We start from the raw sequence: 72,089 nt of genomic DNA on the forward strand, positions 1-72,089 counted from the left end.
GAGGCGTGCCAGGAGGCGGAGCGGGAGGCGCGGCTAGTCCCCCGCTCCCATCCAATGGTCACGTGACCGCTCCTCCGCTTCCGCGAGTGGCAAATTTGAAACCTGCCTGTCTCGGCAAAGTTTCTGAGCCTCCACACGCATCAGCGCGCATACGAAGGGGGAAACAATAAGCGCGCTGATGACAGATGCAGGGGCTTTGTGCATCTGCTCAGCGCGGCTCAGCCCGCCTCAGCGACGCTTAAACTCACTATGTCCCAGGCCTTACACAGTTACACAAAGCCTGCAGCTTTAAAAACAGTTTTACAGACAACAGAAGCTGCAGAACTGCTTCACAGATTAGTGCATTATACACAGCACTGTCAATCTCCTATCCTGTCTGAGTGTGCAGCTCCTCACAGCTACAAAGTGAGGTACAGACATCATACCTGCCCCTGCACTACTGTATGTCCAGAGGATGTTTGGACTGGGGCGCTCCCTAGATTGTGTGGCTAACAAAAGTTACAACGCCTTAACTCTATTAAAAATAATAAAAATATGAATATGAAGTTGTGTTTGTGATGTAAAAAAGTATATAGAAATATATACTGGCCCTTTTTTTTGATGATTTTGTGGTTGCCGCTTGACCTTGAAGAAGGTAACCCCGTGTCCTTCTTAGCGTGGCAGTGGTGGTTCCCTGCCGGAGCTCATTGAGAGAGGGACCCAGCACACTGCAGGACATCCGATACAGATCCCCTCTTCCGGTTCCACTGCCGGACGCGCCAGTGGGAGCAAGAACGGAGGAGGAGACCGTGCAGGAGTGTACCAAGCGGCTGATGCTGGGCATAGAATTTGCTATAGAGTGTGAGTGTGCTTTTTGTTTTTGTCTATTGCTATTTGTCTATTGCATTTTGTCTAGTTCATTGTGTCATAGATTGTTTTATACTTTTCACAACATGTATGCATGCTTTATGCTCATGTCTTCAATGTTTACCCAATAAAGACCTGTTATATTGTTAACCCTGGTTTGCACACATTCTTTTTGGTCTTCTGGGAAACGGGGAGAGGAGACACTCACACACCACACCTATCGGGGGATATTTTGCTGAGACGACCAGACACCATCCATACAGGACACCACCCTCTGAGGGCAAGAACTCACATTAGGCCGTGTGAGTTTTATGTATATTGAGACTCCATTATATGAGTCTGCATTAACCCACTACAGTCTGCGTTGAGGGAGAGACACCACACAAGCCCGTGTGAGTCACTGAATCCATATATTTATGTATTCTTTGATTAGATAGTGGAAAAACACCATCAACCCTTCCAGCGTATCCTCCTTCCACACCTATCCCTCCCCCCCCCCCCTTCCCATCCCCCACACATGGGGATATGATGCACTAATATTGTGTTTTATTCCCCTTTTTCATTCGTTTTTTATTCTATTTAACTCCATCCGGTTCCATCAATATCGTGAGGTCCATGAGGTTTGCCCTGCACTATGTCCCCATGGCTAGTGTTACCAAGGGCCACACTCCAGACATCCACCAGGACACGGGTCACAGCCACAAACACCTGTAAGTACAGCTATCGCTACGCTGACCGCTGCAGGACACCGATCAGCACCATCTGAGACAGTCGTCCATCACTGATGCAGGTAACAGGCCGCATGCCACACGCACTGGCTAAAGGCCTACATACACCTGCAGCATGGCAGAACTCAGACCCTCACCAGACACCGTGCATGAGAGTGACAACTCAGACGCTGAGACTGATACACAACCGCAACAGATTCAGGAAGGCGCAAGGCCTAAGCGGACAGTTACACTTACACAAAAGGCCCGCGAAAAATATGAGGCTGACATTGACGCGCACCGCAACAAGTTAGAGAAGGCCTGGGAAAAAACTGGACTTGAAATGCATAATGTTGCAAGCATTGGCAATGATGAAAAGCAGCTTGAGCAGGCATTAACTCAATTAAGGTCTAACCACTCGTGTTACCGAGCGCTGTCGGACACATACATCACTTACTTGACCAGGACTAATAGCGGGGAAAGCCTGCAAGCACGAGACTTACAGTATAATATTGATCTTACACGTGACAGCCACGTGCGGACCACTATCACAGAAGTTGAGAGTAGGAGAAAGGACCTTGCGCTGGAGACTGCATCACAGCGCTACAGCGCATCCAGGCACACAGCGCATCAAGGTCACACAAAAAACAACAGTACTGGCGCTTATTAGGCTCGTAATATACTGTGTGCAGTCATGCGCGCGTGCGTGCCTGTGCGAACGCGCGTGCTCGTGACCCACACTTTTTGTGTGTATGGTGGTATCTGCCGGGAGCAACAGGTTGTGTGTGTGTGTGTGTGTGTGTGTGTGTGTGTGTGTGTGTTTGTGTATATATGTATATATGTGTGTTTGTGTGTATGTATGTATGTATGTATGTATGTATGTGTAATTTATTATTTATTATTATTAAAAAAAAGACACGTTGGTGAATAAAATATTTATTAACATTCTACATACATACACACACATTCATACACACACACATACATACACTGGCGACACACTTTATTTGAGCTCGGCTAGTCCCACGAATTCGGGTATACCCGGGTGTATTGAGGTTTGTGACTGTTTTCTGCCCGAGTGCATTGGGTTATTTTCCAGGCAGGGATTGAAGCATTTTATTCCCGCTGGCTGCAATACTGCACAGTATATATATATACTGCATTAAAATTCATGAATTTATGCCATCTGGTAGACACGCGAAGCATTGCAGCCTATTAAATCCTAATCATTATCATTTAACAGATCAGCCGCCCGTCAGCCAGGCATGAACCCAGGCTGGGAAGGCAAACGCAACGGGGCTTGTCAGAGGTGAGGAGCGGCGCATTCCAGGTATCTGCCAGGTACATACTGGGTATTTGCTCGAATAAAGTGTGTCGGTGCAGTACACACATACATACATACATACACACATACATTTCTGCGGCGTTAGCAGCGTGAATTCTTTCTTTTTACCATCTTCCAACTCCCGTTTGGCCGGTTAAACGCACACTGCCGTGCGCGTGCGCAGCCCAATTATAGAAAGGCTGACTAACCTCAGCCAACTAAAACTGCCACGCGTGCACAGCGCAGCAAGTGCACGCAGTATAGAACAGCCCTAAGAGACTCCAACCACAACAAAAAGTGTAGAGGATAATAAAAATTATGCTGATAGTGACCCCCAGTGGTAGCTAGTGAAAGTACACTCAAACCACAGACAAGGGAAGAACATTCACAATAGAAACTCTATAGGTGACAGAAAATAAAGGTAATAAATACAACAAATAGGTCACACTCAACCTTCAATAGAAAAGAGTCTTATTTTTTCTTGTAGGTAGTTGTTGAACAGGATGAGGGAGCGGGATGCGTAATATGCACAAAATTAATAAGAGAGAAATATATAGTAGTAGTAATGCTGATAAAAATTGCAGATACCGTGGTATTAATCTTCAAACATTATACTCACATAGATATGATTAAATACAGCATATCACACTCAAAGCTCAGGTGTGTAGAAAGGATCCAGTGTTGTCTATGATGACATCTGTATGTAGGACGCTGTGTGTGTATATTTAAAGTAGGAGAGGGAGACACCATAGCGCAGACTATCCGAAATCAATTTAATAAAGTATAAATAAAAAATAATCCCTCCAAAATGCGCACTTACAATTCATGCAGTTAAAAAGGGCACATCAAATAGGTCAAGGAGCGATAACAATCTCACCACCCCTCTCGCATGGATTTGGTGAATGCCGATGTCGGGCTGGTGCTGCTTCCTATAGCGGCCGCCTGGAAACAGCAACGGCACTCAACGGGGCTCTCTCTTGCTCTGACCCAGTGTCACTCCTTCCTCTCTCCTCCCGGATTCAGAATCCAGTGGTGTGACGTTGCTGCTTCAGCACAGTCCAGAAGGGAGAATGGGGCACAGGGATAAAACATCTATTCCTGTAGCTGTGAGAATCCCTAGGTTAAGGGGGGGGGGTACCCCAGATAGTGCCCAGGTGACCCACAACCAGTATAGGGTTTGTGGGTACCCCAACCATATATAAGGTTGAGGGGCTCAGAGTCCAGACTGTGTCCAAAAGATAGTGTGTGGGGAATAAGGCAGATAGAAATAAAACTACAACATATTTCCCTTTCTCTCCCCTCTTGCGCAAGACTCAGAAGTATTGTGAAATATACTTTATTAAATGTAATGTGTTCTTTACACTTGGAACTGATGTCCAAACAGGCTGCCCGAGCTAACCCATAGGCACCGGTAAGTCTGCTGGACATCAGAGTTCAAAGCATTCAGTAGATATTACTGGTGAGGTGAGAATAGCATTTGGTTAGCAGGGAAAGGCAGAGTACCAGGTCTGGAGATCAATGGCAGTCCTCCGGGATGCCACTTGCTCTGCCAGAGCTGGTGGAGCCTGTTCCAGCGGGTAGCATTGAGATAGCCAGGGAGGCAGGCTAGCGTATGTCCCTTGGCTATTTCAGATTTCCTGCTGATCCGACTTTTCTAGCGGGCTTGGCTCTGATTGGTTGCTTGGGAATTTTTCCACGCGTTGATTGGCTGGTGCGTTTTGTTAATGAAACTCAGAATACTATTAGAATCTGTGAGCTAATCAGATTGTAGTCCTCAGGTACTAGAGCGCGGGCGGGCTTTACAAAGTTGCTTCTGCACGAATAGCAGAGAAATCGGCTTTGATTTCAAGCCAGAAAAGCCTGCCTGCCAGAGTCTAAGTCCCGACTTTTGTGCTCAAGTTCTCAAAAACGACCGTAGCAGACGCGGCTGGGATTTTATGACCATTTGAGTTCCAGGAGATTTGGACGGACCAAGTGCTCAGAAGAGAACGTAGCGGTGGCGTGTGTAACTTTATGCCGATTTGGGTTCCAGGAGATTCCGGGCTAAGTCCTGGTCAGGGTAAAACTCGCCCAAAGGGTTCCCTGCTCCTAGGAAAGTCTGGTTTTCAACCCCAGTCCCAAAGTAAGAGTGTCTTTTTGTCTATTTTTTGTGTATCGTGTGTAAGCGAATTTATGCGAATAAACTACAATTTATTTCATTACCTTGTTTTTCTCAATGTATGATCCCAGTAAAAAGGTGTAAATATCCTGGTCTCCCGTGACAATTATCCAGCCAGCATAAAGTAAATAAACCTTCTACTTACCCCTGCTAGGATGAAGGCCGTCCTCGTCTTCCTCCCCGTCCTTGTCCTCCGTTGGCAGGAACACAACAATAAAAAATACAATCTAATGGCCCCTAACCCCTTAATCACCTTAGCGGTTAGTCATATTGATTATTTTGTTGTCTTTCAAATAGTGAGTGTTCTGGCCCAAGCACACCCTGATAGATGAGTAGGAACAGGCAGGTTAACTCAATCCCATATATCAAGCAAGGGAACCTTCTTACATGCTGAAATGTTTATTTGGGGCAACAACATTCAAATAAAAAGGGGGGGGAAGTGCTGAGGGTACACTGGGACATGAGCGCAATGGAGGGGAAGGGGAGCTATGAGGGAAGTGGGCGAAATGCAAGATATAGGGATAGGTAAAAATCAGTAACTTTACCAGGATAGGAGAGATGACCGCTCAAGATGGCTGCTGGTACTAAAATACAGCATGCTGGTCTGGGCTGATGGGAAATTAACTGGGACAATACCACCTGACAAGGGCAGGGGGATCTGTTCATCCTGGTAAAAAGGCAAGGGGTTGCCAAGGCAACTGGCTGAAGCTGGGTACCCTAGTGGTGAGTCGGACTTGCGTTTTCAAGGGGAGATATTGCCGGGACAATGTGCCTACATGCATCCGTGGATCAGGCATGATTCTCGAGTACATTTATGGGGGAACCGACAACTCCGGACCCCAACCTCCTAGGCACATTCTGTCAATGGTTCCTCTGCAAAACCCCCCTCGAAACTCATACCCTAGCAATCCCTGCTTGCTGGCATGCCTGGAAAGGGAAAAACACAAGAAATACTTTAATTGCATACAATACATTTGCCTGGTATAATGTTGCTGGCCCAGGAGCTAACTCTCTTGGATCCTTATACACGGATCAAGAGTAACCAAAATGGGCTTAACCTTTATTTAAGAGCCTGGTTACCCCCCCTACCGTCACAATAATGTTTTATTTTGAATGGGCAAATTCACTATTATCCAGATCTGGATAATGACTAGACTGTAATGTTATGGTTGTTGGGGGTAGAGGGGGTGCCCATTCATTCCCATTTGGGTTATCTTTGCTCCCATTGAGGTCATAGGTAACCACACTGGCAATGAATGGGTGTATTGGCTAGTATTGTGTTTTAATGTTTATTGTGGATAGCGAGGGTGGGCGAAGGTGGTATTTGGCCTGCAGTGGGTGTTTATACCTACCGGATTGGTCGCGGGAGGGGTTAACCCCTTCATTACCTTAGTGGTATTAACCGCTAAGGTAATGAAGGGGTTAACTCCTCCTGAAACCCCCCCAAGGCCTTAACACCCACTGCGGGCCAAATACCACCATCACCCACCCTCGCTATCCACAATAAACAGGGCACTGGCAGTTAATCCCTTCATTGCCTTAGCGGTTAGCAGTTAACATGTGTTGATAATTTGTTACCAATATATTTTGTACTGAAGTACCAATATTCCCAGCAGTTTGTGCTGCAAACTGTTACAATAGATAATGTTACCTTAGTAATATAAGAATACATTGTAGTTGCTAAGGTGCACTTACTGAAGGATTGATTGAAACTGAAAGGCAGTCATTTAGTGAACCCTGGGAAGCAGGATCTTTGTTGATCGATCACGGGAGAACAAATTGATCAGCAGTTTAGGTAGTTTGTTTTACAGAGGTAATCAAAGACTGCATATATTAACATATTAATATATTTATATAGGAAATCTTACATCTACTACACAAATCTAAGTGCTGAAAGACTTCATGCTCAACAAAGAGGTATCTAATCCAATCTGAATCCTAAAAACACAATGGAAATAAGCAAAACTCAAAATACTGGTAACTACACAAATATAAAACTTACTTGTAGAATACGTTTTCACATGCCGCACCCAGTTTTTTTTTGTACCTGTCTTTGTTGCGCAAATACACAGGGCGAAGATTCATTGAGATTAAAATACAATACCAGATCAGATCTTTCTTTAAAAAATAAATAAATAAATTATATATATATATATATATATATATCATATGGAAATATTACTGTATGCTCATTTGCATGTCTTAGACAGGTCTGCAACCCCGCCTTTCACCAGTATCACCCAGCACACAATGTTTCCACTGCAGCAAGGGATTCTGGGAAATTATATGCAAATGATAACACAGTTCCCCATTTGCTTCAAAACCATACAACATGGTCCCATGTAACCTTAAGCTTGCTGCATTTCACAGCTATGAGCACAGCCTGGGTTAAGATGCATAGCCAGTAAACCCACCCACAGACAGACGTTTCGAACTTAATTGGTCTCATCAGTGTCGGGTTGGTTATACTGGCTATGCAAAATGAAGCTTAGTTAGGCTTCACCACACTTAGTTAAGTTATGGTGGGGTAAAAAAAAGTGACAAAAACCCTCCATTTGCTATATGCTTTACTGTGGAGGTTTTTTGTCACTTTTTTTACCCACCATAACTTAACTAAGTATATATATATATATATATATATATATATATATATATATATATATATATATATGTAACGGGTATTCCCCCCCCCAATCGCATATCTGATGTGGGTGCAAGGAACATACGGTGTTACCATAGGTGTGGTGCATTACCTGTTGGCTCACAGGAGGGCTGAGCTTCCGCCACGGGGAACCTGGGACATAACACAATACTAGGGGTGATCACTTACACGATGCAGCGCCTCCACCTGCGATGGCTCCCGCCAGAGGGGGAGTGGTTCCTCGCAGGACAATCACTAATAATCACATACACAGTGGGGTATAATAACTAATGGCTTTACTAACATGCATAACAACTCATCACATTCATAATGACCTGTGTCCCTCTCACGAGGAGACACTTACTGCGACATCTCGCAGGACGCTCCCCAACACTAGGTAATCCCACCCAGTGTCCAAAGAACCCCCACCCAATGTCCCGCACTCTTGCAGAGGGAACGTGGGTGACTGCGCAGTCACTAATTACGTTAAGGGCCCGGTGGTGCACTTAAGAATGTGTGATACCTGCCGAGCACTCCAGTGCTCGGGTCAGCAACTCTTCAAAAAGGGTCTGTAGCAGGATGACGTCCGCCGATCCCCAACCGGACTCCTCGCACGTGGACCGCTAGGGCGGTCCCACTCGGGAACAGTCTCTGTGGACCCCAACGTGGGTCCGAACCGCTTCAACAGGAACAGCAGCAGCCGCTGTGTCCCTATCTATCCAAGTGGTACTAACGTGACAGGAACCCTAACCTAGGGCCTGTCCCTGTAGTACAGCAACCTGTAGTGGCTTGGGGAACTCCTATGGGCCTGCAGGGGTTATGGCCTGTCCCACTCCCCTAACTACCCAAGTCCCTTCAGCCTCACTAAATGCTTGCAGCCAACGTGCTGCGCAACAAGGTGCCTGCCTGTCAGACCTCACAGCACTAACAGCCGTGACTCTGACAAGGCAGCACTCTACAATAAGGGCAGTGTCCCTATCTCGGGCCTCCCTAAGCACTTACCCACTAATCTAGTGGGGAGTTGGGGCCTACCTGGGGTGTGGGTACCTATATGGGGCAGGAGCTGCACTCGCTCCCCGCACCCTTCCTTCCCTCACAGCTCCCTGACTCCAACTATCTATAACCTTCCTTTCCCAGCTCCCACTAATGTAAGTGGCAGGGTCCCTAACCTGAGGGCTGCCCCTGGCAACACTCACCTTACTGGGGAGCTGAGCTATCTCGGGCACTGGGGATGCTGGCCTAGTACAGGGAGTCCCCGACTCCTGTACCCTACCTCCTTCCCTGGGCTGCTCCAGTCTCTGACCCCCATGCAGCTCCAAGCCCGTGAAAATGTATCCACTTGCCTCTCAGACTCTTGGCCCTCATTGGCCACACTGTAGCACCTGGTGTGCTTGGCCCTAAGCCTCATGGGAATTGTAGTCCCGTGGAGGCTGTACTTACATTGGGGCCGCGTGCGCACCTTCCCTGTGCCTGTACTAACCTCTAATGGCCGCCTTTACCTTCCTATCACTATCCCTACTCTCGCGCGACTCTGTCCTGTCTCTAGTCTATCTTCTGCGCATGCGCGATCTATCTGTGGTCTTCCCGGCGCTCCGGTACCCTTGCGCATGCGCAACGCACCTGCAATGGTGGTGCTCCGCTTACCCAGCCGCCGGGACCTTAGAGACGCGACCGCGGCCCTAGCAATGGCCTGATCGCGTCCCCGGCAACCGGCCAGCACTCCACAGTAACGCGCTATTCGCGCACCGGCCTCCTCACTCCCTCGTGTGCGGCGGCTGTATGCGGAGGAAGGAGGGGGGTCAGTGGGCAAAAAGGAGACCTGGCTACATATATATATTAAACACACAAAAGACTAAGACAATCCCCAAAAGCAGCACTCTAAATATACCACAGAATAACTAGTGACGTAATACCAAAAGACTAGGGAACTTAAGTCTGACTCCACTATCATTATATGGCAGCTGAGTATCATTTTCTCTGCTATTTGGAGCCATTACTTCCTATGGAATCTATACTCTAGTTTGTTTTATTTGTGCACAGGGCACTGGCTTTTTGTGATTCTACAGCCATGTGTCCTATTTGCTTCTGTGCAGTTACCACAGGCTTTTGAATGCATCATTTTTTGATTTATTGATATCATCTGTTGCTGTTCAGGGTTTGAGTTTTTTTCATCTTTGTCTCCCCTGTGCCTCCCCCTTGGTTTAAGTTATTATTTTTCTTATGTACATTATTTTGTATATAGGTTTATTTATGTTATACCTTTCTTTATGCCCTTAGTTTAGTTTTATGCTTTACAGCTGGGGCTTTTTCCAGGGGAATTTTGAATTATTTAGCTTTTTTTGTGTCGCTTTATATAGTTATTAGATTTATTGTTTAGACACATTTTTTACTTTTGATTTACTTTTTCAGCATTTTTTATTTTTGTAATCTTTAGTCAGTCACAGTCTTTTTGTATTTTTGCTGCCTTCAGTGTGTGTATGTTTTTAAATGTTAGTGTTCTTTTTTGCTCGCTATTAAAATCTATTCATTTTCTGCTCTGACTTAAGTTCCCTAGTCTTTTGGTATTATGTCTCTAGTTATTCTGTGGTATATTTAGAGTGCTGCTTTTGGGGATTGTCTTAGTCTTTTGTGTGTTTAATATTATTGTTATCCCCTAGCACCTACAGTTTCCCATTTATTTTGGACTCTCTTGGTTTATATTTTATTCCAGGATAGTCAATATTATTCATTGGGTCTGATTTATCCACATATATATATATATATATATATAGTGTGAGCAGCATTCTTTTTGTGTGCTTGTCATATATATATATATATATATATATATATATATTTTTTTTTTTTTTTTTTTTTAATGTGTGCCGCTTGGATTGCCTCTTCAGGAGAAAAAATCTTATCTGGTATTGTATTTTAATCTCAATAAAATTTGCCCTGTGTATTTGAATAACAAGGGCAAGGTACAAAAAAATCTGGGTGCAGCATGTGAAAACGTATTCTACAAGTAAGTTTTATATTTGTGTAGTTACCAGTATCTTTAGCTATGCTTATTTTCATTGTGTTTTTAGGTTGATTAGGGATTCAGATTGGATTAAATACCTCTTTGTTGAGCATGAAGTCTTTCAGCACTTTGTGTATTAGATTTAAGATTTCCGACATTAGTTTGGACCACAAATAGGTGCAGTCTACATATAGAGTTTAAGATGTTCCTATACATAAACAAAGGTATATAATCCTCTCTTTTCTCTAGACATTTGCTTTTAAAAATATGTTTGCGTGCCATGATTTGCTTTATTTATCTTTATGGGATTCCTGTTAAATTTGTAGAGCAATAAAAAACATGAAGATACTCTTAACTGGTCCTGATGAAGCGCTAGGTACCGCATGGGCTCTGGCACACCGGGGGCCCTTAAGACATGTCTGGTACTGTACGTCATGGGCCCTTGTTTTCTAGAGGCCAGCCCAATTGAAATGGAAGTGGAGCCCCGTCCACTTCTGTTTCCGGCAATTGTGCACCAGTCATGTCATGTGACGGATCCAGAAGTGGTCACATGATGCGGAAGTGCCCAGAGTCCACTGGTACTGTGGTGTCAACAGACTTCTGGCACTGTAAAACTTGAAATATCATTTCTTGTAATCAAAAATCCATATTTAGATCCAGATGCTCTAAGATTCAGATGCTCAAAGCTCCATTAAGCCACTTAATTTAGCGTTAATAGTAATGCTTTATCCTCAAAGTACAATTATGTAATGTTAAAGCTGAAGTCCAAGCAATATCCTACATGTGTTTTTTTTATTTTTATAAATCAGTTCTGTACTATGAGAAAATACTTGTAGCATTTAAAAAAACACTCTAGATCAATTTTTTTTATGTATTATAATATAACAAGCATGTTTCTATAGCAACCATTTACAAAGTCACATCCCCTTCCTCTTCTGAAACAGACTCTGGCATACCCCTTTTTGAACCTTGCCCTCTCTCTAGCAGTGCACCAATTGTATCTACTGCCTGCCTGGTCACATGTTCTTCCCCAAATAAATTTGTCATATAAATATGCAAATACATTCCACTGACTGCAGAATAATCCTCTGCAGCCATTTACTGAACCCCAGAGCCGAATCTTTGCAGATCAATCACAGGAAAACGGATCGATTGGCAACTTAGCTAATTACTTATCAATGTGTGGATTGTATTGAGGCACATATTAAAGGGGGGGGGGAGAAACGAAGAAAAAAAACCCAGCAGCTTGGACTGCTGCTTTAAGCCATGTTTTCTTCCATAAACAGAATTGCCTTAACTATAACAGATGTTAGTAATAATGACACTGCGGCAGGAGGCCTGTAGGCGAGGTCAGACAATAATCCGCACGTGCAGTTTCAGGGTAAACCAAATGATGAATGGTTTTATTTCTCCACAACACAAATAAACATTTGGGCACACTGTCCCTTTAAGGCAAAACAAAACTCATAAAAAGAACGCCTACTCCCCATAGGGAGATCTTGCTAAACATTCCAGGCCCTATCTGTCGGGCTGGCTGGCATAGTCCAGTTTCCAACCCCTAAACATATACCACAATAGTTATGGAACAATATTAAAGTCCTTACTGTATCTTTGTTTGGGAATCTCTGTCCCTAGAGAGAGTTTAGGAAATCCTTCTGGATAAGAGCTTGCACAGGACAGCTCTGTAGTCTGAGTCAGCCACCTACTACAAGCAGTAGCCTCCTTATCAAGCTGGTTGTCAGCTGTCTCAGCTTACTTCCTGATTGCCCAAATATTCTTACTGGGTTAACCTTCTGAGTGCTGGATGAAGGACTCAGATGTATGTTTCTCAGGCATAATTATCAGTACCTGACCACCCTGTCACAGATACGCTATTGATATGCAAATGAGCACTACCACATATTGTTCTATCCACAAATGTCTGTTAAGGTTAACGCAGGGAAGTCATGTTATGTTATTTAAGTTAGAGCAAACTCTGTGTTACACCCAGGCAGACCTTGTTACATTAGCCATTATGATAAAAGTTAATTCAAGAGTGCTTCATCAGTTAAAATCAAATAAAGCCAGTGTTTTCCCATTCTTTCATCACTTACCCCTCTAATACCAGGCTTTACCAACAACTAATACACATCCTTACAGGAGAATATTACCCTCAAAAAACACTGATTATTATTTTGCTTGATCATAAAATGAGGGTTGTTAGCCTCACAAACCACTTCTCAGTTAAAATAACCTAACTTCCAAAACACTTGATAGATGGATGTTAGCTAGAGATGAGTGAAACTGTCAAAATCCGTTTCATGCAATTTCCCGAGCTTTCCATTCAAAATCCCTTCCGCGGTGTAACATCCGTCGGCTGATTGTTTCAATCCGTGTGGATTAATCAAAAACTGCCATTGGATACAATCCGCAGATTCTGCAATCCGCTGGTGGATTTAACCAATCCAATCAGCAGATTCCCTAATCCGCTGGTGGATTTTAAGAATGGATTGTCGGTGGTAAAAAAATAAATCACAAAAAGACGAATCGCCTTTTTAGAGATTGATTTGTGGAAATCCACAGACCAAAGGAACCGGCGGATCCATGGCGGACCCAAATCTGACCAAAAACTGTGCCCATCTCTAATGTTAGTCTCACAAACCTCGTGTGACTGGTGGGGCCTGGTGAGAGGCTTAATAACTCCTATCTTAATGCCTTTGTAGCTGAAGTCACCATCTAGCTATTGTTAGCCCTTGGCAATCTGGCAACAAACTAATAGAAAGGGGTTAATATATTTATACACCTTCCCCATAGGATAACAAAAATCCTACTAACCACTATGGTATACAGTACAAAGTATTAAATACCACCTCCCGTTGCTCCTGGATGCTTTACCAACTCTCCCACACACCTACTCCAATGAACTACCCCAACGATCCCACAGCCAAAAGCAACTCAACAATCCCCCATACATCTTAAAAACATACAGACCTAACAGCCAAAAAATACCCCAAAAGGTTATACCGCATTTTTCATTTTAAATATCAACATCATTTAATTCCAATATTTACATATTTTCTTCTAAATAAAAACAAGTATTTCCTTAAAAGTCAATGAGGCTATGTAGTAGCAATAAAGAAGACTAAACACACTAGACAGCAATTAGGGGTTAATTCAAATTAACGTGAACGTGCAGCGGTGGCAGTGGGTGCAGCGGCTGTGGCAGCAGCGGTGGCAGTGGCTGCAGCGGCAGCGGCTTTCTGCTCCTCCTCTTCTATGTGGGCCCTTTCTAGTTTCATGGCTGCCTCTTTCTGAGCGTATGCGGCCTTGCACATGCGGCCTCTGCGGTGGCTCGCGGCTTGGTGGTGTTTGCGCTTGCGCTAGACACGTGAGATTGCACTGATCTTGCTGACCTTGACGAGTGTCTTGATGTGCTGGAGCACTGCGATGCGTCTCCAGGAGAAGCTCTTTTCTCTCGCTTTGGGCATCCGTGATGGTGGTCTGCACGAAACCGTCGCGCTCCAAGTCGGTTGCCTCCTACTGGTCATGTTCGCTGAGGCTTTCTTCCGTGTTGATTCTTTTCAGGTAGACGAGATATGTTTGTGACAGCGTTTGGTAGCGTTTGTGACTTGACCTTAATTGTGCTATAGCATGCCTAATCTGTCTCTCTTGATCGCTAGTACTTGCAACATTACATATTTCACGACCTGTGATCATCATCATCATCATCATCATATCTCCCCCAGCACTTCTCATCATCAACCTTTGCGAGACTCACCCTCTATCTCACCCCCCATCTCTCCCCCTCACCCATACACAATACTCCCCCTCCACATAACACACAATTCCCCCCTGCAGACCACACACATCCCACCCCCCTGCACCTCACCCCCTCTGCACCTCCCCCCTGCACCTCACCTCACATCTCTCCCCCCTGCATCTCACATCACTACCCTGCACCTCACATCCCCCCACTACACCTCCCCCCTGCATCTCACCTCCCCCCTGCACCTCACCTCATATCACTCTCCCCCCTGCATCTCACATCACATCACTCCCCTGCACCTCACATCACCCCCCTGCACCTCACCCCTCTACACCTCCCCCCCTGCCTCCCCCCCACCTTGCACCTCACCTCACCTCACCCCACTAACTCTCCCCCCTGCACCTCACATCACCCCACTACACCTCCCCCCTGCACCTCACCTCCCCCCCCTGCACCTCACATCACCCCTCTGCCACTGACACTCTGCCACACTGCCACTGTGCCACACTGCCACTCTGACACTCTGACACTCTGGCACTCTGACACTCTGACAGACACTCTGACAGACACTCTGACAAAATGCCACAATGCCACTGACACACTGCCACTGACACACTGACACTGACACACTGACACACTGCCACACTGCCACTGACACACTGACACACTGACACTGACACACTGCCACTGCCACTGCCACACTGCCACAGCCACACTGCCACACTGACACACTGACACTGCCTCACTGCCACACTGCCACTCTGACACACTGCCACTGACACACTACCACTGACACACTGCCACAATGCCACTGCCACACGGACACACTGCCACAATGCCACTGCCACAATTCCACTGACACACTGCCACTGCCACACTGCCACTGACACTGCCACACTGCCACTGACACACTGCCACTGAAACACTGCCACTAACCCACTGCCACTCTGACACACTGCCACTGACACACTGACACACTGCCACTGACACACTGACACACTACCACTCTGACACACTGCCACTCTGACACACTGCCACTCTGACACACTGCTACTGACACACTGACACTCTGCCAAACTGCCACACAGCCACACTGCTACACTGCCACACTGCCACTGCCACAGCCACACTGACACTAGCTCTGAGGAGCAGCTGCAGGGGGGGGGTGTGTCCTACATTTCACTGTGGAGCATGGCTGGAGGGGGGAAGCTATCTTGGTCCCTGGCAGCAGGCACCTCACTTCCTGCTCTCACTAACAGGCTCCGCTGTCACTAACCCCGCCCCCACCCTCTGCAGTCAGACCCCGCCCCCACCCTCTGCAGTCAGACCGGCCTCAGCTCTGTCCCTTCTCTCCTCTCTGCCTGCAGGGGATCGCATCAAACTGCTACTGATCCTTCCCTAATAGGCAGAAGGGGTTGGAGGGGGGGCCATCACAATGTTAGCGCTCGGCAGAGCGGGTTCAGGAAGGGGTGGGGAGCTTGTCAAAATGCTGGCGCTCCTTCCCTCCTGTGTCTGCAGAGCGGGCTGGGGGGGGGGGTGGAGGGCATCGCGGGCCACACAGGGAGTCCAGGCGGGCCGCATGCCGCCCGTGGGCCGTATGTTGTGCAGGCCTGCTCTAGTGCTACATAAGTGGAAGAAGTCTGACAAAAAGATTTTCCTTGAAGTAACTTCACTTTTAATAGGCCTACTATATAGTACAGGTGTAGTGCAGCTCTGTTCTTTATGTGAAATGGACAAGTTACTTTTGAGCACTCTTCTTTGTCTAGACAAAATATCAGCACTTCTCACATACGGCACACCTGTGAGCACGTGACCTGCATACGGGACAAGGGTTAACACACAGCTCGCAAGCTGGCTTTGTGCCTTCGCAAAGGTCACTCAAAAGAACAATATCTTCCCTCAATCAGTCCCCATATACCATCCGTCACGAACAGCACATCAGTGACCACATTACTTAGATATGCAACCAGGGTTAATACACACGGCTACTCTAGCTACTCACCTTTGTCCTGTGCAAGGCACTTTCAATTAGTTAATATTAACCCTTTACTCAATTGCAATCAAATCTATCAACTGCCACCACCCAAGAAATATGCTAAATATGCAAATTAATATATCTGCCAGAGTCTCAGGTGCTTGTTTATTATAGAAAAAACTATGCACATAAAACAAAAATCGTATGTAGCAAAATGTGTCCGAAAATATAAATACACTCTCCAGAGCATGTAACAGTTCATTCAGAGCCCCAAAGCTTTACATACATATATATATATATATATATATATATATATATATATATATATATATATATATATAGTTATACGTTACCGTTCCAAGCATTGGTAAACAAGAGACAGCACTCAATGTTGAAAATCAAAGTGTATTAGTGAAAGCAAAAATACATCCAGAAACCCAACGTTTCGGTCCTATGTTGGGTTTCTGGATGTATTTTTGCTTTCACTAATACACTTTGATTTTCAACATTGAGTGCTGTCTCTTGTTTACCAATCCTTGGAACGGTAACGTATAACTACATTCTCTATATGGGACGTGCACCTGTGGCTTACCAGCACCTATTGGAGTGCCAACTGCCTTATCTGACTATATATATATATATATATATATATATATAATATATATATATATATATATATATATATATTTGTGTGTGTGAGAAAATCTCATGCTCCCTCTCTGTAAGGTGCTTCATGCAGCTGTACATTTCTGTGCACTCGCCTCTCCATGCTGCCATCCTATTAACCTCATACTGCATTAGCAAGAAAAGTTTCATCCATCCCATGCTGGAATTGTAGCAGTTTCTCAATCTCGTTTGTTTTTTTTTACGTGCTCAGTATCTTCTGCCAAGGGTCTTAAAGTCCAACAATAATGAATATTCTTATTACTATTACAGTATGTAACATTCCAACAAGCCTCCTTATTCTTTCTGTTATGATTGTTTCACTACGGTAGTGGTTTACAACCTTTTTTTGGTTAAAGAACCCTTAGTGAAATTCTTTGGAACCCCAACCCTCTCTAATAGTAACTCTGTGACCAGATGCATTGTAAATTCTTCTGTATTTGATACAATTTTCAAATGACCACAAAACTGCAGGGAAGCCAAGGGGTCCTAGGAACCCTGGTTGAAAAACACTGCACTATAGTTTAGCAATATGCTGAAATCTGTATGTTAATTCTTAGACTTTTGACCACGTTCAAATTGCTACTGTTTATTTTTATAGGCATAAGAGGAATTAGGTCTTTGTGATTACAGGATCTCACGATTTCTAACTAGGAAATGAAAAGAAAAAAAGAATTGTATCTTTTTATACAGTGTTTTGAATGTATTTTTAGTGTTTTTCCAACTATATTTTGGATTTTTTAATAACATTTTTAGGATCTAATGAAAGGAGATTCAGTTAAGATTGCAGGCTTACGCGTCTACAAATAATGTGTACAGAGTGAGAAAAACAACAAAAGATGAATAACTCGTGCATGATGGTGTGAACAGTGAGTTTCAGAGAACTCAGCACCATTTCCATGCTGTAGGAATCAATCATACAATATCTTCTCTGGCCACTTCCTGTTTAGTGATGTTGACGGACTACCTCATTGCTGGTTAGCTCATTGTTCACACTGCCAAGTCTAATATTTTATATTGTGAGTGAAAAAGGACAATATGATTAAAGATCTTGCAATCTCAACAGTAAAAAAATAATTTCTGAATAAATGAAGTACAAAAGAGGACTTTATTAAACAAGACAATGTATGTATAAAGAGACAGACGCACAAATGTATGGAACTGGGTATAAAAGTGTCTTGCATTTGACACAGATCATTGATAAGAGGACTTGGCAGAGAATTGTGACATTGACAACATGGAGGAACCTGCACCCTCTGATAAGAGGACTTGGCAGAGAATTGTGACATTGACAATATGGAGGAACCTGCACCCTCGCTGGATGCCACCTGGATTCAGCATGTATGGCAATTATTCCCTCACCTGCTGTATCTGTAAGTCTCCCAACATACCACGTAGATTGTAAGCTCTGCAGTGCAGGGATTTCCTTTCATATTGTATGACTTTGTTTGTTGCAGTTATTGAATTATAATTCCCTGTACTGTATTTTCTCCTTTGTAAAGCACTGGGTGCACTGTGGGTGCTATAGAAATAAAGCTATAAATACATACATACATTGCAGTTGTGGCGACCATATTTGGTTTCCTGTGCTAGACTGTCACGAGTATCCTGTCAGCAACTGTAAGTCAATGTAGAAAACTAATGAAACATTTTCACTCAAGGGATATGCCACTTTAATAACAGAAATGCTTCTTTATTTTACATAGGTGCAGAAACTAAGAAACAATGTTTAATGGGGGAGTGGAAGAAGGATGCTACAGTATGTCCTTCGTCAGGTGTGAGAATTTTGACAGATCATGAGAAAAAGTGTCTGACCTAGAAGCAAAACTCTCAACATTACATTATGGCCCAGATCCACAGAAGTTCGATAAATCAGTGCTAATAAAGGGACATTATGAAAATAATTAATGTCCATTATTTTCCCTCAGGTTAACATATATCCAACAGTGATATAGTAACAAAATACAAGGGTGGGCGCTTACACAATAAAGAGCACTAATTAGTGCAACAGAGTACAAAAATAAACTCTAATTATAAAGTACAATCAATAAATGTAATCAAATGTGAAGTAATAGTGACTATATTAAACAGTCAGTTATTTATCAAACAATGTGATAAGTTGTGAATAAAGTGAGTATAAGAAAAAATGCTGCTCAAAAACCCTTTAAATGGATGGTCTGCAGACTCCACTTCGTAGAATATGTTCTCAGAGGATAGGGGAGCGCAAGTATCAATAAAGAATATGAAAAGAATAAAAACACAACATAGTGCAAATATAGTTTTGCATATGGTTGAAATATGCTTGAAGAAGTTCTCTCAGATGAAAACCCATGTGGTGTTATTAGTAAAAAGGTATCTCAGAGATCAGTGGCTTATTGCTTGACTCTGTGTAGATTTGTGTAGTTCCCCACTTGGAAATTTCTGATATGGCATGGTCTCACTCAAACGTTGTCGTCAGTAGTGATGTGAGCATAACGGTAGAAGAAAAAGCTAGTGTAATCCAATTTAAAATGCAACAACTTTTATAAAACAAATAAATGTAACACTTACAGAGTGTCATACGGAATAAGACACATACAATGTGTTGTATAACCAGTTCGGTTACTCCCTGCTACCTCCATCTCAGACCTCTCGATCGCGACATGTCGGCTCCTTGTGATCTTGGGAAAGTCACTTTATCTCCCTCTGCCCCAGGCACCAAAAACCTAGATTGTAAGCTCCATGGGGCAGGGACTGGGTCTGCAAAATGTCTTTGTAAAGCACTATGTAAAACTAGCAGCGCTATACAAGGACATGCAATTATTATCAACTTAAAAAACAGGGGTCGCAGTACCGATCCTTGAGGTACTCCACTCACAACTTTAGCCCAACCTGAAAAAGTTCCATTTAGGACTGCTCTCTGTTGTCTATCCTTCAACCAGTTTTCAATCCATGTGTAAATATGTTTCGAGTCCAGTTTTCTTTATTTTGTACACAAACCTCGTGTGGAACCTTATCAAAATCCTTTGCAAAATCTAAGTAGACCACATCAACTGCATTACCCTGGTCTAAATTCCTACTTACCTCTTCAAAGAAACAAATAAGGTTAGTTTGGCATGATCTATCCTTCATAAATCCATGCTGACTATTACTAATCATTTTGTTTTCCATTAGGTATTCCTGAATATTATCCAGTATTAAACCTTCAAGTAGTTTCCCAGCTATTGAAGTAAGGCTTACAGGTCTGTAATTCCCCAGTCGTGATCTAGCTCCCTTTTTAAATATAGGCACCACATCTGCTTTACACCAATCTTGTGGTACTGAGCCTGTGGAAATGGAGTCCTTAAATATTAAATATAATTGTTTGGCTATTACTGAGCTTGAGTCCTTGAGAACTCTTGGATGTATGCCATTGGGGCCAGGTGCCTTATTTACTTTAATTTTTTCAAGTCGCTTATGAACTTCTTCCTCAGTTAACCAATTGTTCATTAATATGGAGGTTGTGGCTTCCTCATGCGGCACTACTATTGAACTTGATTCTTCCCTGGTAAACACAGAGGCAAAGAATTTGTTTAATACCTCTGCTTTTTCCTTATCTCCAATAATCTGCCTATCCATCTAACACTGAAAGGGCCCTGTAACAGGGGATGTATCCCTGTTCACAAATGTGCCTCTAATCCAGCAGTGTGGTGGTTAACTGCTGGTAGGCAATTAACTAACACCACCTGGCTGATTACAGGTGTTAGAAAAAGCCTGACTCTGAGACAGAAAGGGAGACTTCTGAGCACACAAGTGAGCTGAACAAGGAGACAGACGTCTTGAGCCTGCCAAAAGAGACTGCAAGCTGACAACAATACACAAGGGATAATACTTCTATACCTGGATCCTGACATTGCCTTATCACACATGGGTGTGGACACCAGGAGAACAAAGAAGCCTTCCCCTACAGCAACCCAACTGACAGATAAGACTTTTCTTTTAAAACTATTATCTATATCTATCTAAGTATATGAATGTCTCTATGATTTGGGCTGGTGAATCGCTGGGCTAACCACGCAGTTAGAGAGAACTGAATCACAAGTGTATATATACTCCAGAGTGGAGCGGATTTTATTTGCTGATTTACATGTTTGCTGTGTTTAAAGCAACAGGCGCAATAAAGCCTTATTTTAATTTCACCTTAAAACAGTCTCCATTGCGTACCTCTGAACACGTCTCTTACATATGGTGTAAGAAGTGGGATTGAGGGGTGGCCCTTGAAGTTAAAAGTGCCCCGGAGATTGCCTGTGAAATTTTTTGTGCTTTTTGCCTGCATAGTTCCTGCAAATAGACTGAGCAACAAAGCAAAGAATCACATGCAGAAGAGACCAGAATTAAAGGAATACACATCCAGGCAGGAAATCTACACTGCACTGAAGAAAGCCACAAAACCACAGATGGACTCTTTTCCCCAATCCCAAGAGGAGAAAGAGAGAGACTACTGAAGCAGGTAAACCTTACTTACTTATCACAATAATGTGTAATAGGGTTGTTGAAAAGGGGCTTTGCCTTCCAGCCGTAGTCAGGGTTCAAGAAGTGAGTTAGCACTCCAGAGGAGCTAGGCTTTGTTGTTTTCTTTAAAAAAAATTGCGCTGAAGCAGTGAATACAGATGGTGACCCACGAGCGGTACTGATTCTGCAAGTAATGGCTGCCACACCGCATAGGACTACCAGCTGTGAATGGAGTATATGCAGAAAAGTGTGAAAATTGATGCAAGACTGTGCTGAAGCAGGGGAATTTTCAGCAAACAAGTGCTGAGTGTAAAATTACCCTACCGGGAAAAAAGGGATTGCTGAACTGTGTAAAAGGTATCCCAAAGCCAATTGCTGAGTGTTGAGTCACCCTGCCGGGAGTGAAAGAAATATTCCACTGCAAAGAATATATTTTTTTCTGCAAGTAAAGTCTGTCTATGTATCTTGGGAGTAAAACAGGCACCCAAAGTGTGAAGAGTGAATGCCATAATACCCAAAGATGAGACTGAAAATGATTGAACTCAAGCAGAAAACCACATTATTTTGCTGAAGCGGAGGGATTGCATCTAGCAAGTAAATGGTGTAAAGCAAATATAAGTTTTTACTTAGCAACTGCACATCCAGTATACCTAATGAGAAAGAATGCGTGCACAGTACTGCTGATGTTTTAAAACTTACTAAAGGAAAGAAGAAGCCAACGGAGATGCCTGTGAGAGGTACGACCTCTACAAGCAAAATATGCCCACCGGTATGACTACAGTATCACAAGCTGGGGTTCTAGAAAATACACTGGCAAAAGCTACAATAGCACCTCCAGAGGTCAGGAAGAAAAATACACCTGATAGCCCCAAAATGGAGGACAAGATGCGGCATTCCTGTAATGAACCCTACCCCATGGAAGAGTGGCCCTTCCAGTCCGATGAGGAGGAAGACATCTCTTATGGGGAACACAAACCGAGTCACACCCACAAAACACCCCAAGAATGGTGGGGGTGCCTGAACTCGGTACGAACCGAAAAGACCGCTCCCTATGATGATGAATATGATCATCAGGAGAAAGAGCGGGAGCAGCGGATCACCGAAATTTGCGTCAGCTAATACAGTTGCAAGAAAAGCATGGTGAATCCAGTGAAGCTGCTAAAATTTCAAATGAAGATGGAGACCCCAGTATCCCTGAGGGGACGGAGACATCCAAAACAAAAAGGCGAAAAAAGAAAAGCGGTTCTTTACGTACCGTGGAAGGAACAGACACGTCCGCAAATCCCGCGGAGAAAAAGAGGGACCGAGATGCCCTGCAGCCTAGAGAAAATGGAGGATTCGTCATGCGTATGACCAAATATCCAGAGGGCTCAAGGCAGAAGTCGGGTGACCCAAAGAAGTGTCTGTCCGGTGCCAACAGTGAGGAACCCTCAATCAACCATCCCAGGGAAGCGGAGCCGGAACCAGTGAGTGACGATCCCTTGACCAGCCCTGAAGATGCCCTGAAAATTGCCAGGCGTGACTGTGATCTGCGCCAGGAACAATTGAAACTGAAGAAAGATGGTTACGCAGAGCTACTGAAAAATAACGTGGAGCTACAGAAGAATGTGCTCACGGTGTACTCTTTGGCCAGGACAGAATTGGACGATCTCAAGACTGAGCTAGATACTGCAAACGCTGCTATTACTGCCATGGATGAAAAGCTTAGGCAATCTGATAAAATGATGGCTAAGCTGAAGCGGAAATATGAGGAGGCACTGAAGGAGATTACAGTCTTTCAGCAAGATGTTCACAATCTTCACGCAGCACTGGATGCCTCACAACATGAGATCAACAGCGGCCACACAAAACTGGAAGTCTTCAGAAAGGAACTACACAGTCTCGCTGAGGAGCTGGACAATTCTAAAGAAACTATTGTCAATCTTAATACAGATCTCAAAGTCTCTCAGAAGGAGCTTCAGACCCTCAACCTAGAGAAGGAAATCTCACGCCAGGAGACTGTCATTCTCAAAGCAGATGTGCGTAAATGGAAGGAGGACTACATGAGGCCCTGCAAATTACAGAGACTGCAAAAAGAGAAAATTTAAGACTGAAAGAAGAGAATTCTCATTTGACAGACCACATCAAGGAAAAGAATGAAAAGCTGCACAAGCTTAAAGAAATAAATAAACTTTTGGAAGAGGAAAAGTTTGAAGCAGAGCACCAACTGCAGAACCAACTGCAAGGTCTGCGTACGCACCTCCAGAATGCTGAGGAGAAGCAGCAAACTCTGCAGGAAGACAATCTGCAGGCTGAAAAAGAAATAAAAGTGCTGCAGGATTGTCTGATTACCCAGTATGTCCCCGCAAAGCAGCATGAGAAACTGAAGGCTACCCTGAGCATCACCAAAGCATCGCTAGAGGCCAAGCTTAGAACCCTGGTGACTCGGCACAAAAGGGAGCACAAGAAGGTCCAGAAACTGAGACAAGTAACTGTGGCTCGAGTAAAGAAATTCACACTGCTTCACAATACAATGAAAATGTGGAAGCAAGCTCAGAGAAAGCAAAGTGCGCAGATAAATGCACTGAGAAGAGATTTGCAAGACGCACTCAAAAAACAGGGATCTCTCGTGGATGAGATTACAGTACTATAAGGACAAGTATTGACCCTGACCAAGCATCAGTATCCCACAGCAACAAAAACCCAAAGGAAAAAGGGCACAGTGAGAGCTGGGAGCACCGCTCGCCTAAAAAACAAGGTTGCAAAGTCTGAACCACCTAAACAAGCACTAGCTAAACCTTCAGCCACTGAACAGGCAACAAAAAAAGGTATACGTGCAGAATCCAAACGAGAAGAATCCTTAGCTGATGAAGCTGAAAAGATGGGACATTCTCTGGAAGTGGATGTGGAATTGCAACTCAATCCCAAAGAAGCTGAACTAGCAACTCCATTGAGTGGAAAAAATGCAGAGAGACAGCTTCAAGAGTGGAAAACTCAAAGGGCTATTCTTAAACACTCTGCAACTGTTGCCATACAGTCTGCCTACAATAAGAGGAGCACCCGACGCAAGGGAAATCTCATGACCGCGCACGCAGTAAAAAGACTATTCTTGGAAAAAGGCCTCCTCGAGCGACTGAGGAGTGCTGATCTCAAGCACCTTCGGGAGGAGACACGAATAAACTGGAGAAAGGGCTCCAATCCCAGCGGGACTGAGGGTTTTCTTCCTCCATCCACTCTCATTCAAGTCACAGAGATATCTCGAATCAGAGTGGAAGGATGGGCTTCGGCCGTGGCAAGCCCGCGCTTCCCACAAACAGGTGAAGTATGTAACAGGGGACTTATCCCTGTTCACAAATGTGCCTCTAATCCAGCAGCGTGGTGGTTAACTGCTGGTAGGCAATTAACTAACACCGAAGTCCCCTATTAGTTGCACTCACAGCAAAAACAAGTAGCATAACTATAAGATACAAATATCCTCAGTATGGACTCAAGGTTCCAGATGAAATAAACTAGTAGCTAGAGGATATAATATCCACAGATAGACAATTGTCTAAGACAAATAACCATAATCCCTAAAGGACCATGTATCCACAGAAAAAGTCTAGTGGCCTAAGGTATAACAATGGCATCCACTATTAAAATTCTAAAAATAAAAATACCTTTAATACATCATTTATAACGCTGAAAAGCAAGTGACACTGTGTGGTGGTTAACTGCTGGTAGGCAATTAACTAACACCACCTGGCTGATTACAGGTGTTAGAAAAAGCCTGCCTCTGAGACAGGAAAGGAGACTCCTAGGCACACAAGTGAGCTGAACAAGGAGACAGACGTCTTGACCCTGCCAAAAGAGACTGCAAGCTGACAACAAGACACAGGGGATAATACTTCTATACCTGGATCCTGACATTGCCTTATCACACACGAGTGTGGACACCAGGAGAACAAAGAAGCTTTCCCCTACAGCAACCCAGCTAACAGATATGCATTTCTTTTAAGACTATTATCTATGTCTATCTAAGTATATGAATGTCTCTATGATTTGGGCTGTTGAATCCTGGGCTAACCATGCAGTTAGAGAGAACTGGATCACAAGTGTATATATACTCCAGAGTGGAGCGGATTTTGTTTGCTGATTTACATGTTTGCTGAGTTTAAATCAACAGGCGCAATAAAGCCTTATTTTAATTTCACCTTAAAACAGTCTCCATTGCGTACCTCTGAACACGTCTCTTACAGGCCCTATATTTTCTTTTCTCATTTTTTTGTTATTAAGGTATTTAAAGAACATTTTAGGGTTGACCTTACTTTCTATTGCAATCCTTTTTTCATTATCCATTTTTGCTAATTTGATTGCCCTTTTGCAATTTTTGTCACATTCCTTCTGACTTAACGAATCTAAACGCCTTCCTCTTCTTGTCCATTTCCTCCCCTAACTGTTTATTTAGCCACATTGGTTTTGACTTATTTCTTTTATACGTATTACTCAAGGGTATACTGTATAGTCATTGGTATTGTAGTTTGCACTCACGGTTTCCAAAGAAGGCAGATGCTTGTCCCATAGATGCAAGTGTGACACTGCTAGTATGTGGGCGTGCATTCTATCAGTTGGTATGAATGCCGTCGGGTCATTGTGGCAATCTACGTTGCCAGACATACTAGTGCATGCGCAGGACATCAATAGTAGAGTTCTACTTACAGATATGCTTTTACCAGTATTTGCACATCAGCGATCCTGGAATGTTGCACACGTGCGCATATCCCGTCGGTTGATATAGACGCCGTCGGGTTTCTATACTGCGGTCCCACGCATTGCTAGGGATACGACTGCACAACATGAGTCTGCGCATGCGCAACTTACGGATGTGCAAATATTGACGTACGCTTATCGAATGACGCGGCCGTTTTTCAGGACGCTGATGTATATGGAGTGGGAGAGACTCCCTTTCACTCATGCATGTGTGACACTGCCATTATGTGGGCGTGCATTCTATCAGTTGGTATGAATGCCGTCAGGTCAGTGTGGCAATCTACGTTGCCAGACATACTAGTGTATGCGCAGGACATCAATAGTAGAGTTTTTTCTTATATATCTATAAGCATTTGCACATCAGCATTTGCACATCAGCGATCCTGGCATGTTGCACACGCGCGCGTTTCCCGTCGGTTGTAATAGACGCCGTCGGGTTTCTACACTGCAGTCCCACGCGTTGCTAGGGAAACACCTGCACAACGTGAGCCTGTGCATGTGCAGCTTACGGCTGTGCATAAACTCACGTACGCTTATCCAATGACGCGGTTGGTTGTATTCGTGCATGCGCAATGTGGTCACAGTGTGAGTGTGCACCCTATTGGTTGCTACGGATGAGGTCGGGTTGCTGCATTACGCGATGTGAGGGACGCGATTGCATACAACAGGTTAGTACATACGCAGCCCCCTGATGACATCGGGTTTTGTGTCCCATGTTTATATTAGTGCTTGCAGCATCTAGCATTGGATTCTATTGGTCGTCTTAGGTCAGTGGGTGGTACCTATGGTTGTAGTTTGGATTTTCGCGGGTTTTCACTGAGTTTATTATTAGGATCAGTTGTTTTTTACTTAGTGGTGAGGTATATATGGGTGTCCAGATCAGTTACTTGTTGCATTGCCCTGAGGAAGGTCCCTCTGTGAGGACCGAAACATTGGCTGCCCTGTGTTCACAATACACAATTTTTGGATTATACCTACGGTGTGCTGTCTTTTTTGGTAATCAGGATTTCTCTGGTTACCGTTTTTATATATATATATATATATATATATATATATATATATATATATATATATATATATATATATATATATAAAGAAACTGTACATAATACTGCGCTCCTCCCTATGGAAGTTTGCTGCTGGTAAAAAGATAGGCCTTACATATAGAAAAACTGTAACGCCTGTATGCCCGCAGACCTGGCCAGTCCCCAGTACTGAGGTGGGTAGGATTATAACACGCACCCACAGCAGTGAGGGCGTGCCCGGAGTGTGGTAGTGCTTTTCCGGGCCTGTAGAAAGAGGGTTAAGGTATACTTGCAACACCTTGGGTTCAGAGTTCGGATAGTGATGTCCGTGTGCCAGAGTCCAGGGGCAATAGGGAGCAGGATAGTGATGTCCGTAAGCCAGAGTCCAGGGGTAACAGAAGGCAGCAAAGTCGTATCCGGATGCAGGATTCAAGGGCAGGAGAGAGCAGGGTAATCCAGTACAAAGCAGAGTTCAAGCCAGGGAGATCCAAAGGTAAGCAGGAACAGGAACAGACACTGAAAGAGACAGGAGAGCCAAGCATAGGACTGCACACACAGGGGTCACAAGAAGCTATGCAGAGCAATGAGTGAGAGGACAGACAGGGGTTATAAAGGAGGGAACACCAATGGGAGAGACAGGAGGAGTAGAGGGTAGAGTGAGAGGCAGCAGGGATAGGTGAGAAGGAAAGAGGGAGGAGACAGGTAAATCAGAGAGGGAGATAGCTTGTACAGCATGGGGGGCGGAGCCAGAGGTCTGGGGAGGTTTACAAGAGGAGCGTGTGCGTGCGCCCTCTTTAAGGTTGGGGTGCGTGTGCACAGGCTGCGACAGAAAGCGCGCAGAGCGCCGCGCCCCTGGGGCGCTCACCGCGGGAGGAGAGAGAACCGGAGGAGTGACTGCAGAAGGTACTGAGACCGGAGGGGAGACAGAGGGACGCCGCGAGCAGAGTGTGCCGCGGAGGGGATCGGGTGTTTGGAAACATGCGCACGCCCTGCGGGGAACGCACGGCAGCTGGGAGTGCGTCAGGGCATGCCGCAGAGGGACGGATGCGGGAGGAGGAAGGGAGAGCAGAACGAGGAGGCAAGGGGGAAAGATCAAAGGCAGAGGAAACCGCGGTGACGGGGACACATGGAGAGGAAGGAATCCTCTGAACCGTCACAAAAACAAAAAGAACGATTCCTGTGCTCCTACCAATTTGGCTAAAATAAAATAATAATCTCATGTAAAAGGGTTCTTTTGTTAAACCCTTTGGCCAAAGCATTTATAAGCCTGCATGCCACGACAAGGCATAACCGTATGCAGGAACCTACACTAAATATATGTAATAATTGTCCCATGGACTGGTGAAAAAATGTGGGAAAGCCCTGAAGGGGTTAAATAAACATAAACTTATGTGAGTAATGCAATTAAAATCTGGCTGAAGCCAGTATCATATTTACCTTACTGAGAGGCAAACTGTGGGTGCACAAATTCCTTTGTGAACATAATAAAACACACAAATTTATCTCCGTCAGCCTTATACATTCACCTACTCTTCAATAGAAGGTGATGTCGAGACTGACACTGGGGTGTATTATACCTGCACTAATTGGAAAATTGGTAGGGGCTCAGTAATTGCTATGTACAGTAAAGCAGATGAGCCAATAAACCTACCCCTATGCCGTTTCAGAGATACTGGCTGTCTGGCACTAGAAGCCGGGCAATAGTATATGAATGAGTGACTCAATCACTCAATCAATTATTATTTATTTATTTATAAAATATTTTACCAGGAAGTAATACATTGAGAGTTACCTCTCGTTTTCAAGTATGTCCTGGGCACAGAGTAAAACAAATAGTACATGGTTACAAGTACAGTTACATAAATGAACAGGGTATACATTATATAATAAATGATTGAGCCACCTGTGCTGAAGCAGGGATATCTTTCAAATCTGACCTGTTGGTGACCCTTGAGGACTGCAGTTGGCCACCCTGGGTTAAGCCCTTTCACATTGTTTTATTTTGATCCAGAATTAGTGCCATAACAAATATGAAGGAACTTACAATCTGCAATGCTTTATTATACTTACAATGGAAAAGCAACATGTAAAACATGAGCACAGTTTTAGCGATGTATCAACTGTTAACACCTTGAGCGGCAGTCATCTTCGATTTTTCACATTGTTTTAATATATCACTAAAAAGGTCTAACAATACATTTAATAATGATAGGAAGCAAGAGAAACAAGTTATCATAAAAACAGGTAATTTCGTGGTCTGGGCAAAATGGACAAATGCATTCCACTTCTTCACGCCCTTGGCATCAAACTTTTTTCCAAAGGCCTAATTATTCAGTAAACAAATGATTTTCTCGTGTTAAGGTGCATTTACAAATGTCAAATGAATATGCATCGCAGAAACAATCTACTTATGCAGAAATGAACAGTAAATTCGTATCCTTGCTTGATTCGTGTGCGGAGGGTACTAATTTATTGAATAATTTCCACAATCAAGAGAATGTGTAGTTATGCATATTTAATAAATAAAATGTCTTTCTAAGCAGTAAGATTTCCTTATTGACAACACGGATGTCACCTACAACCATGGCAAACTACTGTAGTATGCATATATGTTAATTGTTAAGTACCTGGGTATTTTTTAAGAAGCGACTTAGAGGGATAATTGCGTTTATTTAACAATTTGATTATAAATGACCCAAGTGATTTGTGTGCAGAATCACTCATTTTTTTATTGACTTAGTACTTATTGTACTTATTTAACCACTTAACTAGTGGAGGAGTTTGAAGTCATGATTTCCCCCATAAATATGCAAAGTACAGTTATTTATCTGAATGCTTTTTCAGCATATTGGAATGTGTTTATATATCAGATTTCTTGCATTTCTAAAATATCTGTTCTGCTTTTTATTCATACATGATCGTCCCTAAAGAGGGGGGAGGGGGGTAATTATTCCTTGATGCTAGTCTACATATCCCTCTCCTCAAGCAGTAAAAACTAAATTGCATGAGCTCAACTTAACGTAGTGTCAATGATTTCTTATTCAATAGGCAGGTCTATGTCCACTTTATCACTTCTTTATCTTCATTACTGATGAGTATTGGCTTTCAGTATTCAGAGTAGATTGAAATTGTCAAAGAAAATGCACATCGATAAATATGAGTATTTTTATCATGAACTATGCTGTAGATCATGCTTTACATGCACAGGTAGATGAAGGCAGTGCACTACCTAAAAAAGCAGGAGGAGCACATGAGTGCATAAAAAAACGATTTTATTCCATAAGTGGATCAGACATGACCCCTAGGAGCAGCAGCAGGCAACGCGTGAGCCTCCTCCTGCTTTTTTAGGCAGTGCACTGCCTTCATCTACCTGTCTTTTGCTTATCCTGCCTGGTGGACTGCACGCCGTCTTGAAGGAATCACCGTAATAGGACCGCACTGAGTATCTTGGAAGTAAACAGTGAGTCACTTCTGTGGGTTTATATTCTTTACTCAGCGCTGTATGGGACAATCTATTCACTGTGTATGTGTGCCAGTGAGCACTAGGTACTAGTCCCCTATCCCTGTTCAGGGATGCTGCAAATATATACAGTTTTCATTGGAGTGGTCCTAGCGGAGAAATCAATACTTATGGGACTTATCAACTTTTGATGCACCGGTTGCCTACATCTTTACATGCACATGCACATGCACAGGACACTAGTTTTAGACTTATATCTTTGTCCGAAAGACGGTTAACATTTGTGACCAATATGAGTGCCAGAATTGCAAAATGACAGTCATTGTATAGAAGATACTTTGCGATGTACAAAATGTTCCTACACAATTTTATCCCTGCCTATGAGAATCAGACAATAGAACTGAACACAGCCTTAACTATCAGATACTGTACTGGTCAACTTTGTGTGATGCCTGTCTTATCAGGGGTTCTGTTCCTTGTAGGTTTGGAGATATTCAAAAGAGGCCCGGGTCACATTAGCCCATTTAGCCCATTTTTTAGATATGTTTTGCGGGAAGGATCGTCTCAGAAGATTTGTTAGATGCTTCCTCCATAAGAATTGGCGAGAAAAAGCATCGGTCTTGATAATCTTGGTACCGGGAATATAAGAGATTGTGTAATTAAAACAAGAGAAAAACAATGCCCAACGTGCTTGGAAGGATCCTAGACGACGAGCCACCTCGATATATAATAAGTTTTTGTGATCGGTGAGAATGGCTACTGGCTCTTTGGTACCCTCGAGAAGATGTCTCCATTCCTGCAGAGCTAATTTGATAGCCAAAAGTTCACGTTCCCGACATCATAATTTCTCTCGGCAGAAGAGAATTTCCTGGAAAAGAATCCACATGGGTAGAGTTTTTCTTGTGGAGAGGATCTTTGTGAGAGTACTGCCCTGGCTCCCACATCGGAAGCATCTACCTCCAGGGTGAAGGGAAGAGTTGTATCTGGATGCCGAAGGATGGGGGCGGAGACTAAAGCCTTTTTGAGGAACTCGAAGGCTTTGATGGCTTCGGGAGACCATGCTGTGGGATCAGCACCCTTCTTGGTCAAAGCCGTAATGGGTAGTGCGATAGTGGAGAAACTACGGATGAACTTTTGATAGTAGTTCGAGAAACCCAGGAATCGCTGCACGGCCAATCCAAAACAGACTTCAATTTCTCAGGATCCATGGTGAAATCCTTATCTGAGATTATGTAGCCAAGGAAGGCTGTGGAAGATTGGTGGAAAAGACATTTCTCCATCTTCGTGTAGAGGCGATTAGCAAGCAGACGTGAGAGGACCACCCTAGTATGACGAATGTGTTCTTCCAGATTCTTGGAGAATATGAGGATGTCATCTAAATATACGACAACGAAAATTCCCAGTATGTCCCGGAAGATATCATTGATGAATTCTTGGAAGACGGCAGGAGCATTGCAGAGGCCGAACGGCATTACCAGGTATTCATAATGGCCTGAACGAGTATTAAATGCAGTTTTCCATTCGTCAGCATCTCGTATTCGGATGAGGTTGTAGGCTCCTCTCAGGTCAAGTTTAGAAAATATAGAGGCTCCTTGGAGCCGTTCGAAGAGTTCAGAAATTAGAGGCAGGGGGTACCGATTTTTGACTGTAATCTTGGTCCACGAAAGTCGATGCAGGGTCTTAAAGACAGTGCATGTGAAAAAAAGAAACTTATCTAATAGTGGCGCTCTATATAAATCTACTAGTTATACATTGTGATAATAGTGATAATAATAATCAAAAAAGTGATACTTATGCAAACACATAAACAGGTGCTGCTATGACCCGGTGAGGATTGCTCTGTCTGTCCTCGTGTTGAGAAGTAGGGATGAATCTCCGGGAAGCGCAGGGATATGTGGAAACAAAATTATATAGATAGTGCAATATTGCTGTGACAAACTATAAATAAATTGGCTGATCTATTGTAGATGTACTCACAAGTGTGAGAAGGTTAAAGGCACGTAAAGGTATCTTTCCCAAAGTATGGATATCACACTGTAGTCAGGAAATCAATCTCAGCCCCATATAGAATCCAAGAGACCTTAAAGAAGAAGACTGGACATAGCGCAGACTGTATACCAAGAATTTATAAAAGGTAAGTGAAAGGTATTACACTCACATGATTTCAAAAGTTTAAAAGCATTTCGATCACACGCAGTGGATCTCAGCAGACGGATAGATGGTGTATCTGGTTCCCCTCCTTCCGTGGCGTGCGTGTCACTGGTTTGCGTTCCAACTGCACCGGAAGTGATGTCATCGGCTTCCAGGGGTTCCGGCCAATAATACAGACGTCACTCTACGCGTTTCACCTCTTCGGTTTCATCAGGAGTCCACCAGGGTCTTAAAGAGCCATCCTTTTTTTTCACGAAGAAGAAACCGGCCCCAGCAGGGGAGGTAGAATTCTGAATAAACCCTTTCTTAAGGTTCTTCTCGATGTAGGTCGCCATAGGTTCGGTTTCAGGGACAGACAAGGGATAAGATTTAGACTTGGGAAGAGTGGTTCCAGGAATTAATTCGATGGGACAGTCGTACGAATGATGTGGAGGAAGAACTTCAGCCTGGGTCTTGTTAAAGACATCCGAAAAGTCGTGGTATACCTCTGGCAAGGAAGAAAGAGAAGGAGTGGAGGCGTTGAGACCAGCGAGCACGGTAGCGGGAGGTGAGACCGTCTTCCTCAAGGTAGGAGCCCACTGGATCGGAAGTTCGTTGGTCCAATCAACCCGCGGGGGAGTGAAAGACATCGAAGATGATGATTTCAGAATGACCATACGCGGTGTTCATGGTGAGGGGAATAGACTCCCAGATAATGAAGGCTGGTTGAAGCGGTCGGCCGTCGATAGCCTCCAGGCCGATGGGCGACTTCTTCTTGACTAACGGGATACGATTATTGCAAGCATAGTCATGATCCAAAAAGTTGCCACCAGACCCGGAGTCGATGAAGGCTTCAACCTCTACCTTGATATTAGGAGCCAGAAGAGTTATGGGAAGAAGGATTCTCTTCAGTAGCTCTTTAGGGGATGAGGGGCAAGGATAAATGGTACCCAGTAGAAGCCCCTCTACCTTTACTGGGCGTTTTCGTTTCCCGGTCTCAGGCGACAGTGACGTCGTTGATGTTCCGGGGAGCCGCAGTAGTAGCAGAGTCCCTCATCTCGGCGGCGTGTTCTCTCAGCGGCCCGAGGCTGTTGGCTACTGATTTGCATCGGTTCTGGGGCGTCCAACGCCAGAAGAGCCGAGGGAGGCGGCCTAGGAGAAACAGACATGGGAGACAGAAAGCGAGGGTGCTGGCGTTCGTGATGTCGCTCTTGAATGCGCTGATCCATCCGGATGCTGAGGGCAATGAGTTCCTCTAGGGATGAAGGACGAACATGAGCTGCGAGGTCATCCTTGTGGGATTCAGACAAACCCTGCCAGTAGGCCGCGGCGAGAGCCTCATCGTTCCACTGGGTTTCTGCGGCGATGGTGCAGAACTCCACTACGTATCTTGCAGCCGGCCGGCGACCCTGGGAAAGATGAAAGAGAGAAGAAGCAGCAGTCTCTCTACGTGCAGGTGTGTCGAAGACAAGCTGAAATTCTCGCCGGAACTTGGGTTAATCTTGGGTTAAGTCTGATCGGTGTTCCCAGAGGGGGGAAGCCAAAGCGAGCGCGTCACCAGTGAGCAGAGCATAGACATAGGCCACCTTCGAACGACCTGAGGGAAACCAAGATGGGGACATTTCAAATTCGACATCACACTGGTTCAAGAATCCCCGGCAAGTAAGGGGGTCTCCGGCATAACGATTAGGAGGTGGAATAAGTGGTTCCAAATTACCCGTAGGTAGTGGGGCAGGAGAGGACGGTACAGCTGGAGGTTCCTGCAGGGAGTGTGTATAGAGTTTTTGCGCCACAGCAGTAACTTGGTCACTTAGAAATTGCCAATGATCCATAGTGACACCTTGGCCCACCTCAGGGGGATCTGCATTTGTTGGGCTCAGCATAATGTAATGCCTTTATGCCCGCAGACCTGGCCAGTCCCCAGTACTGAGGTGGGTAAGGGTATAACATGCACCCACAGCAGTGAGGGCATGCCCGGAGTGTGGTAAGTTGCGTTGCCAGGCCTGGTGAGAAAAGGGTTAACCATAAACTTGCAAAGTCCGGGGGGCCAGAAGTCGGAGGGTTAATGTCCAAGAGCCAAGGGTCAGGGCAGGAGAGAGCAGCGTAGTGGTGTCCAAAGCAGAGTCCAGGAGTAGAGAGGTACACGTAGTAAAGCCAAGCCGAGATCAAACCAGGGAAATCCAAACAGAGGCAGGGTCAGGAACAAGGAGTTGGAACAGAGAGCTAAGCACAAGTTACTGCACACAGGAGCCACAGTGAAGCTATGCTGAGCGACGACGGAGAGGGCAGACTGAGGTAATAAAGGAGGCAGGACCAATGGTTGCAAGGGGAGGAGCGGAGGCCTGTCTGAGTGAACGCAGGGATAGGTCCAGGAGGGAGGCAGAGGATTGATAGCTAGTAATGGCCTGCAGCCGATGAGGGGCGGCGCCAGCAGCACGGGAGGGCAGGTAAGAGGATCGGGTGTGCGCGCCTTCTGTAAGGTTGCCGTGCGTGCGCCCCGATCGCGTGCATGCAGATGCGGCGTGCGCCACGGAGGAATGGCTTGGTGTGGAGGAGGTAAGCTGCTGAAGGAGTGGAGAAGCAGGGCAGGAGGCTGCCGTGGGGCTAGAGGTGACGGGGACCCGCTGAGAAGCGCGTGTCCCCCGATCCGTTACAATCACCCAGCACACAGCACTTCCACTGCAGCAAGGGATTCTGGGAAATGACATGCAAATCAGCACACAGTGGCACCTTTTGCTTCAAAACCAAACCATATTGAATGGTTTTGAGTCCAAAGAGTGCTCTCTTGTAGGCCTTTTCAATGTTAGACGACTAACTAATAAAATCTTCTTCCTTTGAACAATTTCTTCTTTATCTCAGGAACTTGTCAAATAGTATATTAGAAATACACAGAGGGTGGTGATTACTGATGGCCTCCAAATATTTATTGCAATCTTATAGAATATTTTAGTATTAATTACATTATCACCAGAGATAGAGGACTAAATCTAAAAATGCAATACTCTCAGCATTAAAGGTATAAGTAAATTTGAGATTAAGAGGATTAAGATTCATGAATTCGAAAAAACACACAAGGTCTCTCTCGCTAACCTTCCAGACAATTAAATATCATCTATAAATCTCTTGGTAGAAACCCAGATGGCTAATAAATGGGTTATTATTCCAAATATATAGGTTCTCTCAGTATCCCATCATAACGTTTGCATAACTGGGTGCAAAGGTAAGTACCCTTTGCCGTCCCTCTATTTTGCAAGTAAAAACATTCCTCAAATTTAAAATAATTATGCGTTAATATAAAATTTACACATGCTAAAATAAATTCTCTCTTTTAAGTGGATATGTTGTCATCTCCGATTAAGAAAGAACTCCACCGTCTTAATTCCTATTTCATGTACGATGTTCATATACAGAGATTCTATATCACATGAAGCCCATAGGTATCCAGTTGCCAATCAATGTCTTATATTAAATTTAAAAGTGTAGTATCTTTAATCTGGGAACGTAGGGTAATTCCATATTTCTGCAAAAAAATCCAACTATTTGGACAGACTCGCTGTCAGGGAAACAATCCCAGACATAATTGGTCTCCCAGTGGGCTTAACACAATCCTTATGGATCTTGGGTAAATGGTACAGGGGTGTTCTACATTTACAAATTTAAACCCTTTGGGGTTTAGGATACCTAAGTATAAAGCTTATTTTAACATTGAATCTAAGGCCCCATGCTATAAACAGCGATAAGCCCCTTATCGCCAGCTTATCGCCAAAAAAACCTACTGCTATTCAGTAAGACCCGATAAGCTGGCGATAAGAGCGAAAATCGACGCTTTTTTTTGCAAAGAAACAAAAAACGCCAAACGCGCAGCGATAAGCCACTTATCGCCACTTATAGCTAGCTTCTCAAAGTCGCTCAATTCTATTAGCCCCGATTAGCTTATCGAGGCTAATCGCCGCTCTAGAATTGAGATTTCCTCTCCAAATCATCCCGCCACAAAAACTTGGCAAGAAGGTGATGAGAAGCTGCCAAGAAGCGGCGAGACGGCACTTAGAAAAAAAATGCATTTTTCCTGCCGGTAGACTCCGGAGTGGATATCCATTAATAGCAGCATCGGAGAGCCTGGCATGAATCAGATGCATTAAAAATGCATTTACAGGCAACTTCGTTATCTTATTGGCTAACCGCTGAGGTAATGAAGGGGTTAACCACCAGTGCCATGCTTAATGTGGGTAGCAGGGGTGGTGGGCGAAGGCGATATTTGGCCCTTGGTGGGTGGTTAGGCCTTGTAAGGGGGGGGGTTGCTGGTGGACTTAACCACTTCATTATCTTAGTGGTTAATACCGCTAAGGTATTAAAGGGGTTAACCACTCCCGCTACCCACCCAGTAGGCCTAAACATACATCCTTCGGGCTACTGCCCCTTCACACATCCCCGCTACCCACAATAAACCAAAATACACACAACAGCCCTACTACCCACCTCCTAGGCCCCCAATAACCATAACAATATTTAATAAACACCAATACACAAACTACCCCCTGTCCCCCCACATAAAACCATTATTCTTTTTTTTAGACACAGGATTAATATCCCAGGCTGCTGGGGTTCCCAGGGTGGTCCTCGTGGGTGTCCGTGGGCCCCACAGGGCACCCCAGGGGATTCCCACTGGTGTCTGGGGGCCGTCGGGTGGTTTACTGCGAGTGTCCGTGGGCCTCCAGGTGGTGCCCGTGGGTGTCCGTGGGCCCCAACGGGGTCCATGGGTGGTTCCCACGGGTGTCTAGGGGCCCTCGGGTGGTTCCCACGGGTGTCTGAGGGCCCTCGAGTTGTCCCTGTGGGTTCCCGGGGGCCCCACTGGGGTCCCTGGGTCCTCCCTGCAGGTGTCCGTGGATCCAAAGGTGGTGCCCATGGGTGTCCGGGTCCTCGGGTGGTCCCTGTGGGTCCTCAGGTGGTCCCCGTGGGTCCCCGCTGGCCTGCGGTACCATTCCTATATTAAAAATAATAAACATGGCCTACATTTAAATAAATACACCTCCCCCCACCCCCACAAACACATACAGTACAGTAATGGGCAAAATAACTATTATCCAGATATGGATAATAGATTATTAGCCCATTACTAAACACAACATTAGTTAGGCAGCATAGATAAAGTAAATAAAAACCGTTCTACTTACCCCTGCCAATGTGAAGGGCATTCTTATCAGCATACTGCAGGGCCATGTCCTCCGATCCCAGCAACAATACATCAAAATACAATCTAGTGGCCCCTAACCCCTTAATCACCTTAGCGGTTAATAACCGCTATAGTAATTAAGGCGTTAACTGACCCTCCCCCGCTACCCACCCAGGAGGCCTAACCACCCACCCTGGACCCACTATACCCACCTTGAACCCACTGATTTCCACAGTAGTACATCATACCATATAATATGGGCATGATAAGCTACTATAGCAGTCAATGGACACTCCACTACAAAAGCATGGATGTCCAAAATACACAAGAATAAAACCTATACAACAAGCACCTAAACCTCCCAAAACACAAATTGCAAGCACTAGCCAACCAATCAATTACCTAAATAAAACCACTAACCAATCAATGAAATAAATAAAACCAATAACAAATCAATTAAATACATCACACCACTAGACAATCAATTAAATAAATCACACCACTAGCCAAAAAAATAAATGTAATACCTAAAGCACTAACCAACACAACAATTAATTAATACAAACACTAAACAACACCAATTTATACCGATAGCCAACAAAATACATCAATAAATAAAAACACAAAATAATCTGAAAAAAAATCAAGCCATCACAATTCAAAACAATTTAATCTAAACAATAAAAAAACATAGAATATATAACAGTCAATAGAAGAAATGCATTTGCCAAAAAATGCATTGGCTATTATTGTGTTCATCTGTACCCTAAACAGGCACAGATTAATACATTAGCAGTCAATGTGCAATAAAAAACATAAAAAAAGAAAATCCAATGAAAAACCTGTAAAAATAAAAGTACATACATTCAATATTTATCTTACCTTTAGAAGTGTTGGCCCTCTGAATCCCAGGGAATCAGGAAGCTCTTGTCCGGTGACATCACAAAACACAATCCAACGCCATCCACCGTGAAGATCAGGAACAGGTAACCAAAATCTTCTTTGCTCTGCTTATGACGCTTTCCACCCCCTTCTTTGCTCTGTAGCACTGTACTGGACTTTGCAGTTTTTGTTTCTATGCTTCTTCTTCTGGCCCCTTTCCTCAAGATCAAGTGATAAAGTGCTTCACGCACGATACACGTTAGAGATTTTTCCTGGTCCTGCCTGTGATTGTTTGCTCCATTGATGAAACGATCACAATACATTTTTCCTTTAAAAAAATTCTGTTTGTGAGCCTGTTCATTTCAGCAGTGCACTGCTTATCTCCTTCTACGGATTCTCCTCTTCAGAAGAAGCGGCATTCCGCCCCATAACGTTTCCCCCCTTATTCCTCTATTTCGCCCTCTTTCCCCTGTCTTCCCCTCCTCCCTCCCTTTCCCTTACTCTGTGCTTTCCCTCACCACGTTTTATCCTGCATTGTATACACTGGCGACACACTTTATTCGAGCTCGGCTAGTCCCACGAATTCGGGTATACCCGGGTGTATTGAGGTTTGTGACTGTTTTCTGCCCGAGTGCATTGAGGTATTTTCAGGCAGGGATTGAAGAATTTTATTCCCGCTGGCTGCAATACTGCACAGTATATATATATATACTGCATTACAATTCATGAATTTATGCCATCTGGTAGACACGCGAAGCATTGCAGCCTATTAAATCATAATCATTATCATTTAACAGATCAGCCGCCCGTCAGCCAGGCATGAACCCAGGCTGGGAAGGCAAACGTAACGGGGCTTGTCAGAGGTGAGAAGCGGCGCATTCCAGGTATCTGCCAGGTACATACTGGGTATTTGCTCGAATAAAGTGTGTCGGTGCAGTACTGTTATGCCATATTCACTTTATTGTATATTGGTCAGTTGTGCGGTTCACTTTCATGTTAGATTCAGTGTTTCATGTTATTTATTTGTATCGTGTTATTTCAGTAAGATCATCTTTTTGACATGTCACGCATATTTCCTCATTTTTTCAGATTGAGTGCTGGGAACTCCTCCTCTTCTTTGTATTACATTGTATTTAAGTGGGAGTAGGGTCCCTCCAGGTTCCCGCTGCACCATCTTCGAATTCTTCATTAATGTATGCCTTAGAGTGCTGTTTAATTTATATACTTGTTGTATAGCTTGAAAGTTTGTTCCAATCCTTTAGAAAATTGGCAGTTATCCTAAATTCAGTTTTGAATTGAATAGTCAACGAGAAGTTGTGTGGAGCAACAGAGCACAGCAGCAAAAAAGAGGATTTTTCCAATAATAACAGGGCAACTCCAAGATTAAAATAGAAGGTATTTAATCCATCAGCTCACAAAAAGTGAAAGAAACAAACGCACCAACGCGTTTCATCCCGTTGGACTTTGTCAAGGGGAATTGAATAGTGCAGCTTCTGACTTATTGGCCTCTAGGAGCCTGAATTAATTGAACTTTACTGGTATTTCTCCGCAGGTGTTAGTCTATTATGAATAGACATCTAATAGACATACAAGTTGGGCTATTTCTGTGACCAGAAGGTTTCATGTTGAGGGATATAGCTATAATGTATTTTTGTAATGATTTAGATTGTATTTCACAGACCCAATCAAGTAGGTTATGTGCTTTAGAATAATAAAAACAAATGTATTGTTGTCTGTTTTTAAACACACCACCCTGTGTCCTCCCACGTGTCCATGCAGCTGCAATACCTTCAGCTGAAAAGTTTTAATTAGCAATCATAAGTGACCAATCACATGGAGATAGTGGAGATATAAGCTTGGAGTGTTTGATGTTTTTATTCTTTTGCTGATGAAGTGGAATGAGGTAACCCCACGAAACGCGTAGGAGTTTTATACTGTACCTCACTATTGCAAAGATTCTAGTATACACTGGTAATATTGTCCTGTGACAGCTTACCCGACTCCAGACCCAGCACAGCTTAACTCGGAGCGAGTGCACCCGACTGCAGACACAGCCCAGCCAAACTTGGAAACCGTCTAACCTCACTCCACACCCAGCTCACTGTAACGCTCGGCCTGCCCACAAGCCAGACGAGACCCCGGGACTGAGGTGGAAAGGAGTAATACCACACACCTAGCAGTAAACGGGGGCACGGCCGAAGTGTGGAAGTAACATAGGTGGTCCTGGTAACAAAGATAGTTAGTTTTACCGTACTTGACAACTCCGGCGTAGAAAGGTAAAGTCCGTAAGCCAGTGGTCGTGGGATGGAGAGAGCAGCGTAGTAGAGTGTCCGTAAGCCAGTGGTCATGGGATGGAGAGAGCAGCGTAGTAGAGTGTCTGTAAGCTAATGGTCGTGGAATGGAGAGAACAGCGTAGTAGAGCATCCGTATGCCATGTCCAGGGGATATAGAAGTCTGCAGGGTAGTAATGTCCAAAGCCCATCCAAGGGGTACCAGAGAGCAGCGTAAACGAAGTCCAAAGCCAAAGGTCAAGATCCAGGAAGATCAGCAGAATATCCAGGGACCGGAACAGGAACTGAAAGACAAAAGGGGCCAGGCAACAGCAGACTGCACCAAGGTACAGAAGCTATGCAGAGCAATCAGGCAATGGTGAGGGGAGACTAAATAGGGGGCTGGAACCAATCAGAGGAAGGGGAGGGATGGAGGAGCGGCCCGAGGGAGGACCTGATAGGGGAGGAGTGCCTGGGAGGCTGGGACCTATTAGAGGGAGGGGAGGAATGGAGGAGCGGCCCGAGGGAGGACCTGGAAGGGTAGAAGTGCCTGGGAGGCTGGGACCTATCAGGGCAAGGGGAGGAGCGGAGGAGCAGCCCGAGGGAGGACCTGATAGGGGAGAAGTGTCTGGGAGGCTGGGACCTACCAGAGCAAGGGGAGGAGCGGAGGAGCGGCCCAGGGAAGGATCCGATAGGGGAGACGTGCCTGGGGGGTGGAGCTGCTGGAGCAGGGTCAGAGAAGCGCCAATGCGCGCGCAGCCGCAGAGGAGGTGGAGTCAGGCGCACGGCGCCAACAAATAGCAGCTTGGGTCCGCGCGTGCCCGTAAGGGTGACGAGTGCGACCCGGAAGTGTGGGAGCGGCCGTGAAGGGGGCCGTGAAGAGTGAGACACGCCGCCAGGGAGCCTGGGCGGCACGGAGACCAGGTAAGGAAGCGCTGGAAGCGGGTGTACCCGCAGCGCAGATCCTCACACTCACCCACCTCTGGTCTCATCTTGGGACATTGAGTTCTACAGTCCTCTCACATCTTAAATCTTTTGTGCTCATCTCTCCCTTCCTATGACACTTTCTTCCACTCAATTTTCGACAAGCTGCTTTTCTTTTCATTTTTTTTTAGCCCAGCTGACAATTCCACTCTTAATGAAGTATCTCATTAAAATATGTATGCCTACACTACAGTCTCCAGATGCACTTGACCTACCTGACTTGCACGTTTGATAAATGCACTTTTATTATTACGGTCTTTCTAAGGGTCCCAATATACCACTTAGATCGTAAGTTCTTCAGGTTAAGGTCTAGCTTTGCCTTATGTTGTAATTTACTTGCTGCTCTTATTACTTTTGTTTGTATGTTATTTTCCCTGTATTGTAATTTTGTAAAGAGCTGCATACACCATTGACGTAATATAAATAGAATTATACATACATTACTACATCAGTCAAGTCTCTGCGAACGCCCTGGTTCAGTCATCTTTTATAGGGTGAACTGGTGTCATGCATATGGTTTCTAAATACTGGCATATTCCTCTAAAACTGCCATTGCGGATCTGCCAACTAGTAAATAAAATGCCATTCACTATTGTGTTCTGCAAAAGGGGCTGGGATAATATTTATCTTAAATATTAAGGGGGGGGCTTCACTACACTCCTTTAGATCAGGGGAAAAAATTTTCAGGCTGTCCAAATGATTTACCCTGAGTGTAATGCATATCCACAAAGGTAATTATATGCAAATACAACAGCCATTGATTAATTAACTCATTAGCCAAAACGTAATGTCAGTTTAGATTGGCACTGCCCTGCGTTAGCTTCAAATAACATGGCTCGCATAACACCTAACTTACCTTTGTGCACAGGCATGTATCTGCGTGGTGCTGATTAAAGCTGTGTTTGAGCAGGTTTATAAGTCACTTGTGAATCTAATAATTTAGGGTTTCTCTCTAGTGGATATGCGATGTTAGGGGAAACGTGTCTTTGGCATTTCATTAGCACTAATGGGAGGAGAAATGTAACCCAAAGTTATTTTAGAGAATACATCTCTGTTAAAGTTATTCTCTGCAGTGGATAGGTATTATAATTACCCTTACATTAATCTATCTTAATGTTACGTTAAATAGCCTAACAAAGCTAAGTGCATCTTTATAGGCTGGAAAGGGGGACTTTTGAGAACATTCTGCACAAAATCCAGTCTCTGAGCTGTACAATACAGGAATCTCTATTTTTTTTCTAGTATCTTCTAATTAATTCCTCTTTGGTTTTAATCCAGACTTGGGTTGTTCCTCCCTAAGCGAAATAAAACCCCATTTGTTTGTGCACTGTGGGGACTTTTCCTCAATGTGAAACATTAAATTTAAATATAATGCTGGGGAAAAAGTGGTTAAGAATACTAATAAGAGAAAGATTCCTCATTAATGTTAAAATCACTAAAGACAGTATATATTCACTTTGCTTTTGTTAATTCATGTTGTCATTTTTCTATAGAAACCTTAGTAACTGTATAAGAACTGGTTTACCATTATCAGCACATCATCTTACAGTTATAAATGAATGCCACTTCCTTAGCTCGATGCTGGCTGGTAAATGAGCTGTGTACTGCAGTACATTTGAGGTCTAATTGCAGAGGAGACATGCAGGCAGATCTTTGAGATGGGTTAGCAGTGCGTCCTTAGGAGAATGATATCTTCACTAAATAAGTGGTGCAATGCAGCAAGCAGGGTGGAGAGAACTCACATCACGGAGGTACAGCATTCTCTGAGAAAATCATTGCCAAGCAAATATTATGGAGTTTATGTATCAAGGCATACTTGATGCAATTCTGGGGCAAAACATCTGCACCATATGTATCAAAGCAAAAACACCCATATAAATCAATAGTAATTTTTTCTTTGATACATGTGGTGCAATTGTTTTACCCTATAATTACTCAACTTTTGCCTTGATACATGTACCCCTATGAGAGGAGTTTAAAGCCAGTGCACCCTAGTGAACTCACTACTGCTGTCTTCTGTTGTCCGGCTAGAGCACAAACGATATGCATATGCATGGTGTGTGTTTTGTTTATTGTCACATTTTCATAATGACTTTGCATGCACATGCATTATGGTATTAATGCTTAGAAGGAAACAACCAGCTGTGCACATAAGAGGGGATAAATCACAGTGGCACTGAGCGAACACATATTGCATATGCTCTTAGTTTAGAAAGAAGTAGTGTCATTGGGGCAGCGGAACCAGGGGTGCAGCGTGTGAATTTGCACGAGGCGGACGTATCTGAGGGGCGGCAAAAGTGAATGTCAGGGGATGTGTTCTGGTCGGCAGAGCTGCTCCCTGGCTGGGTGAGGCGTGTCTTGTCGGCGTCCTTTAGGCCTCGGTCCCGCTGCGCTCGTTGGCGCGGGCGGCGGGTCGCGAGTTCCCCACCAGCAGGGGAATCCTCGCGAGCCGGTCCCGGTCCCCACTGGCTGCACAGCTGACTACACGCTGTAGCGCGTCAGCCGCTGGAGACACCAGAGAATGGTGTTTCCTAGCGTTGACGCGTGACGTGTGTGGCTGTGAGCCAATGGGGAGGGGAGGCTGCGGGAGGAGGAGAGGCTTCGGGGAGCGGGGAGGAGTGTGGAGTGAAAGCAGGTGAGTGCCTTTCTCTGTGTGTGTGTGTCTGAGTGCCTGTCTGTGTGTGTATGTGTCTGAGTGCGTGAGTGCCTGTCTGTGTGTGTGTGTCTGAGTGCGTGAGTGCCTGTCTGTGTGTGTATGTGTCTGAGTGCGTGAGTGCCTGTCTGTGTGTGTGTGTGTGTATGAGTGCGTGAGTGCCTGCCTGTGTGTGTGTGTGTGTGTGTGTGTGTGTGTATGAATGAGTGCCTGCGTGTGTGTGTTTAAACTTACCTTCCAGCTCCAGCCCGAGTCCGTGGAGGGAGGGAGGGGGGGGGGGAAGAGTAGCGGGTCCCTCCGCTCAAGCCACGCCCCCCCTCCCTGTCAAACCTCCCACCTCCCGATCAAACCTCCCACCTCCCGCTCCGGCTCCCGCTCCCTACAGACCGCAGATCGCGGTCTGTGTATTTCAGCGCACCGCCTGTCAGCAGCGCAGGTGCGCTGACTCTGGGAGCGGGGCCTTAGCCTAAGGTGGGGACCGGGACCCGCTACTCTCCCCCCCCCCTCCCTCCACGGACTCGGGCTGGAGCTGGAAGGTAAGTTTAAACACACACACGCAGGCACTCATTCATACACGTGCACACACACACACAGGCAGGCACTCATACACACACACACGCGCGCACACACAGGCAGGCACTCACGCACTCATACACACACACACACACACACAGACAGAGGCAGGCACTCGGGCACACACACACACAGACAGGCACTCACGCACTCAGACACACACACACACACACAGACAGAGGCAGGCACTCGGGCACACACACACACAGACAGGCACTCACGCACTCAGACACATACACACACAGACAGGCACGCACTCAGACACACACACAGAGAAAGGCACTCACCTGCTTTCACTCCACACTCCTCCCCGCTCCCCGAAGCCTCTCCTCCTCCCGAAGCCTCCCCTCCCCATTGGCTCACAGCCACACACGTCACGCGTCAAAGCTAGAAAACACCATTCTCTGGTGTCTCCAGCGGCTGACGCGCGACAGCGTGTAGTCAGCTGTGCCGCCAGTGGGGACCGGGACCGGCTCGCGAGGATTCCCCTGCTGGTGGGGAACTCGCGACATTGCCGCCCGCGCCAACGAGCGCAGCGGGACCGAGGCCTTAGGCAGCGTTCACGCTGCCGCTGAGCATGCTTGGCGCGATCGCTGCAATTAAAATCAATTAGTATGGCTACGCTCACGCGGCGCACATATGCGCCCCAGGGAGACAAACAAAATTTACTTTGAAGCACGCTCAGCAGCAGTCAATGCACACAGAACACAGCCACACACATACACACACACACAGCCACACACACACACAGCCACACACACAGCCACACACACACACACAGCCACACAGCCACACAGCCACACACACAGCCACACACACACACACAGCCACACACACACAGCCACAGACACACACACACAGCCACACACATACACAGCCACACACACACAGCCACACACATACACAGCCACACACACAATACACACAGAAATAGCCCCGATCCATGGCCCCCACTCATGCTTGCAAAATTATGCAGGATACTCGGCGCTCAGGCTTGGACAGTTGGTGACGTCACCGCTCTCAAGCATGAGAGCTCACAGCGGCAGCGTGGACGCAGCCTAAGTGGAGCGTGGAGCTGGAGCATGCCACTGAGGGCACTGGGAGAATGGTGGGGGCTTAGTCTTGTGGCCCATCACTCCCATGTGCTTTGTAGAGTGTCCCTATGGTGTTGAGGCCCCATCCTTGCCTGGCCTTTGGCACAGTGCCATCTTACTTCACCCCTTGGTTTTGCAAACCAGCCTGTGAGAAACGTTATTCTTGTTCTACAGTGATGCGTGTTCCTCCACTAGGGTAGCATTTTGTGTGATTTTCAGCATTGCGTGCTGATTGTGGCTCAATCATTGATGATGATATTTGTAAAGACGTGGTTGTGTAGAGTTCCTGTGGTTGGCGAACGGGTGGGAAGGGGCAGTGTGGAGCGACGTGGTCAGCGTTTGCACAAGGCATGGGGACACATGGGGACCCTGAGTGTCTTTTAGCATCATTACAGCAACACGAGTGCTGCAACGTACTGCAGAGAATTACATTACACTTAAACTTTTCTTCCAGCTTTACACCATTTTCTTCTTTATTTTAGCTATGTCACAAGATACGGTAGCTGCTTCCTCTGACAGACAAAAGTCTTTTGGGGAAAATATGTGTTAACTCGGACTTTGCTTCCAAGGTTCCTGCAGTTTCATTGGCTGCAAGGGGGTTAAACCTTTAACATATCATTTTCAACTGTGGTATGAGACCATGCTCTTCAACGGAATATACACTGCGGCATTAGACAAATTAAAAAGTGTTGAATGACAGTTCTAAATATATGATGGTAATCAATTTTGCGCCTGGCCGAAGCCAGCTATAGGCTGGATATTGTGCTGCATTACATTACTGCTCTGCAGTTTCCTGAACAACTCCTAGCAACTGCTCCTCTGCATTTAGCATGCGTTGTACACATATCTACAGCACCCAATCAGAATGCTAAGCTTACATTCTACATTTTGTGTTATCAAACTACCACTGCAAGGTCAGTCTAGATAAGAAGTATAATAGGTTTGAAAGTATTCAGTATGATACCAAACTGGAGTTAACAGGGGTGTTTTTTTTTAATGCTGTACATGTTGGTTAGCAATAACCAACTAAATAGTTTGTGGACTCAATTGTCTGAATGTTTTTCATACAGGTAACTAATAACAATATAGGTAGTCTAAAGAATCGCAATACGATAAAATCTTGTTCTCTTCATGTAATATTTGGACCTGGAACACTCTAACCAGATTAACATCTACTCCCAACATGAGCCTCAGCTCTGACACAGGACCAGGGACCGATTAAGGGTGCCTTAGTCCCCAGGCGGTATCGCGGCCATGCCCTCTCCTTACTCCCATTCACATCCTGCAGTAATAGACATTAGTGAGCTAAATCACAGGGTACTATACTGAGTATGCATCAGGTCACATCAAGTCTACATCTCGGGTTATGTTCTCATTGATACTATGAAGACACAAATTAAATATTTTATTATTGTAGCCATGGCCGGCTTGATGGCGGTTCCATCGGTGCCACTGACCCAAGCCCCACACTTATAGGCCCTGCGTTCTTCCCCACAACAATAAAACTGATTACCGGGGTAGAGCACGGGGCCTCTCTAACTGTCTCTTACCTTGTCCGACGATATCTCTTCCTACTGCGTCCTGTTATCATGGTGCCGCAACATCATATGGCGTTGCTTTGCCATCACAACGTGATGGCACATGTGTAGAATGCATCTCTGGAAACAGGGAGAAGAAATAGTGCTGTGACAAATGTTTGAGTATGCTAAAAATGAAGACAAGACTATTAACATTAACAATTAGACGTCACTCAATAGAAAAACACATCATAGGAATGTACTGTATATATGAATAGTGGGTGGTTAAGGCTGTGGCTGTGGCTTTGTCCCTCTCTTGCTATGTCACTTATGTACATAATGTTTCGCTTTACTCTTAATCCGACCCTGTATGGGCCTCCTCTAGGCTTGGACTCAGGGCACTGCTTCATCCACTTCACCCCCCCTTAATCCGTCACTGCATAGGACATCAAGTCTTTTGCTTCAATCCTATGTCTCTATATATAACTAATTTTACTTTTCCCACGCCTCTGTGTTTGGATGTGTAATGAAAGTCTTGAGCCCTCTAGCTTCCTTGGTTAATCATAGGACATGCACAAAAAGATTTCTTGTAAACACAGCTCTTATTTGACGTTTCACGGTCGACACATAATTAAAGAATTATTTGTAAATTAAACTCACTTTTCAAATGTTGTGAGTATTGGTTAGCATTGGAGACACGCAGTTAGCAATGTAAGTGCTTTTGCACATCTGAAAAGCAGCGTTAATGCAGAAGAAAGGAATTTAAATTTGCTTTACATCTACTACTGTACCTAGAAAGCTTTTGACATCACTTTACTTTAGTGGACACTATGCTTCTTTGATATTGAACATGGATTTTTTTTTATTTACTCATTAATTTGCCTGTGAACTTGTTTATGGATTCTAGATATTGTTTTCAGATACAATACAATATTATTTGCGAAGTGAATTGGAATGGTCTTGCACAATGCACCACAGACCACCAACCAGCCTTACTTGTCCGACTCTTAATGCCCTCTATTGAGAATGCGAAAGAAGAATGAATCTCCAAATGAATGGAACTATGAAATTGTGGTCAATATCTGAGTGATACGCCATCCTTTATCTATGATTCTTAAGCAGAAAGTCAGAAACCAAGATGTTTCAACAGTGTTTCCTGTTACTAAAAAAAAATCTTAAGACAACAATAACTTTCTCCATCAGATCTCTGAAAATCTGGACAGCATTCTTCTACCTTCTACATTAGTCTAGAACGGTGGTTCTCAAACCTCCAACTCTGGGCCCTAAACCAGACAAGGGCCACCAAACATTCTATTCATGTGCAAATTAGGTGCTTAAGTGCATTGCTTATTTACAAGAACTGCTGTAACTGTTGGTCCCTGAGGAGAGATTTGAGGACCACTTCACATTTGTTAACACCATCATCCAAAACGCCAACAGCCAGCAACACTAATCCCCAATTCAGCAACATAACGTAAAGCCTGATACGTAAAATGTTTTCATCATGTATTCATTGTGTATGGATTTTTTTTTAACAGAATTATAAAATGTCTTTATGCCTTCAGTAGACCAATTAGAATGAAGAACTTCAGGGCATACATTCACCCAGTGTTATTTGATACCTGATTTTCGGGTCCCTGTGTATTGTCTGTATTGTACAATATATGTATAATGATACTGCGTAGATAATTAGCACACAAATAATAATTACTATTCTGCTGTGAATTGAAACACAGCTATCGGGCTTGATGCAGCATGGCATGACTATTACCGATATGACAAATTAGACAATGAATATGATTGTTGTGTGAGCTTTTACTGTACCTTAAATGTCATTGTACAATAGTAAACTAATAGTAAGGTTGTAGTCTAAAACAACAGTAAGGTTGCAGAAAATCACAGCATAAAATGTTTTATATTATATATTGTTTGTCAAAATAATACTACGAAGACACAAATTCAATTTTTATCATATATTTAATTAATCAATATTCCAAAGGTTCCACCCTAACATGCACTTATGCATTAATCAGAACCCAAACATTCATTATCTTGGGGCTTTTACTTCACATCTTTCTTTTGTTAATAACATTCTGATATCTTTCAACATTATTACCTCAACGTTTCCATTATGAGCAAATCATTATCTTTTCTGTAGCAGAGTGTGTTCTTTTTCACTTCTGTTATTGATGGTAAATATTTTTTTCCCCTATAGATTATCCCATGGTGACTCAGCTAATTTTGGTGTAACCTGGATCTTCCTTAAGCATTATTATTAACTCCTATATTTTTACTGCATTTTTATATGGATTCGCTAAAACAAGTTGCCTAAGCGGCATCACTTTATTTATATCATTAATATCATACAGTGACCTCAAACAGAGCTGGAGTTGCTGTCCATGCATTGTTATTTATTTATGCTTATCTTAGAAATGCATATTTATAACCATCAACTTCACATCACACAACTATCTCTTACATCTGTCATGAGGCATCATCTCAATAGCAACTAACAAACTCAAAACACGAATGACAGAATACAGTATATACATCCAACCCCAAATTCAAAAAATACTGCTATTACTTGTGATACGTAATGCTGTAAAATGTGAAGAGCAATCATCATGCCAGCATTTTCTACCAACATATTTGAACTTTTATTTAATTTTTTCAAATATTTTACCAGGAGAAACTTAATTGTCCCAGATAAATAGAGGCTTGATAAATGAGTTGATCGGACGTTAACTTAAGTTAACATCACGTTATGCTTTAACCAGCATCCTCAAAGATCAATAGTGTTAGATGAAGTCCTCTTTCCTGCCGTAGAGGCAATTGCGTTTGCTGTAATAGAGGTTAGTGCTAATGAGGTACAAAACAGGGTTTCCCACTAACAACAAAGGTCTGTTAAAGTAAAGGAGATGGAGAATATAAGTATATCATCGAGGTAGACTATGACAAAGAGATCTAGGAGGTCATGAAAGATTTAATTAATAAAGTCTTGAAATACCGCAGGAGCATTGCACAAGACGAAGGGCATGACCTGGTATTCGTAATGGCCATCCCGTGTATTGAAGGCTGTGGATAGATGAGATTGTAATCCCCGCGTAGGTCCAATTGAGTAAAATTGGTTGCACCCCGCAGCCGCTCAAAGAGTTCAGAAATCAAAGGAAGAGGGTATCGGTTCTGTATGGTGCGTTTGATTAGGCCCTGATAATCAATACATGGACTTAGGGAGCCTTCTCAATGAAAATAATCCGGCTCAAGCAGGAGAACTAGACTTGCGGATAAAGCTCCTTTGAAGATTCACTTGAATGCACTCGCGCATAGCCATCGTTTCTGGCTCATAGAGTGGATAGTTACACGGGGAGGCACAGATCCTGGTGGGAGATCAATGGAAAACTCGTACGGCCTGTGATAATTTTGCCTGTTTGTTATCAAAGTTATCGGTGTAGTCCAGATAGGGGCTAGGGAGCTGGGGCCTAGAATTGTCGGGAGCGTGGTCAATCTCCAATATGGGGCGAGGAACTTGGAGTCAGAACCCAGTGCAGGATTGTCCCCATGCCATTACCTGACCAGTGACCCAGTCAGTATTGGGGTTATGTTGTTGTAAGCAAGGAAAGGCCAGTAAGATGGTGCATGTTGGGGAGTGAACAATGTTAAAGGTGATAGATTCTTTGTAAAGAATACCCACAGATTTGAGCAACAGGACTCTCTCCTGAGTAATAGTGCCTGGAACTAAAGGTCTCCCATCAACTTCGGTTACTGCCAAAGCAATTATTTTGGAACATAAGGGAATAGCATAAGATGCTGCAAAGGATTCATCAAAGAAGTTGGCAACAGCGACATAGTCCATAAAAACCTGTGTATGAATGGAAGAAGTACCCCATGATACGTTGACAGGAATAAGGAGCTGTTGACGGGATCTTTGAGGAGAAATAACTGAAATGCCTAAAGAGAATTCCTCCACACTCTCTAGGCTCCAGAGTTTCCTGACTTAGTTGGGCACTTCTGGGCGAAACGTCCTCTACCCCCGCAGAACAGACAGAGACCGCTGATTCGGTTTCTGTGCTTTTCCTCTTAAGACAACCTTGTACCAGCTAACTGCATGGGATTTTCTTCAGCTGTAGGTGCCACGGATGGGGAAGTGGGGTGCGGGAGGAAATGTGGGACTTCTGCAAGATCTTTATCATTCCATTTGACATTCTCTAAAACGCAAGTCCATGCATATACGTAGTGAGGAGATCCTTCAAAACGGTTGGAATGTCTCGGCAAGTCAGCTCATCTTTCAGACACTCGGATAGGCCCTGCCAAGAGACAGCTCCTAGAGTCAGGTTATTCCAACCCATTTCGGCCACTTGGGTCCGGAATTCAATAGCGTATTGCCTCACAGTGCGTACTGTATATCTGCAGGGATCCGGAGTAGCGACGTGGAGGTTAGAGGATACCCGTCCTGGGGTTTCAAAGACCATCAAAAGGCATGGATGAAGGCGGTAGAGTCATTTACTAGAGGAACATCTCTCTCCGATAATGGAAATACCCACGTCAGGGCCTCGTCGGAGAGCAAGGATATGTAGGCCACCCTTACCAACATGGATGGCTGGAGCATGAACTGCATGTCTTTCCCCCTCCTCTCTCCAGCATGTCTTTCTCTCTATCCCCCCCTAGCATGTTTCCCTCCTCCCCCAGCATTTCTATCTCCCCCCACCCAGCATATCTTTCTCCTTCCGACGAGAATGTCATTCTCCCTCCTCTTCCCCAGCATGCCTTTTTCTCCCCCAGCATGTCTATCCCCTCTCCCCCAGCATTCCTTGCTGTCCTCTCCACCCAGCATGTCTTTCTCTCTCTTCCCCACCAGCATGTCTTTCTCTCTCCTCTCCCCAGCATGTCTTTTTCTCTCTCCTCTCCCCAGCATGTCTTTTTCTCTCTCCTCTCCCCCAGCATGTCTTTTTCTCTCCTCTCTACCCAGCATATATTTCTCTTCTCCTCTCCACCAGCATGTCTTTCTCCATCCAGCATGTCTTTCTCTCTCCATCCAGCATGCCTTTCTCTCTCCTCCCCCAGCATGTCTTTTTCTCTCCACGCAGCACGTCGCTTTCTCCTCTCCCCAGCTTGTCTTTCTCTCCTCTCTCCCAGCATATCTTTCTCTCTCCTCTCCCCCAGCATGTCTTTCTCTCTCCTCTCCCCAGCATGTCTTTCTCTCTCCTCTCCCCCACCATGTCATTCTCTCTCCCTGTCCCCCACCATGTCTTTCTCTCTCTCCTCTCCCCCCAGCATATCTTTCTCTCTCCTCTCCCCCAGCATGTCTTTCTCTCCTCTCCACCCACCATGTCTTTCTCTCTCTCCTCTCCCTCCAGCATATATTTCTCTCTCGTCTCTCCCAGCATGTCTTTCTCTCCTCTCCACCCAGCATGTCTTTCTCTCCTCTCCCCCAGCATGTCTATCCCCTCTCCCCCAGCATTCCTTGCTGTCCTCTCCACCCAGCATGTCTTTCTCTCTCTTCCCCACCAGCATGTCTTTCTCTCTCCTCTCCCCAGCATGTCTTTTTCTCTCTCCTCTCCCCAGCATGTCTTTTTCTCTCTCCTCTCCCCCAGCATGTCTTTTTCTCTCCTCTCTACCCAGCATATATTTCTCTTCTCCTCTCCACCAGCATGTCTTTCTCCATCCAGCATGTCTTTCTCTCTCCATCCAGCATGCCTTTCTCTCTCCACCCCCAGCATGTCTTTTTCTCTCCACCCAGCACGTCACTCTCTCCTCTCCCCAGCTTGTCTTTCTCTCCTCTCTCCCAGCATATCTTTCTCTCTCCTCTCCCCCAGCATGTCTTTCTCTCTCCTCTCCCCAGCATGTCTTTCTCTCTCCTCTCCCCCACCATGTCATTCTCTCTCCCTGTCCCCCACCATGTCTTTCTCTCTCTCCTCTCCCCCCAGCATATCTTTCTCTCTCCTCTCCCCCAGCATGTCTTTCTCTCCTCTCCACCCACCATGTCTTTCTCTCTCTCCTCTCCCTCCAGCATATATTTCTCTCTCGTCTCTCCCAGCATGTCTTTCTCTCCTCTCCACCCAGCATGTCTTTCTCTCCTCTCCCCCAGCATGTCTATCCCCTCTCCCCCAGCATTCCTTGCTGTCCTCTCCACCCAGCATGTCTTTCTCTCTCTTCCCCACCAGCATGTCTTTCTCTCTCCTCTCCCCAGCATGTCTTTTTCTCTCTCCTCTCCCCCAGCATGTCTTTTTCTCTCCTCTCTACCCAGCATATATTTCTCTTCTCCTCTCCACCAGCATGTCTTTCTCCATCCAGCATGTCTTTCTCTCTCCATCCAGCATGCCTTTCTCTCTCCACCCCCAGCATGTCTTTTTCTCTCCACCCAGCACGTCACTCTCTCCTCTCCCCAGCTTGTCTTTCTCTCCTCTCTCCCAGCATATCTTTCTCTCTCCTCTCCCCCAGCATGTCTTTCTCTCTCCTCTCCCCAGCATGTCTTTCTCTCTCCTCTCCCCCACCATGTCATTCTCTCTCCCTGTCCCCCACCATGTCTTTCTCTCTCTCCTCTCCCCCCAGCATATCTTTCTCTCTCCTCTCCCCCAGCATGTCTTTCTCTCCTCTCCACCCACCATGTCTTTCTCTCTCTCCTCTCCCTCCAGCATATATTTCTCTCTCGTCTCTCCCAGCATGTCTTTCTCTCCTCTCCACCCAGCATGTCTTTCTCTCCTCTCCCCCAGCATGTCTATCCCCTCTCCCCCAGCATTCCTTGCTGTCCTCTCCACCCAGCATGTCTTTCTCTCTCTTCCCCACCAGCATGTCTTTCTCTCTCCTCTCCCCAGCATGTCTTTTTCTCTCTCCTCTCCCCCAGCATGTCTTTTTCTCTCCTCTCTACCCAGCATATATTTCTCTTCTCCTCTCCACCAGCATGTCTTTCTCCATCCAGCATGTCTTTCTCTCTCCATCCAGCATGCCTTTCTCTCTCCACCCCCAGCATGTCTTTTTCTCTCCACCCAGCACGTCACTCTCTCCTCTCCCCAGCTTGTCTTTCTCTCCTCTCTCCCAGCATATCTTTCTCTCTCCTCTCCCCCAGCATGTCTTTCTCTCTCCTCTCCCCAGCATGTCTTTCTCTCTCCTCTCCCCCACCATGTCATTCTCTCTCCCTGTCCCCCACCATGTCTTTCTCTCTCTCCTCTCCCCCCAGCATATCTTTCTCTCTCCTCTCCCCCAGCATGTCTTTCTCTCCTCTCCCCCCAGCATATATTTCTCTCTCGTCTCTCCCAGCATGTCTTTCTCTCCTCTCCACCCAGCATGTCTTTCTCTCCTCTCCCCCAGCATGTCTTTCTCCTCTCCTCCAGCAAGTCTTTTTCTCTCCTCTCCCCCAGCATGTCTTTCTTTCCTCTCCCCCAGCATGTCTTTCTCTCTCCTCTCCCCCCCGCATGTCTTCTCTTTCCTCTCCACCCAACATGTTTTCTCTCTCCTCTCCCCCAGCATGTCTTTCTCTCTCCTCTCCACCCAGCATGTCTTTCCCTCTCTCCTCTCCCCAGCATGTCTTTCTCTCTCTTCTCCCCCTGCATGTCTTTCTCTCCCCTCTCCCCCAGCAACTAGTCTAAATGGACTTGCGTATATTTATACCACTAGATAATATTATGGTAACGATTTGAAGCTCTCCCTTTCTCAGGTGAGACACAACCAGGTCTGTGTTTATATATATATATATATATATATATATATATTTATATATATCTATATATATATATATATATATATATATAGATATATATAGATATATATAGATATATATATATATATAGAATACTAAGTGCGCAAAAAGATACAATTTACATCCAAAATATTAACAGTTGCTGCCTAATGTTCAGCTACACACAATAGCATATATATGGGGAACCGGGGGAAACAACGGCGCAAATGACTGTTAACTGTATAATACATTTGAGCATAAGTAGAATGGGGTATGGTTTGCCAATGATTCTGAAATAAAATGAAGAGAAACAAAATATAGTGAAGTACGTTTAGTTAAAATATATGCGCTGTAACAGGGGACTTATCCCTGTTCACAAATGTGCCTCTAATCCAGCAGTGTGGTGGTTAACTGCTGGTAGCAAATTTACTAACACCACCTGCCTGATTAAAGGTGGTAGAAAAAGCCTGCTTAACTAGGAGTTGTGAATTGCATGGGATTTCACTAGAAATACTCCCAAGTGAATTAAGCTTTGTTCCCCCCCCCCCCCCCTGTGTTTGGATGATTTCCTGATGAAAAGGAAAAGGCACAATAAAGCCTTATTATAATTTCACCTTATAAAAGCCTCCAATTGTGCACCTCTGTGAACATCCGTCTACATGCGCAAAAGTAGATCACTACTTACAAAGTAGCAGATGTAAACAAGCATGTAGGATATTATAATCCTCTCCGTCCTGCTGCCTGGAGTTGCTGTATGAATCCTTCACGTGGAACACCAAGAAGCGCTGTGCTGGTTCTCCTCTGCCTGCAGCCATTCTCCGTGACTTCCTGGTTGATCCTCTGGTCTCGCGAGACTAGCCCGCTGACGTCACTCCGCCGAGATTTTGGCCGAAATTTGGATATAGTGTCCAGTAATGATCAGGGGGTTCTGCTGGCATGTGATGTTGGATAGGGATGCTGAAAGTTTGTCTTAGAGTCTCCTCCCTACTAGTTTCGTCCTGGAACTAGGACTTCATCTTCCCCGTTTCTTTATATTTATTTTTTGTCAGAGTGATCTGTTATTTATGTGTGAGCATTTGAGTGCATTTATTACTCATAACTATTAGAAAGCCAGAGGTCAGGTCCAACTTCTGCATCCGGCTGCCAGGCCTCTGGTTGCCACCAGACCCTGGCTCTCCCCAGCTGCTGTGGGCCTCTTTCCCAAGACAGGCCTCCTGCCGGGCCTGCCTCTCTCCCACACTGGGCACCTCTCTTGTACCGGTGCACGTCGGAAGCTGAGCACAGCTTCCGGCGTGCACCGGCGTTAGAGAGAGGCCCAGCATGTGAGAGAGGCAGGCCCGGCGTGGTAGAGGGGCAGACCCGTCATGGGAGAGGGGCCTGCAGCAGCTGTGGAGTACGGGGGCATCAGAGATGGAAGAGTGAGAGACAGAGGGGGGGAGAGAAAACATGGTGAGAGGGTGGGGGGGAAATAGAGGAAGGTTAGAGTGAGGACCTGTGAAAGGGGGGAAGGGCTCGCAAGGCTGCTGACACAGGGGGAGGGAGGTCTGGTCAAAACTTTAGTTCTGGATTCCGGGATCTCTGTTGGCGGCCCCCCTACCTCAGACCATCTTGTCTATTACTGCACTGTGGATTTCCAAGTGACAGCCATTTTGAAAACAGGTAGTGTCTGCGGCTTGCAGAAACTCCACCTAAGCTCAATTATATCAGGAACTTCAAGCCTACACCAAATGGATAAACAATATGTACTATACGGTATGATTTACTTTTATAAATATATTCTTATAGTATTTTAAAATGGTAATTTATTATTATTATTATTATGCGTCATATTTATTGTTACGATTTTGGCAAGGTATCAGGAAGAAAAGGACATTGAAGGGCAAATGTGAAAGATAGAACCAAATACATGAACTACCTGTATGAATTTGGATTTAACGGCAGCTGCTTTTAACCAGGGGAACATTGATTTTAAACAGAAGGACAAATAGATGTTGCCCCTTTACAATCTGTGTGTTTCCTATGATTGTTATTTCTAAGTGGTAGCAGCATGGATCATGATGTTCAATAATAGAAAGTTAGATTAAAGAAAAGCAGGAAGTAATGCAAGTGCTATCCTGGGATCCAGCTTACAAAGCAAACAAATATTCATGCGCTGTCCTTTTTAAAATGGTTGCTTTGAACAAAGGAGGATTTAGACATAAATAAAAGAAAACATGCAGCATGCTGGCACCGAGATCAATACTGCTGTTCAGGAGTTTTTAAATTGGTAAGCAGTGAAAAAGCGATGGCTTTTTTATTTAACCTTACAATTAGCTCTACCCCTAGGGTAGTAATAATTGAATACGGTAACAATAGGAACGTCAACAGCAGGACTGGCTGAAGATACCATTAAGTGTTAACATTTGAGGGCATTAAAGGGTCTATTGTTTGGTTCAGTAAAGGATTATACATTTTTTCAAAATGCTATTATCGTTATTAAATGTCAATTTTATTTTATCATCCTATTTACTAAGGGTGGGTACGTGCACTTGTGTAGTGATTTGGGTATTGATTTTAGTTCCCAATTTGGGGGGGATTTTGGTTTGGACATGGTTTTGGTTCTAAAAAAAATTCTGTATTTTGGATTTGTTTTTGTAAAAACGAAAACATTTTTTGACATTTTTTTTGTCAATAGCTGACAAAATCTAAATAAATAGAAAATGGTAAAATAACATCACAAAGCATGATTTTTTTAAAAATCAAGTGGCACTGATTGGTTAGTATACTAGCAGAAATCGAGGCACAGTATCTGTATTTTAACCACTTTACCAAACACAGGTGTAATGTAACAGTGTTAGACAACTAGAAATTATTGGCTAGTGTATTACTGGTAGAATATAGATGTGCTCTCTGCATGCCAAACACTTTACGCAACACTGGTGTAATTTAACGGTGTTAAATCAACAGGAAATTATTGGCATACCCAATATACATGCAGAGAGTAGATCTGAATTCTGTATGCCAAACATTTTACCCAAAACTGGTGTAATGACACAGTGTTAAGCCAACAGAAAATGATTGGCTAGTATACAGTACTTGCAAACAGAGGTCAGATTGTGTCATCAGTATGCCTTGCCAGCCACTATACCTAATAATAGTGTAATGTAACGATGTTAAACAACTGGAAATTGTTGGCTAGTATATTACTAGGAGAAAGCAGATGGGGTTATCGGTATGCCAAACACTTTACTCAACACTGGTTGTTCTGTCCTGGGCTTCCTGGGACTCAGCAAGCTTTTATAGGCAGATAACCTCATCCCCTTCTTTAATGCAAAGATGGAGTCTACTTTGAATTTGTGATTGTATTTATTTAAAGGAACAGACAAACAGAAATAAAAGGAAATGTTTCCAAAATACACAAAATAAGGAAAACAATGCTACAGTATTTATACAGTAGGAGAGCATGTGACAGATTACCAGAGCTGAGAGTACAAACTCCAGCAACACTAACCAAGAGGCTACAACAGGAAACACTACCCAGAAGCAGGAAGAGATACAAAACAAGACACCAGGGGACGGGGAAAGTAGTTTCTGATGGCAAGAGGCTGAAGGACAGTTCTAGCACAGAGAGACATAAAAACAGAGGGGAGGAATAGAGATGGCCGAAAACTGTAAACATCCGTTTCCTGGAATTTCCTGATATTTTCATTCAAAAGCCGTTCCAAGCTGTTAAATCCGTGAAACATTGTACCAGTTTCAATCCGTGCAGATTAATCCAAAACTGCCAAGGGATGCAATCCGTTGGGGGATTTTTAAAAATCCAATCTACGGATTCCACAATCTCTTGGTGGATTTTTAGACATATCCACTAACGGATTGTGGGGTCCGTGGATTGGATTCTTAGAAATCCACCAACGGATTGCATAGAGTGCAAGGCATATGGTTAGATTAATACACCAGCTGTCTGGCCCCAAAGCAATCAATAATATATTGTATTTATGTGTCATCACTAGGCACAACACAGTGAGGGTCCAGACTTCGACTAGGTACTGGTCCCACACATGAACAATATCAGCTAGATTTAGGAACCCTTCGGTTTTGTTCTCATTCCAGGACAGTGGATATTATTTCCACACTGCCGAACTGTGGACTATCTGTTCTACAGTCGAGCACGTGATAAATTCTGTATTGATCTATCGCTTCTACTTTGGATCCTGGACAGACTACCAGTGTCTATACAGTACAACAGGATCACAACTTTGTTTAATCATCATTTTAATCACCTATATTTTAATTGGATATCATTAAAGTTATTGTTTTAATTTACTCATAAATCAACCAGGTGATGCAAGAGTGCCCAGACTAGGTTACACTTTCTCTTTATTGTACCAGATTGCAGAATCCGCCATGATTGAAAAATACGGAAAGACGAATCGCCCCTTTTTGAGACAGATTCGCGGAAATCCATGGACCAAAGTACCGGACAATCTGAGGCGGTTCCCAATCCACAAAAACAATTCACCCATCTCTAGGGAGGAACGTGTGCAAAGGTTGCTAAGAAACAACAGGAGCAAAAAACACAGAGCTGGAGACAGCACACTCCCCATCTGGTATCAATAGATTCCATAATAATAATATATGTGGAACATACCGGTGCAGCCACTTGAATGTATCAGCTGCCGCACAGCATGTACTGGTGCACAGTGTGCCAAGAGTTAACATTCATGGCACAGTGCTTGGCAGGGGGTAATGGCCCATCAAGATTAACGCAACCGGCATCCCTGCTTCTGAATTGAACTCCCGCTGTGTGAATCCTACAGAGCTGCATCAGTCTGTAAGCGATGTGCATTGAGTGTACCCAGAATCAGTCACTCTCCCTGCGCACCTCTAACATGCAATCACGCGGCTCTTATTTTATTTTAATAACACAGTTTTGAAGCAGGGGCTTTCCAGAGCTGAACCGCATTAATTTCAGCCCCGAAGACCTCCAACTTCCCGAGTTACAGGCCACGGTATGGGGTACCGGTATTTCTGCCATGTTTAAATGCCCCGGTCATGTGACGCAGGAGATTTAAACAATGCAGGGAGATACCAGCACCCCATTCCGGAGCCTGTAAGTTGGGAATCAGTGGGTCCCCGGGGCTGAAATTCAGGCGGTTCAGCTCCTGAAACCCCCTGCGTCAATACTTTATTAAAATAAAATCCGATTCATAACCTTAGCAGCTAGCCGCTAAGGCAATGAAGAGGTTAAACCAGATTATCTGGTTTATATGGGGTAGAAGGGATGGGTGAAGAGGGTAGTTTCCCCAGGGTGGGTGGTTAGGCCTACCGGGAAGGTTGAGGAAGGGGGTATCCCCTTCATTATTTTAGTAGTAGTAACTTCTAAGGTAAAGCAGGGGTTAACCCCTCCAACTACCCACCAGAGAGGTCTAACCATCCACCCAGGCAAAAACAACCTTCACCCACCCCCTCTACTACCAATAAACATTAAATTACAATATAAACACCAATACTACCCAATACACCCATTGATTGCCAGTGTGGTTACCTATACCTCAATGGGCGTAAAGATAACCCCAATGGCAATGAATGGACACCCTACTACCCACCCCAACAACCACCTCCCCCCACCAACACATACAGTAGAGTAATGACCACAATCCCTATTTTCCAGATCTGGATAATAGCGCATTTGTCCATTAAAAAATAAAACATTACCCAGCGAGCATATAGTAAATAAAAGTTGTACTTACCCCAGCCAGGATGAAGGCCATCCTTGTCCTCCTCGTCTTCAGTGGGCAGCGACAGTAAAATAAAAAAACAAAATACTCGCCTGTAACCCTTAAATCACCTTAGCGGTTATTAACTGCCATGGTAATTAAGGGGTTAACCCCCATACTGCTACCCCCCTCCTGCTAACCACCCTCCCCACCCATTGATTGTCACAGTGGTAAACCATGACCACAATATGGGCATGGATTGCAACTATAGCAATGAATGGGAAACCTACAAATTGAAAACAACCACAAAATAAATGACATTACAATGAATTAAAAATAAACATTTCCCAAGAAATCTATTGATTGTCACAGTGGTAAACAATGCCCACATTATAGGCATGGATTACCACTATGGCAATGAATAGGCATTCTAAAATATTTGCCAAACAATGCATTGGTATTCAATGTGGATATCTTTACTCTCAAAGGGGCATAGATAAACACATTGCCCTTCAATTGACATCCTAAAAAAATACACAATTAAATAAAGTCCAATCAATGTGTTTTACCTTTGCCGGTATGAACATTCGTCCTCCTCATTGAACAGCGGCACCAACTTTTTAAAGTTGGACGACTTGCTGATCAAAGCCCCGTCGGAGCAAATTGCCAAATTTCATGTGCACATAGTGCACAACGTGTTAGCAGACCATGGGTGGATCGTTAACCTAAAGAAGAGCTGTAACGCTCGGCCTGCCCACAAGCCAGACGAGACACTGGGACTGAGGTGGAAAGGGAAAAACCACACACCTAGCAGCAAACGGGGGCACGGCCAGAGTGTGGTAGTAGCGTAGGTGGTCCGGGTAAACAGAATGTAAACGATACCGTACTTGACAGCTCCGGCGTAGAAGGGTTAAGTTCATATGCCAGGGGTCGTGGGTTGGAGAGGGCAGCGTAATCGATTGTCCGTAAGCCTGGGTCATGGAGTGGAGAGAGCGGCGTAGTAGTTTGTCCGTGTGCCGTGTCCAAGGGTAGTAGAGGTCTGCAGTGTAGAAGTCCAAAGCAAGGTCCAAAAGGTTCCAGAGAGCAGCATAGTAGAGTCCAAAGCAAAGGTCAAATCCAGGGAGGTCAGCAAAGTTTCCAGGGACAGGAGCAGCACTGAAAAGACAAGAGAGGCCAGGCAAGAGCAGACAGCACCAAGGTACAGAAGCTATGCAGAGCAAAGAGGAAATGGTGAAGAGGGATTATATAGGGGGCTGGGACCAATCAGAGAAGGGGGAGTGACGGAGGAGAGGCCTGAAGAGGAACCTAATAGGAGAGCAGAGTGAGGAAGTTTGGAACCAATGGGGGTGAGGGGAGGAACAGAGGAGTGAGCAAGATAAGGCCCAGAAAGGGGAGAGTTGCTAGAGACAAAGGGAGTGGTCAAAGTAAGGGGAGGAACAGAGGGACGGACAAGGGAAGGGACAGAAAGGGAAGGAGGACCTAGAAGGCAAGGCAGATGGGGAAGGGGCGTGCAGGGCATGTGTGTGACGTCCGAGGAGGCGGAGCATGGGGAAGGCGCACCGGAGGATCCAGGAGCATAGAGAAGAAGGGGAGGAGCAGAGGGACGGACAGGGGAAGGGTCAGCTAAGGAAGGAGAAGCGGGGAGGTGGAGTTGACGGGACCTGAACGGCGACACGCAAGGAGCGTGTGCCGCGTCAGCGGAGGTCGGAGTCAGGCGCCCGGCTCCAACCAATGGCGGCTTGGGTGCACGCGCGCCCGTAGCGCTGATGCGCATGGGCAGGAGGTGCAGGGAAAGCAGCCAGGAGCGGGGACTGCCGCCGGGGAGCCTGAATAACCTGAGAAAAAGGTAAGGATGCGCTGAACGCGGGTATACCCGCAGCGCAGATCCTTACAAGAGCAGGATTGTGGCAGCTCAGAACCTTCCATTTTTAGGAGTCATGTTCGACACAAGAAAGGGTATAGTGTCACTTCCGACCTCCAAGGTACACAGGATTGTGGAGCAGGTCTCATTTTTCAGAAACTTCACAAGACCACCAAGGGCACAGTTCATGCACATAATAGGACTTCTCAATTCAGTCACAGACATAGTGCCTTGGGCCATATTTTAACTCAGACCACTTCAAAGGAATGTTCTGAGTTTTGGGGAAACCAAAATCCCAGTCCAGGATTCAGGCTCTCGTTGTTACCAAGTACAAGGCTCATCTTGCAATGGTAGACCGCAATCAAGAACTTGCATGAAGGCAAGTCTTTGAGTCCTCTCGTCTGGACAGTATTGAAGACCAAAAGAGGTGTCTCAGGTTGGGACGCTGCTTGTCAGGATTGGATGATCGAAGGAACCGCATCATGAAAGAATTCTGCTGATCAATGTATTGGAGGTTCCAGCAATACTCTCTGCCATTCAAGGTCTTCAGACCACAGTGAAACGTTCCTGTTAAGAATTCTATCAGACAACATTACAACAGTAGTATATAAACCGGCAAGGGGAATAAGTGAGTCTGAGGGTTCTTTTATAAACCTCCAAAATCCTACAGTGGGTGGACAAAAAGGTTCCATGCATTATGAGGTCCACTTTCTCAGCAGGCATTCCATTCCCAAGAGAATGGCAACTATACCAGGAAGTTTTTGAGCAGTTCGTTGGGAAATGGGGTTGGCCACGGGTTGATCTCAAGGCATCAGCTTTCAACAAGAAAGTACAGATGTATGCGTCAAGATGGCATGACCCGAAAGCCATAGCCAGGGATGCTTTCTCGATCACTTGGGATCTCTGTTACATTTTCTCCCCATTTCCTCTTCCACATAGGGTAATGAACAAGATCAACAGAGACAGAGCTCAAGATCTCCTGATAGCCCAATATTAGCCTAGAAGTACATGGTTTGAGGACTTAAAGAGTTTCAGTACAAGAGCCTTGAGTTCTCCCCCCATTTCCTGTATTATTGACTCAGTTCACCTTGTTTCACCAATCCTCAATTATCAGATTGACAGCATGGAACTTGAAAAGATGTCATTGAGGCACAGGGATTCTCCAATTAAGTTATATCAATATTTTTGCATTCCAGAAAGCTAGTGACTTCTAGAATCTATTATTGGATATGAGAGACGTCTATTTGTTGGTGTAGACTATGAAAGTTGAATATACTGGACTTCCTTTAGCAAGGATTCCAAAAGCAGAATCTCTTAGGATCCAGGTTTCTGCATTAAGCGAATTCTGTCAAAGGCTGATTGGTCACTAGATTTATGGGAGCCGTTTCTTGATTAGGCCTACATTTAGGATTCCTGTTCTTCCGTGGGATCTGAATCTGGTGCTACAGCAAATCGCTTCTTCTTCCTTTGAATCGATTCATAAGCTTCCTATGAAGTTATTCACGATTAAAGTCATTTTTCTAATAGCAATTACTAGAGCATGTAAGGTTTGGGAGCTGCAGGATTTATCTTGTCATGAATCATTCTGTCAGATACACCAGGATAAGATATTGTTAATGAGTGTTCCATATTTTCAAACCATAGTAGTATCAAACATTCATAGTAATCAGGACATTACAAGGACAATCTGGATGTGGTTGGGGCTCTAACAACATATGTACAAAGGACTGATAGTATTAGGAAAACCTCTAGGTTGTTAGACGTTTTTGATGAACCCAGAAAGAGTCAGACAGCTTCCATTTACTCTGTCTATATGGGTTAAGGCTGCTATTTTTGATGCATGTAGGGTGGCAGGGGGAAATCCTCCAGTAGGGTTGAAGACCCACTGTACAAAGGACATTGCTACTTTATGGGCAGAAAAAGCTCATGCCTGTGCCGAGGAAATATGTAAAGCAGCAACCTGGTCTTCTTTACACACATTTGCTAAGCATTACACTCTTCTGCCCCTCCTTACATATCAGCCCTAATTTCTCGCTATGCACCATCCTGACTCTTGCGTTTGGCTCAAGGATGTCTTCTATCTACCCCCTTTGTATCTAAAGCCCTCTCCTGCCTTAAACCTTTCTCACTGACTGCCCCACACCTCTGGAAAGCCCTTCCCCTCAATACCCTACTAGCACCCTCTCTATCCACCTTTAAGACCCACCTTAAGACATACTTGCTTAAAGGAGCATATAAGTAGCACTGTGGCTAATGCTATACACATGATACATAAAGCTTGGCCCCCTGAAGACGCACTTAGCCGAATGCTCTCCTACTGTCTCTGTACGTTCTTCCTACCTACCAATTAGATTGTAAGCTCTTCGGAGCAGGGACTCCCCTTCCGAAATGTTACTTTTATGTCTGAAGCACTTATTCCCATGACCTGTTATTTGTATTATTTGTTATTATATGATTGTCACGTGTACTACTACTGTGAAGCGCTATGTACATTAATGGTGCTATATAAATAAAGACATACATATATACATTATGGACTGGATGTTCAGTCATCGACGGATGCAAAATTTGGAAGGAGGGTACTTCAAGCAGTTTTTCCAACTGTGAAAATAAGTACTACCTCCAACCAGTCTTAAAATTACTTTGGGACCTCCCCTGATTAATGGCTGCCATAGAGGATGTAGAAGAAACGAGGACATTTACTTCCCGTTATTTTGGTTTCTTCAAGTCCTTTATGGCAGGGAACTTATCTCCCTGGAGTTTTCTTATATTTTGTATATCAATATGTTTTGTGCTTCCTTTAATAGAACTTTGACAGAAGATAACTAACATAGGGTGGGTAACACCCCTTATATAGTGGTCTCAAGAAGTACTTGTCCTACCAACTGAAAGCAGAAGCAGTTACCCATAATTAATGGCTGCCATGGAGTACTTGAGGAAACGGAACAATCGGAAGTATAATTTCCCTTGCAAGATTGTCGTGTTTCTTTCAAATTCGCTCCATCTCATCTTCATTCTCCTTATTGATTTCATTTGAAAGGTTCCCATCTATTGATACTTGTTGGCTAAGATAAACAGTCTATCGACTTTTATTTACATTTCACATGGTGGCCTACATTCTAACTTGCTTTGGCAAGGTCTTTCATTTCTTGCTTTAGGTCTTCTGGACTTCTTGCAAAAATAACTATCATCTGCAAATTGTAGGTGACAAATATTCACCGTTGATTTTGATTCCTTTTTCTTCCCAATCAAATATCTTAAACAATTATTCAAGTGTTGCTGTCCAAAGCTTTGGTGACATTGTGTCTCCTTAAGCTGAACTGTGAGTATTTTTGGAGACTGATTGGTCTGTAATTATTGAGGTCTTTGTCTATGAGGAGAGCTATGGCATTGGTCTGTTCTGGAAATTTCATTTTCTTCCATCAGCATGTAAAGACTATAAGGAATGTCTCTACTTCTTCCCTAGCTTTCAAGATTTCAGTTGTAATCCCATGTTCTACGGGTGTCTTCCCCTTCTTAATGGGTTTATTTTTCATTGTCCTTTTTTTTCTAGAAGGACACATAGTACATACAGCCGCGGCCCCTTTTATTCTCCTACATCACCGCATTTTTCCGGGATTTTTTTTCGAATGCCACGCACTTCACCGCACTTCACCACGTTCATGCCGCATTCTGACCGCATTCATACTGCATTCATGTTGCATTCACAGCCGCGGTTGATGCGCGGTTGATGTGTTTATTGATAATGGTTCAGATTTAATTGGTTGCAATTCTTCGCGTATCCGCCAGATGGCAGATATTCATGAATTGTACTGCGCATGCGCTTCAGTAATGTGTCGACTTGCAGGTGTTTCGTTTAAAAAGATACCACAGTGGTCTATTGTAAATTGGCCTTGGGACTGAAGGAAGAGGTTACAATAATGTATCAATTTAGGCTTTTCATATTAAAGAAAGACAAGCACCAGTTTCTGGTCTGTTTATTGTCTAGAGAGTCCCGCCATGAGTGCACAAGTGCACCCCGTGTTCCAAAAACCCGACAGAATGTACGCTTATTTAATATGGGCCGCGATTAATGCAACAGATGATAAGATGGCAACAGTTGTTCAAATTTATCAGTATTTTATCGAAAACTATGACTTTTACAAATTTTCGCCAGATCCTCATGTGTGGAAGCGTGCAATAAGGAAAAAGTTATGTAGCGATCCATGTTTTTTTCGTATTGATCCCGATTTTATTGGAGGGTATTGGTGTGTATCACCGGGTTTTTCCTGTATCTATGATCATGCAGACGGCAAAAGGCGAAAGGTCGTGTTAAAACCAATTAAGAAACGTCAGTCGCTGGCAAGCAATGCACCAGCACCAGCTTCCAATAACGGTCCGACCGTCAGTGACAACCCTTGCTGTCTGTCCATGCACGGATACCTGCAGCCTGAGCCAGATTTCGCGTACAGTTTCGAGTAAGCTTGCATGTACCTAAGCGATTTCCAGCCTCATCAGCTGACTACAGGTGTAGTAGTCCCGCTGTCACCTGTCAACGACGTATATGATCAAGAATACGGGACTGGCAGTGGCCCGGCGCCAGCTGATTGGGAAATTCTATGGTGAATAATGTTGCCGAATTTTATTCTGTTTTTTTTATTTTGAAAATATCAATATCAGTGCGATTCAAAAGTCAAGCGATTCTCCTGTAAGCAATATCATTGGCTGAGTGGCTTCTACAGTAGATACTGCACAATTGGTGAAAAGCTAGGCGCATTGGAACCTTCTTGAAACGCATACTGTATGCATGTCACCACATCGACGGTAGGCGCATGCGCATGTGAACAGAAGACGCCCCCTGAGAAAATTATTGGTGGGGCTGACTGTGGGAACTTCTTTAGGGGACTGACCATTACAGTAAAACTTGTACTTTTGTTTTTCCTCAGAAAAGAAAACTTTGTCATCTCATGCGGAAAACGGCGAATGGTGGGATTTCGATGGATAATATCGCTTTGTGTAACAAATCCTGCACATTGCTGAATCGGATTTATAAAACATGTACCGGAGTCTACAGTTTAGTGGCCGTTGCTATTGATTAGGATAGAATACCTGAAACAGTATGCTGATGTTTTCAGACCGTACTGTATACAATACTTTTTTTATATATACTGTATAATAAACCCGAGAAAATAAAAAGTATGCATTTATTCTACATGTATTCCAGTTCATATGTGTATATGTGATGTACAGTACTGAGCATGCCTACAGTATACAGTACAGTATGCCTGGACAGTACTGTACATTCTAGAAACACTGTATTTTGTTACAGTATAAAAGGAGACAATGGAACAATTTAAAACAAATCAACATTTTCTTTTATTGGTGGAGTAAGTACAAAAACATTTATTTACAAATACTGTGCAATGTAAAAACATTTTAAGTGTAAAGCAATTCAAAACATCAACAGGTGTATGGGTTACTGCTAGTGAAAACATTTATGTACAGAAAGTCAAAACATTTACAGTCACTCAGTATGGTTTACAGTCACATGGTGTTATTAAAAAAAATTCTTTATTCATGAAATTTAAAAAACGCAACATCTCCTTTATTAAAGTACAGAAAGTCAAAACATTTACAGTAGGATTGTGTACAGAACAGTCAGTCAGGCCTGCATAACTCCAGTTCTCGAGGGCCGCAAACAGGCCCGTTTTTCAGGATAACCTTGAAAACCGGGCCTGTTTACAGCCCTCGGGGACTGGAATTGTGCAGGTCCTGTGTGTACAGTAAGTAAAAACATTTCTTTATTAATACAAGTTAAAACACGCAACATCTCCTTTATTAAAGTACAGAAAGTCAAAACATTTACAAAAACATTTACAAAAAATAAACAACAGTTGAACAGTCACGCAAATGCGATACCCACCAGATTGTCCTTCCAGGGCCGATGCCTTCTATGGCGCAAAATGCCATTGATGGAGTCTCGAATGCTTTTCATTAAAGGATCTGTAATTGAAAAATAGCGCCGCAGTTCCTCCACAATAGTCCTTCTTAAATTTTCAGGAAGTGCCCTTTTTTCGCGATTTCCTTCATAGTTCACTTTGTAGGCCCACCCGCAGTACACCAAGTAGGACACGTAGTGCTTAAAAATTATCATGGCATACTTGTGGGGTAAACCAGTACTCATCACCCTATACTTCTCGATACCGTATCGATGCAAGCGTATGTAGGTTGGGTTCTGGGAGCGGGTGTTCTTCTGTGAGTGGGTGTGCTTGTGGCGGCGGGTGAGGGTAGGTTGTCTGGGAGGAAGCTTTCCTCCTGTCTTGGTCGCCGTGTTGTCTCCTGGCGTGGTCTTGACGGGGTTGTCATGTTTTCCTCCTCCTCAACGGCATACATGTACACAAAATCTTCTGGTGGAGGGGGTGTGCTTGGTGTTGGAAGGTGGTCGAAGGTCCCATTCATCACATCCATGCCACCCTCCTGCTCCGGTGTCGGGGATACATGGACATGAACACCGAGCAAATTATGTATCCCCGCTATGTCAGTCTCTATCTTCTCCATCCGTCGATCCATCTTCTGCATCCGTTGATCCATATTTAGCATGGTCTCCAGAAGCAGATCTATCTTTACCAGCACAGTAGAGTTCCCGGCGATATCCACACTTAACCCATTCAGCATGCGGTCTAAAGAGCTGGTTCTTGTGCATGGCGTGCTGTGGACATCTGGGTGGATGGGTGCTACGGAGGATGAGATGGGGGTTCCATGGAGAGAAGCGGCAGCGTCGCCGAAGAAGGATGGAGGAGGTGACCTGTGTATTTCCGGGTGAGGAGAAGCGGCAGCATCGTCGAAGAGGGATGGAGAAAGTGACCTGTGGATTTCCGGGCGAGAAGCGGCAGAGTCGTCTAAGCGTAATGGAGAAAGTGACCAGTGGATTTCAGGGGCACCAGCGGCAGTGTCGTCGAAGAGCAGTGGCGAAGATGGCCTGTGGGTTTCCGGGAGAGCGGCGGCAGCGTCGTGGACGAGTAGTGGAGAATATGGGCTGTAGATTTCCGGGAGAGCGGCGGCAGAGTCGTCGAAGTGTATTGGAGGAAGTGGTCTGCGGGTTTGATGGCTTGGCTGCCATTTGTTTTGCGTTGAGTGTACACTGGCGACACACTTTATTCGAGCTCGGCTAGTCCCACGAATTCGGGTATACCCGGGTGTATTGAGGTTTGTGACTGTTTTCTGCCCGAGTGCATTGGGTTATTTTCCAGGCAGGGATTGAAGCATTTTATTCCCGCTGGCTGCAATACTGCACAGTATATATATATATATACTGCATTACAATTCATGAATTTATGCCATCTGGTAGACACGCGAAGCATTGCAGCCTATTAAATCCTAATCATTATCATTTAACAGATCAGCCGCCTGTCAGCCAGGCATGAACCCAGGCTGGGAAGGCAAACGCAACGGGGCTTGTTAGAGGTGAGGAGCGGCGCATTCCAGGTATCTGGCAGGTACATACTGGGTATTTGCTCGAATAAAGTGTGTCGGTGCAGTACATCACCGTATTTCTTCTTGACATAATAAGGCTTACGTGTTTTAAAACCCTTAGCCTTTGGGGTCAGCAGAAGGTTTTCTTTATTAGCCTTAGCCTGTCGCTTTGGCCTTGGCTTGGAAACGGCTGCCGCCTTTCGCTTATTCTATGTGACAGGCACGGCAGAGGCGAGTATCTTCCTGCGTCCGTAGAATTGGGGTTGATCCATGGAAGTAGATGGCATAATGCAGTATCTGGACAAGGGCAAGTTCAGATACAGATCATCGAGTGGTGGGCTATGCAAAGTGTGTAACCTTTTATGCATGGCGACGAGGTACAGGTGTTGAAAGTGGGCGTACTCTAATGTGAGTCATTAACGTATAAATACACCATCCATTTTGTGGATTCACTGCACATTGAATACATATCGACTAAACATCGAATATACATTCTTGTGTTTGTATTTCTTTCTACTTGCAGCAATGCCTGTTAAAAAGATTTCAAAGGAGCTCAGAATGAGAATTAAGGAGATGTACACAAGCGGACACCGAATTGCAGATATACAACGCTGGTTAGCTGCTATTGGCCTCGTTGTGCAATCAACCACCGTGTGCTATCATGCACACGGAAAAACCAGACAACGCACGAGGACACCAACGGTAACTAACGCGTAAGTATATTTATATAACTATATAATACAGTATATATATTGTTTATATTGCTGCATATTAATAGAACAATATATTGTGTAGATCTCTCTAATTTTATAGTTATTTCGGTGTATTTATATAACTACAGTATATATATTGTTTATATTGCTGCATATTAATAGAACAATACATTGTATAGATCTCTCTAATTTTATAGTTATTTCGGTATATTTATATAACTACAGTATATATTGTTTATATTGCTGCATATTTATAGAACAATATATTGTGCAGATCTATCTCATTGTATACTATTTTTACTGCAAATGATGTGCTGTGCTTGTGGCCTACCGCACTGTAACTTATCGGATTGTTGTTTTTATGCACATTGTAGGGAGACAACTCTTCTGGTCGACAAAATAAGTGATGAGAATGATGAGAAGAGTGCATTAAGGGTCAAATACACTCTGCAGGAAAATCACAATCTCACTGTATCCGAGACCAGCATCAAGAAGATGAGACGCAGAATTGGATGGAAATATGGACGTGTGAGGTTAGTACTGGACAGTACAAGAGGTAAAAGTGTTGTTTAAGAAAGTGTACTGTACCTCTAAAATTATTTATACCTTGTCATTACAGAGTGTATCCTATGATAAGGGACGTTAACAAAATCAAGAGAGTGGTCCAGGCCCAGGCATG

General features: G+C 44.4%; 1 long non-coding RNA gene across 1 annotated transcript; it reads left to right on the forward strand.

Annotated features, from left to right (window-relative positions):
• Positions 1–10,628: 10,628 nt before the first annotated feature.
• LOC142491944 (uncharacterized) lies at positions 10,629–19,064 on the forward strand. Its single transcript, XR_012800605.1, has 3 exons — positions 10,629–10,677; positions 18,251–18,430; positions 18,764–19,064. It is a non-coding gene; the product is annotated as an uncharacterized LOC142491944 (long non-coding RNA).
• The last annotated feature ends 53,025 nt before the right edge of the window (positions 19,065–72,089 follow it).

The sequence above is a fragment of the Ascaphus truei genome, chromosome 4 (genome assembly GCF_040206685.1).
Source record: "Ascaphus truei isolate aAscTru1 chromosome 4, aAscTru1.hap1, whole genome shotgun sequence".
NCBI lineage: Eukaryota > Metazoa > Chordata > Amphibia > Anura > Ascaphidae > Ascaphus > Ascaphus truei.